Raw genomic sequence first — 72089 nt, 5'->3', positions numbered from 1 at the left:
CTGGCATTGAGTCAGTGTCAACAAACAGCATTTCCACCTACACAAGAACCTCTCCTATGCCCCTTTTATAGCCACACCCACTTCTTCCTGCCCCGGCCCCTTAACCTCTGGCAACCACTAATCTGTTGTCGATTTCTATAAGGTTCTCATTTCAAAAATATTATGTAAATAGAATTACACAGTATGTAACCTGGGATTGACTTTTTTCACATAGCATAATTCTCTGGAGATTTGTCCAGATTGTTGAGTATATCAATAGTTTGTTCCTTTTTATTGCTGAGTATTATTCCATGGTATGAATGTACCATAGTTTGTTTAACAATTTGTCTATTAAAGAATATCTGGGTTATTTCCAATTTTTGTCTCTTACAAAGAAAACTGCAAGAATACAAGTTTTTTTGTGTGGAAACATAAGTTTTTATTTTTCTGGGATAGATGCCCAGAAGGGCAATTTCTAGATGGTATGATAGTGCATGCTTATTTTTAAGAAAGTGTCAAAGTCTTTTCCAGAGTGACTGTGCCATTCTCCGTTCTCACCAGCAGTGTATATGGGAATCAATTGCAATCCATCCCTGCCAGCATTTAGTGTTGTCACTACTTTTTTATTGTAGCCATTCTGCTAAGTGTGTAGTAATATCTCATTCTTTTTCATTTAACTTTAAAACGTCTCTTTCATTTGGAGTTGACCTTTTATTGTCTCTCATGATACTGGCATTTTTAAATATCACAGGCCTGCTGTTTCCTAAAATGTCCCTTAATTTGGGTTTGTTAGCCTTTTCCTCATAATTTCCTTCAGGTTACACATGCTTGACAATAGTGCTATACAGGACATTGTGTCCTCTGAGCATCACATTAGGAACCACCTGACGTCAGTTTGTCCTATAATTAATGATGATAACTTTCATCACTTGGTTAAGGCTGTGCCTACCAGATTTCTCCACTATATATATAGGTACTTCCCCCTCCCTCCCTCCCGTTTAACTCATAAGTAATCTGAGGGGAGATACTTTGAGAATGTTAAATATTCTTTTAATCCATGAGAACTGCAGAAGCTTCTCGCATGAACACTCCATTCAGACCCCTGCACTTGACTTGAATATGGCTTCTAGTAGCCTAAAGCTACATGCTAGAACAACCCAGCTTCATTTTGAGCTCCTGTTCGGAAAAGCTTAGGCCTGTCCAGATAATTTCCTGTTTGTTCTAACCAACATCTGGCGTAGGCCCCCTGACCTACCTTTACAGCATTACTAAAAAGGGCTCACCATTATGACTCCTTCCTCTGTCCCTTCAAGCTGTAAATGTATCTCTGACAACTCCAGAGTGTCTTTCTCAAGGATGTGAGATTGAAACACAATTATCAGGAAGAATAGGGCCTCCTCTCCCAGTCTCTGTGGGATAGAATCCTAACTGATAATTGCCAGCAGCAGACACAGCTGGCCTAATCACATTTACACTAACCAGACTTTTGTAACTTTTCACTTGAGCTCCCCACTCGGTCCCGGACCTCCCTATACCCTCATTCTCCCTCTGAAATGCCATGTCACCTCAGTGCAAATCAGAATGGAACTCAGCTCTTTTTCCCACTGTCAGTAGTTACTGAATAAAATCTGTTTTCACAGCCTTAGCTAATATCTGGCTTTGTTTATCTTCATCACCAAGAAACTTTTACCTAATGATTTTAGCTTTTCCTAATGATTCGATTGTGATCCTTCTAGGTTTACTAGGTGACGTTCTACTAAAGGAAGCACTTTCCCTTATCCTTTCCTCTCTGCTTGTTTGTTTCTTCCTATCATTATGGACTCAAGAATTCTTTTGTGTTCAATATGTACTGACGTTACTAATTCTGATACTCACCTGGCCGATAAGAGCTCTATCTGACTGCCACCTGTGTACTTAAGACATGTCCCCCATCATTTTTTGAGCAATTCCTTACCGTCTTGCACAGAATGTTCCAGGTTCATCTTGTGTTTTTCCTGCTTCAGTCCTGAAATCCGACAGTTCTTCAATGACTCATGGTTCCTTTTAGAGGGGAATGGTATTTAGAAACCAAGATACAGGCTCTAGAGCAGGGGTGTCCAAACTGCGGCCTGTGGGCCAACTGCAGCCCGCGATCCATTTTTTATTGGCCTGCAGCAAATTCCAAAAATATATTTGGTTTACTTAAATAAACCAGGTGAGGCAATACGTACTTCACCTCGAGTGATTGGCCCGGCTGTTTGTGTATTTTACCGCATATGGCCCTTGGTGAAAAACGTTGGAAAAAGTTTGGACATCCCTGCTCTAGATGTTCTCGTTGCTACTGGGCTACTGGGGTGTCATTGCTTCTAGGTCCTTTCAATGGCAGAGCTAAGAAGACAGAGAAGGAGAGGAAGAATGAGAAAGAAAACGAGAGAAAGAGGGAGAAGCACAAGAATAAGAAGCAAATATACTGAAGCCTCCAATTTTACAATGTTATCCAACATTACAGGAGTCTTCCTTGCTCTATCCCATTCCTTAATTGTATATCCCTGCTTCCACAGTGAGGACCCTGGCTCCCATTAGTATCAATCTATTTCTTTGTTCAATCTGACAACATAAACACCCAGAATAGCTACACCCATACTCCTATCAACAGCAAAACTACTAAGTAAAGTTCAAGACTTCTTGAACACAATGCTGTGGATTAGGTTTTTTTTCTTTTATGTGGTTATATTATCCATTGGATATACAATTCGATGTATTTGTTTCATGGGATGTAGTTTTAAGATGCAAGTGGCGTCCTAGATGTCTCTGCTGTGGATAAGAGTACAGGAAAATAGAACAAGATTGCCATCAAAAATGACAAGGGTCATTTGAGCAAGGAAGACATTGAGCATATGGTCCAAGAAGTTGAGGAGTACAAAGCTGAATGTGAGAAGCAGAGGGAAAAGGTATGTCCTGGAACTTGCTTGAATTCTATGCATTAAACATGAAAGCAATGATTGGGATGAGAAACTTCAAGGCTAGATCAAAGATGAAGACAAACAGATGATTCTTGATAACTATAATGATATCATCAACTGGCTCCTAAGAATCAGATAACAGAGAAGGAAGAATTTCAACATCAGCGGAAAGAGCTGGAGAAAATTTGCAACCTTATCATTATTAAGTGGTACCAGAGTGCAAGAGACATGGCAGGCGGAATTCTTGGGGCTTCTCTGATGATGGAGCTCCTACATCTGGTGGTGCCTCTTCTGGACCTCCTTTAAAGAGGTAAATTAAGCCAACTTGACCATAGATACCTCAGCATTGTTTTACAATAAAAAGTTAAAGGAGCCAAATTTGTAGTAAATTCAGTGACTGTTTTAAAGTGGAGCTACCATACTAAAATACTGGCATTCTCATTTCTTGAACAGGGAATAGATACACAGGGAAAGGAAATAACATTGTATTTTATGAGCTTTGTGCTGTAATTGGAAAATGCAATGTACTAAATAAAAGCTGTATTTCAAATCAATATAAAAAAGCTGATTAAAACAGAAAAAAACGTTTGGTCAGGCCAAAGGTTCAAGAAGAAAGATATCACTGGGTGGTCTCAACAGGATGAGGATGACAGAAGGAAGAATCAGTGAACTTGAATATTGAGCAATATAAATCACCCAATATTAACAGCAGAGAGAAAAACAGACAAAACAATTAACAAAGCCAGTGATCTGAAGTACTATAATGAAAGCTCTAACACTCATGTCATCAAGTTTCAATAAAAAGAGAAGAAAGTGTGAGACTGAAAAGTATTTGAAGATATGATGGCTGAAGTTTTCTCCAATTTGGCAAAAGACATAAACATGCATATTCAAGAAACTGGGTGGACTCCCAAGAGAAGGCCACAGAAATCCATGTCAATATACATCATAATCAAACTTCTAAAAACTAAAAGCAAAGAAAAAATCTTGAAAGCAGCAAAACCGAAATGACACCTTATCTATAGGGGGAAAGCAATTTAAAAAAATGAAAGTAGATTTCTCCTCAGAGACCATAGAGGCCAAAAAGAAGTGGCACAACATATTCAAATGCTGAAGGAAAACAGGTCTCAACCCAGAATTCTATTATGCAGTGAAAATATCCGTCATGGTGAAAGGGATATCAAAACATTCTCAGATGAAGGCAAACTAAGAGAATTTTTTTCCAGCAGACTTGCTCCTGAAAGAATAGCTAAATTAAGGTTTTGAAATGGAAAGGAAATGATAAAAGAAAGAATTTTAGAACATCAGGGATGAATACAGAACAACAGATAGAGTAATAATATAGGTAAATACACTAGACTTTCCTTCTTGTTTTTTAGAATATCTTTGACAATTGAAGTTATAACATTGTCTAAGGTGGTTCTCTAAAGTATCTAGAAGAAATATTTAAGATAATTGTATTATAAATGAGGGAGGGTAAAAAAGATTTAAATGAGTGTAAGGTTTCTACACTTCACTTAAACTGATAAAATGTCAACACCAGTAGATTATAATACCAGTATAATATAACAACTAGAGCAGCTACTACAAAATGTACACAAAGAGATATACTCTAAGTTACTATAGAAAAATCAAAGTAGGATTCAAAAAAGTTACAAATAACCCATAGGAAGGCAGGAAAAAGAAAACAGAAGCAAAGAACAGAAGGGAAAAAAGAGATTAAAAAAATTAAATGGCAGCCCTAACATACCAATAATTATATTAAATGTACGAGATCTGACAATTAAGTTCGAGAACTCATCCTAGAAAAAGTGCTACATACCTCATTGCTGAATATCACTATGGTGACCTTTTGAAGTACTCCCCTTGGGAAGCTATGCACCGAAACCAGCACCTAGTCCACACTTCAAAGCAATTTTGGAACTCTTTTTCTGGCATGGCCATCAGAGCTGTTGTCATATTACCCTTGATGTCCTGAATGTCATCAAAATATCTTCCTTTCAATATTTCTTTTATGTTCAGGTAAATAAAAAAGTCATTGGGGGCCAGGTCAGGTGAGTAGGGAGGGTGTTCCAATACAGTTATTTGTTTACTGGCTAAAAACTCCCTCACAGACAGTGCCGTGTGAGCTGGTGCATTGTCGTGATGCAAGAGCCATGAATTGTTGGTGAAAAGTTCCAGTCATTTTTGTCTTAACTTTTTCATGCAGCCTTTTCAGCACTCCCAAATAGTCAACTTGGTTAACTGCTTGTCCAGTTGGTACAAATTCATAATAACTAATCCCTCGGATATCAAAAAATGTTAGCAACATCATTGCAACAAGTTCACGAACTTAATTGTCAGACCTCATATATCGTCTAAACACGCTAATTAAAAGACAGATTGGCAGAGTAGATTTAAAAAAAAATGAACCAACTATACACTGTCTACAAGGAACTCTCTTGAAATGTAATGATATAGGTAGGTTGATAGTAAAACTGGAAAAATGTATGCCACGCAAATAATAATAAAAAACAAGCAGCAGTGGCTACAGTAATGTCAGGTAAAGTAGATTTCAGAGTAAAGAAAATTATGAGGGACAGAAAGGCATATTACATAATGATAAAAAGATCAATCAACCAAAAAAGACATAGAAATCCTAAATGTATATACACCCAAAGCACAGATGCCAAATATGGGAAGCAAAAACTGATAGAACTAAAGGGAGAAATAGACAAATACACATTTGTAGTTGGGGACTTCAACAACTTTCTCTCAATAATTGATAGAACAACTAAACAGAAAATCGCAAGGATAACAGACACTCAACAATGTCATCAACCAATAAGATATGATCAATAATTGTAGAACACTTTACCCAACAACAGCAGACTACTCATATTGAATGGTAACTGTAATTGAAAAATTAAAAAGGCGGGGAGAAATGAAGGGAAATAAGAGGTTCAAATTTCTAGGTATAAAATAAATAAGTCATAGGGATGTAATGTACAGCATAGGGAATATAGTCAATAATGTGATAGCATAGTATGGTGTCAGATGGTTGCTGGACTTATGATCATCACTTCTTTAGGTACATAAATGTTGAACAACTATGGTGTACACCTGAAACTGATATAATGTTGTATGTTAGCTATATTTTTTTTAATAAAAACCTTTTTTAAAAAAATCAATGTAATCCCCCATATTAGCCGGCTAAAGAAGAAACTCACATGATCATATCAATTGATACAGAAGAAGTATTTAACAAAATTCAACTCTTGTTCATAATTTAAAACTCTTAGAAAACTAGAAATAGAGGGGAACTTGCATACTATATGATTCCATTTATATAACATTTTCAGAGTGACAAAATTATGGAGACAGAAAACAGATTAGTGGTTACCAGTGGTTAGGGTGGTTAGGAGGGGCATCAGTATGAATGTAAAGGGGTAGCAGAAGAGAGATCTTTATGATGCTGAAAGGGTGTCTTACCTTGATTGGCATGGTAGTTACACAAACCTAAAATGGCAATGAGATACACACACACATTGCGTTAATGTCACTTTCCTGATTTTAATATTATGTAAACTGTAATCATTGGAGGAAACTGGATTAAGAGTACACTCAACCTCTCTGTATTATTTTTACAACTTCTTAGAATGTATAATTATTTCACAATAAAGGGTGCTTTTTTGTGCATTTTTTTTTCAGTCATGGGCATTTTTATTGGGTAGCATTAAATTTATAAATTAACTTAGAATAATACATTTATTTTGTTGAGAGTTACTACCCAATAATAAAATATGTTTTTAATTGCTCAAGTCAGTCTCGGACATCATAGGAATGGCGGCAGCAAGGCAGCCTTCTTGAGTTCTCCTCCAGAATTTACCACAAATTGAACATCTATAACCCATCAAAGGACTCTCTGCTCATCACACAGAACAGCTAAGAGACTCTTACGAGGATAACTTGAAGATGGGCAAACTGGGAAAGCAGGGGAAGAGGGAAGGGAGCAGAGTGGAGACGTGGCCGGCATCCGCCTCTATGGAGATGTGGGGATCCCAGGACAAAACAGAGACCACAAGAGCCAGGAGGTGAGCTCTTTCCCTGCGTCCCACAGCTGATCTCTTGCTAAGAGAGCAGCATATCCAGCGTTTGAGGCAGTAACCTCAGCTGAGACCTCCAGCAAGGCCCTAGGTCAGAAAAGAATGTAAATACCTTCCCTGGGCCCCTCCCCCCACTCTCCCAATCATACCCCCATTATTTCAGAGACTTAAGTTGGGCCCTGAACTGAGGAGTAGTGTCAGATTACAGAAGAGCAACAGGGCTCAGGATCTGGGAAGACCCAGTTTGCTGCTGTGACCCAGGGAAAAGGCTGGGAAGAGTGTGATACTACTGGGCTAGGAGAGAGAAGACTCCTCCATCCCCAGCCCCCACCCTTTCTGGCCTGCCTAGGGCAGGGCAATTGTAATGGCTGAGACACTCTCAGGGGTCAGCAACAGGTGGCAGAGGCAACTTGGGGCTTTCAGCAGCTCAGAAATCTCGCCCTCCACACACACCCATGGAAGAAGCGCCCTAAGACTCAGGAGACGGCCGGCTGTGTTACTCTCAGTGTGCCTATGTGCAGGCAAGAGCAGAAACTGCTCTGACTTTGTAAAAACTGCCATCCAGACCCCATAACCCCACTCATCTAGAACTGTAGTCCCAGGGACACTCTGAGCACCAGGTGACTGGCTCTGCCTGCACAAGATGCAAAGAACTCTCTGTACAGCAGAGGACGGCCTGGAGATTACTTGGTGGGCTTAAGCCAAGACTGGCACTGCTTTTTTTGTTTTGCTTTGTTTTTGTATTTTTGATATTTTTGCCTGTGTTGAGTGTGGGTTATTTTTACATGTGAATGTATCTGGTTTTTTGTTGTTGTTGTTGTGCTTGGTGATTTGCTTTGTTCTGAAACTGCCAGGGTCCAGCTTAAGAGGCACAAGATTCAACACACTCAGAGGCCAACTCCAGACTAAACCAGAGTATTACCAGGTCTGACCTGCAAGTGACACACCCAGAGGGAATTCTCTACAGGCACAAGAGGGGCCAAGCCTCATTTGAGCGGTCAACCCTCATGCAGCAGATCATCGACTGTGGGCAGAGACAAGTCTCACAACTAGTCAACCAGAGAGTCACTCCCACCTACTGACAAGCCAAAAGCAATAAAAGTTCAACTTTAGCAGGACAATATACACAACACGAGGGTCACCTTTGGAGCACACACACAGGAGAATAGGGAAGTGGTACAAGTCAAATATAAAGGACACATACTGCATAAGGTCACCCAGCAAAAACCAAGAACCCTAGAGGATCTACCTAATACATCGAAGCAAACACAGAGAGTCAGCCAGAATGGGGAAACAAAGACACATGTCCCAAATAAAAGAACAGAAGAAACCTCCAGAAGTAGAACCAAATGAAATAGAGGTAACCAACCTATCAGAGACAGAGTTCAGAACACTGGTGATAAGAATGTTTAAGGAGCTTAGTGATGACATAAAGAAGGATAGAGAAATCATAATGAACAACCAGCTAGAACTAAAGAATACAATAACTGAAATAAAGAACACACTTGAAGGAATTACCAGCAGGTTAGATGAGGCAGAGGATCGAATCAGCGACTTAGAAGACAAGTTAGCAGAGATCACCCAAACAGAACAACAGAAAGAAGAAAAGAATAAAAGACAATGAAAATGGTTTAAGAGACCTCTGGGATAACATCAAGCACAACAACATGTGCATCATAGAAACACCAGAAGGTAAAGAGAGGGAGCAAGTGATCGAGAACATATTTGAAGTAATAATGACCGAAAACTTCCCTAACCTAGTGAAGGAAATTGACATACAAGCCCAGGAAGTGCAGAGAGTTCCAACCAGGATAAACCCAAACAGGTCCACACCAAGACACATTATAGTTAAAATGGCAAAGGTTAAAGACAAAGAGAGAATCCTAAAAGCAGCAAGAGAAAGACAGAGGGTTACATACAAGGGAATTCCCATAAGACTATCAAGTGACTTTTCTACAGAAACATTGAAGGCCAGGAGGGAGGGGCAGGAGATACTCAAAGTGATGGAAAACAAAGGCCTACAACCTAGATTGCTTTATCCAGCAAGGCTATCATTTAAAGTTGATGGAGAGATAAAGAGCTTCCCAGAAAAGAATAAGCTAAAGGAATTTATTACCACCAAGCCAGCATTGCAAGAAATACTAAAAGGACTTCTGTAAATAGAAGAAAGATAAAAACAATCTAACTACAAATTTAAAAATGGCAATAACTATGTACCTATCAATAATCACTTTAAATGTAAACGGATTAAATGCTCCAATCAAGAGACATAGGGTGGCTGAGTGGATAAGAAAGCAAGACCCTTCTATATGCTGTATACAAGAGACTCACCTCAGATCAAAAGACACACACAGGCTGAAAGTGACGGCTTGGAGTAAGATATTTCATGCAAACAGAAATGAGAAAAAAGCTGGAGTTGCAATACTTATATCTGACAAAATAGACTTTAAAATGAAGAACATATTAAAAGACAAAGATGGGCACTATATAATAATAAAGGGATCAATCCGACAAGAGGACATAACCCTAGTAAACATCTATGCACCCAACATAGGAGCACCTAAATATATAAAACAGATATTTACTGACATAATGACAGAACTCAACAGTCATATTATCATAGTAGGGGACTTCAACACACCTCTGACAAGGGACAGGTATTCCAGACAGAAAATCAACATGGAAACAACAGCCTTAAATGACACATTGAACCAGTTGGATTTAATCAATGTTTTCAGAGAATTTCACCCCAAAGCTGCAGAATACATGTTCTTCTCAAGCACAAATGGAACATTTTCCAAGACACACCACATGTTAGGCCAAAAAACAAGTCTTGATAAATTTAAGAAAATTGAAATCATGCCAATTGTCTTCTCTGAACACAGTGCTATGAAATTAGAAATCAAATACAGGAAAAAAACTGGAAGACACACAAATACACCAAGGCTGTATAACATGTTACTAAATAATGAATGGGTCAACAATGAGATCAAGGAAGAAATCAAAAGATATCTCGAGACAAACGAAAATGAAAATTTGACGACCCAAAATCTACAGGATGCCACGAAACCAGGCCTAAGAGGGAAATTCATAGCATTGCAGGCCTACCTAAAGAAACAAGAAACATCACTAATCAACAGTTTATCTTCACACTTAAGGGATCTGGAAAGAGAACAGCAAAATAAGCCCAAAGGGAGTACAAGGAAGGAGATAATAAAGATCAGAGTGGAAGTAAATGAAATAGAGACCAAAAAAAAAAAAAAATACAAAAGATCAATGAATCCAAGAGCTGGTTTTTAGAGAAAATAAACAAAATCGACAAACCTTTGGCCAGACTCATCAAAAAGAGAGAGAGAGAGAGAGAGAGAGAGAGAGGACCCAAATTAATAAAATCAGAAATGATAGAGGAGAAGTGACAGCAGATACCACAGAAATACAAAAAAATATTAAGAAATTACTATGAGCAACTATATGACAACAAATTAGACAATCTGGAAGAAATGGACAATTTTTTAGAAGCATACAACTTTCCAAGGTTAACTGAAGAAGAAACAGAAAACCGGAATAGACTGATTACCACCAGGGAAATTGTACCAGTAATCAACAATCTCCCAACAAACAAAAGCCCTGGACCAGATGGCTTTACAGCTGAATTTTATAAACCATTCAAAAAAGTATTATCACCTATCCTCCTCAAGGCATTTCAAAAAATCCAGAAGGAGGGAAGGCTCCCAGACACTTTTTATGAGGCTACTATCACCCTGATCCCAAAACCAGACAAAGACATTACAAAATAGAAAACTACAGGCCGATATCTCTAATGAACATAGATGCAAAAATCCTCAACAAAATATTAGCAAACAGAATTCAGCAATACATTAAAAAGATCATACACCATGATCAAGTGGGATTCATTCCTGATATGTGGTTCAACATCCACAAATCAATTAATGTGATACACCACATTAACAAAATGAAAAATAAAAATCATATGATCATATCAATAGATGCAGAAAAAGCATTTGACAAAATCCAGTAGCTATTTATGATAAAAACTCTTAAGAAAGTGGGAATAGAGGGACCATATCTCAACATAATAAAGGCCATATGTGATAAAACCACAGCTAACATCATACCAATGGGGAAAAGCTAAAACCATTCCCCTTAAGATCAGTAACAAGGCAAGGTTGCCCACTTTCTCCGCTTCTATTCAACATAGTGCTGGAAGTTCGAGCCACAGCAATCAGACAAGAAAAAGAAATAAAAGGCATCCAAATTGGTAAGGAGGAAGTAAAATTGTCATTATATGCAGATGACATGATACTATACAGAGAGAACCCTAAAGACTCCACCAAAAGACTATTAGAATTGAATTGAATTTTACTGAATTGGATGAATTCAGTAAAGTAGCAGGATACAAAATTCGTATTCAGAAATCAGTTGCATTTGCATATACCAATAATAAAATATCAGAAGGAGAAATTTAGAAAACAATCCCATTTACAATTGCTTCAAACACTATAAAATACCTAGGAATAAATTTAACCAAAGAAGTAAAGGATGTGTACTCATAAAATTATAAGGCACTGAAGAGAGAAATTAAAGAAGATACAAATAGATGGAAACATATACCATGCGCATGGATAGGAACAATTAATATCCTTAAAATGTCCATACTGCCTAAGGCAATATACATATTCAACGCAATTCCTATCAAACTACCAACAACGTTTTTCACAGAAATAGAACATATAATCCTAAAATTTATATGGAACCATAAAAGACCCCAGATAGCCTCGACAATCTTGAGAAATAAGAACAAAGTGGGAGGTATAATGATACCTGACATCAAATTATACTACAAGGCTACAGTAATCAAAACAGCATGGTACTGGCATAAAAATAGACACATAGATCAATGGAACAGAATAGAGAGTCCAGACGTAAATCCATGCCTATATGCCCATCTAATCTATGACAATGGAAGCAAGAATGTACGATGGGGTAAAGATAGTCTATTCAATAAATGGTGCTGGGAAACTTGGACAGACACATGCAAGAAAATGAAGCTGGACCACCTCCTTACACCATATACAAGGATAAATTCAAAGTGGATTAAATAAAGACTTAAATGTAAGATCTGAAACCATAAAACTCCTAGAAGAAAGTTTACAGACATTACCCGGAGCAAGATTTTTACTGATATATTCCTTCAAGCAAAGGAAGTAAGAGAAAAAATAAATATGTGGGATTACATCAAACTAAAAAGTTTTTTCACAGCAAAGGAAACCATCAATAAAACAAAAAGGGATCTTACTGAATGGGAAAAGATATTTGCCAATGATATATCCGATAAGAGGTTAATATCTCCAAATTATAAAAACTCACTCAACTCATCTCCAAAAAAACAACAACCCAATTAAAAAATGAGCAGGGGACATGAAGAGACATTTTTCTACAGAGGACGTACAGATGGCAAACAGACATGAAAAAATCCTCAACTTCACTAATCATTAGAGAAATGCAAATAAAAACCACAATGAGATACCACCTCACCCCAGTCAAAATGGCTATCATCAATAAATAAACAAACAACAAGTGCTGGCGAGGATGTGGAGAAAAGGAAACCCTTGTGCACTGTTGGTGGGGTTACAGATTGGGGCAGCCACTATGAAAAACAGTGTGGAGGTGTCTCAAAAATCTGAAAATGGAATTACCATATGACCCAGCAATTCCACTCCTAGGTATTTATCCAGAGAAATCCAAAACTATAATTCAAAAAAATTTATGCACCCTTATGTTTATAGCAGCACTATACACAATAGCGAAGACAGAGAAACAACCGAAATGCCCATCTGTAGATAACTGGATCAAGAAACTGTGGTACATTTATACAATGGAGTATTACGCAGCCATAAAGAAGAATGAAATCTTAACCATTTGCAACAATATGGATAGATCTAGAGATTATGTTAAGTTAAATAAGCCAGACAAAGACAAGTACCATATGATCTCATTTATATGTGGAATCTAAGAAAAGAATGAATGAACGAACTAATCAGAAACAGTCTCAGAGACATAGGGGAAAAACTGAGGGTTGCTAGATGGGAGGGAGGTAGGGATAAGGGGGAAGGTGTGGGGATTAGAAAGCACAATTGGTAACCACAAGATTGCCACGGGGATACGAAAGTCAATTTGGGGAATGTAATCAATAATGTAAAGATTTGTAGGGTATCCGATGGACACTTGTCCCCTTAGGGAGACCCTTCAGAGATGATGTAGATGCCTGATCATTGCACTGTACACCTAAAGCTGAAGCTGAGCAATAATGAATGTCAACTACTATATATATATATACATATATATACACAAGAAGTGGAGTGCAGCATTAGGAATAGAGACAGTGGAAATGTAATGGCTGTATGCAATGTCAGAGGAGTAGTAGATTGGGGGAGTGGGGTTATCACTTTGTGAGGGATGTAAATGATACATGTGTAACTAGTACATTGTTTTGTACACCTGAAACTAATAAAAAAAAATTGCTCAAGTCTACTTTTGTGTCTTGGATTTTAAAGTTTTTCTCATATATATTGTGTTGTTATTTCTAAGTATTTCTCTTTTTGTTGCTGTTGTAAATGCAGGCTTTATCTTCCACTGTATCCTACCTGGTTATTGTGTTTGTAAAATGAAAGCTGTTAATTTTTGGAAGTTAATTTAATGTCCTGCTACCTTACTGAAATTTTTAGTCTTCTTGCATAGGATTTCCCAAGTATACCATTATATCATCAATACATAGAAATAGTTTTACTTCTTCATTTCCAATTATTCTCTTCTAATTATTTTCTCTTATCTAATTCCACTAGATACAGTACAATTTAAATAGCTGTGGAGATACTAAGTCTTCTTCACCCTTGCTATGTTCTTGACCTTTGTAGAATGCCTCTTGTGTTTCCCCGTTAACGTGCTGGCTTTAACACTGATGAACATTAACACTGATTCAATATTTCATTAGAATGAAATTCCTAATACTGAACCATGGTTGAATTCCTGGAATAAATCCCTCTTGGAGATGAGGAAGAAAGTGAAGGGATTAGAAAGCACAATTGGTAACCACAAGATTGCCACGGGGATATGAAAGACAGTTTGGCAAATATAATCAATAATGTTGTAAAGATTTTGTAGGTTATCTGATGGGCACTTGTCTTATTAGGGAGACCACTTCATGGACGGTGTAGGTGCCTGACCACTGCAGTGTACACCTGAAGCTGACGCTGAATAATAATGAATGTCAACTATAATTTTGTAGATATAGATAGATAGATACAGTCACAGCATAAGGAATAGAGTCAGTGGAACTGTAACGGCTATATATGATGTCAGAGGGCTAGTAGATTCGGGGGAGGGGTTATCACTTTGTGAAGGATATAAATGTCTATTACATTGTTTTTACACCTGAAAATAATAATAATAATAATAATAACAAATTGGTAGTTACAAAATAGTCATGTAAAGTACAGCATAAGGAATATAGTCAATAATATTGTAATAACTATGTATGATCTCAGATGGGCACTAGATTTATTGGGGTGATCACTTCGTAAGTTATATAAATGCCTAATCACTATGTTGTACACCTGAAACTAATATAATATTGTATGTCAACTGTAATTAAAAAATAAAAAAATTATTTTAAAAGAATCCCTCTTGTGCTATATTTTTTAATGTGATATGGATTCTGTTTGCTGGTATTTTGCTATAGATTTTTGCACTGGCATTTATAAGGAAGATAATTTTCTGTATTTTTATTTCCCCCCAGTACAAGATTGTGGAATCTGCTTAGAGAGACCATGTTCTATCTCATTAACCATGAACCGAACAAACAGCCTTACATTTTAGACCTCAGTTTCTAAGCCCCAAATACAATATATGAAAGGTCACATAAGGAGTTCCATTCTGCATATTCATGAAAAAATATGGATCAGCGAGGACTCACCTTAACTCTTGGGTATTCTGTTGCATAAGAGAAGGAAGGATGCCCTTAAGCACTACAAAATGTAATCACTATCAGTATTGACTGCCTCCCTTTTTGCCCCACTCATTCTTTCACTTTCATCATCCCTAAAATGGTCAATGTTATAAATTTGTCACAAGATCTATAAAAAAAAAAAGTAATTATAGAACCAGGTTTTTCTTTTTTTAATATAGAAAGTTTAGACTCACAACACAAAAAGGGAAGTTTTCAATCCCTTTAGTAGATTTGCATTGCAATAGGAAAAGCAATTCCAGGGGGTTGACCCCATGATCCTTAAAAATTCAGAATAGTAGGGCTAGAGGCAACTTTGTATCAGAGGAAACTTAAATTCTGATCAAATTGCTAATAGAACCTGCAGTTTGAAGAAGATAAACATACCGTCTTCTTCCTTGGAACTTAAGCTGATTATGGTCAAAAGGCTGGAGATCTATCCCTTGTTGAGAATTCAGGACCCAGGACCGCCAACAATGGAGTGAGGGATACATATGAATATCCATGCAGATTTCTCTAGACAGTATGTTAACTATGAACTCTTCTAACTCCTGGGGTAAAATATTAAAAAGTAAAAATGACTTTGTTTTATAAGTAGAAATTACTTAGGAGCTGGCATTAGGAATTCAAGAAACTGAATAACCCAAGCAAAAAACCCAGTGAACTAAACAAGCAACCTACCAGAGGCTGTTGCGCAGTTGTCTTACCAAGCATCTGCCACACTTACCGTTTTATGAAGCTGCCTTGTCTCAGGGAGTGGTAGAGTATCACCCACTCCCTATTCACCCACTTTCTAGGGACACTTATCTCCAGTTCTAAAGTTCAATGCTCCAACTTCATGAAAAGAACCATACAAGCTGAGTGGGGCTAGAGGTACCCAACCCCTTGGCTGGACAGGGACGTAACCGAATGAGGAAAAATGGAAGGGAAGAAACGGGGGCAAAATGCATCCCAGGCTTATACATATACTGTTCTTCAAACTGTCCAGCAGCCCAGCCCTTAACTCATACTTCTCAGGCTTCACTTCTGTGACTTTGCTTTTCATGTTTATTTTAAACTAATTCACATAAATGTGGAGGAAAGGAACACTCCATAAGTGATTTACCCCAGCCCTAACCCCTCACCTCAGGGGTATGTTATTCTCTCCCTAATTATGTCATAGTTATACTCTCAGGAAGTCCGTTGAGGCTTATCTGAAATCCAAGAGCAGATCTCACTTCTTCAAGAGAGAATATGCCCCATCCTGATATGGGGCTGACAGCTCCTGACCCTAAATCTCTAACACAGCTCAGTTGGTCCATGTAGACACCTATGGAACGTGGCGCAGGAATGATCTCAGACAAGGGCGGTCACAATGGACAGCAGATTGGGGCTTCCCTGTTTTAGCACCATGACCTCCTTCACAGAAGAACAAGAAACAGTGGTCTCTGAAAATCCTCTAGAAGTGATTAGCATCACTTGTTGCCTTATCTTCCCTTTCTTAGAACATTTTATTCTATTTTTCTCCGGGTTTCCAAAGAATGTCGAATAGAAACATTTAGGAATAGTCAACAATTAATGAGGTGCACATTTACTGCATTGGGCCCAACCCTGGATATCTTACCAGTACTTTAATAAGAACAGTCTTGACCTCCTAAAATCCTACCAGAGCTGCCAACTTAAGTGATGCATTAACTTGTCATCTCCTTTGTAAATGACATAGACTTTTGTTTCTCCCCATCAGGCATTTTCTGAGGTAGCAGTTGGAACCTGGCCCCAATACCAAGGAATAGAAACAGTGGAGGGTAGACAAGAAAACAGAACTGGTTCCTGCTGTCTGAGCACCATCGCTTATTGTCTCTACACAAACTCTCTAACCCTCAGGTTCTTCATCTGTAAACTGAGAAAGTCCATTCTGAGATTGTTGGGAGGGTTAGAGATAAGGTATGCGTGTATATGAAGTATAGCTGATCCTGCCACTACCTCTGTGTTTCACTTCAGAAAACTCCAAGCTCCTTAGCATGCTATGTAAGACTCAGAATGCTCTTACCCTGCTTGGCTCTTGGGTCTCACGTCCATCTTTCACTGTCCTCTAGGCACACTGACCTCCTTTCTGTTCTTCAGAAACTCCAAGCCTGTTCCCACATCTGTGTTTTTGCCCTGTGTTCAGCATCCCAACTCTGGAATTCCCATGATGGCTCTTTTCTTCATTCAGCTTTGCATGAGTCCTTCTCTGATAACCCAACAGCAAGGAGCATTCCCCCGGAGCACTTTCCCTCACCACTGTTGGTTTATTTCGTCACTTAACACTATCTGAAACTATCTCATTCATTTCTTTGTGTGTTTCTATGGATAGGAAATGGGTCCATCTTATTTCTCACTAACTCTCCAGCTCTTACAACAGTACCACTCCCTTCCCAATACCCAGATCGTTCCTTTCCCTACTGTTTTACCATTCCCCAGCCAGCAGGCTGTGTTTTGGGGTGGACCTAATCTAGAATTTAAAATCCTGATTAGGCCTCCTCATACATGTAACTTGGCTTCACCCTAACCCAAAGACAGGGACTCCTATGTTCTTTAGTGACAAAAGCTGCTTTTACCCAAGGGAGGATCTGACAGAGCTCAGCACCCATTTTCAACCCAGTCACCACAGGTACTGGTGTCGGGAGTGTAGCTGTTACTCTTGGAAGAGTGTTTAGAGTGTGCTTGGGGTGGAGCAGCATAAATAAAAAGACACAGCCAAGAGGAACATGTATATTTAAAATTCCTCCCCTTCATTTTCTTCTTCAAACGAATCAGTCCCCACTTCTTCATAATCCTTCTCCAGGGCAGCCAGGTCCTCCCTGGCCTCAGAAAATTCTCCTTCTTCCATTCCCTCACCAACATACCAATGCACAAAGGCCCGCTTGGCATACATGAGGTCAAACTTGTGGTCCAGCCGCGCCCAGGCCTCTGCAATGGCCGTGGTGTTGCTCAGCATGCACACAGCCCGCTGGACTTTGGCCAGGTCCCCTCCTGGCACCACGGTCGGGGGCTGGTAGTTGATCCCCACCTGGGGAACAGAGAAAGAGGAGAAGCAACTCCAGATGGGTCATCTTTGTTACATGGTGTGGGAGCAAGACACAGCTGTAGGCTTGGGAGCAGGATGCAGGGCTGGAGGTGAAAAGAGGGAATCAGGAGGTTGGGAAGCTGGCAGGTAGAGAGAGGGAAGTGCTGAAGAGAAAATCAAAGTGAGTGGGATTGCGGTACAGGCAAATTCAAGGGCATCTAAAGACTGGAGAAGAAGAGAACAGGGCTAGTAATAGAAACATTAATGGGGAGATTCAAGCAGACAAATAAGGATAATGAGTGAGATTACTCAGGGGATGTGTACAATACATGTTTTTTTTCAAAAGGGAAATAGGTTAATTTCTAGACTTGAAGTTATTATAAAGTTTATTCTTTCCCAAATGGTCATCTGAAGTTCCTCTTAGCTGTGCTGTCAATAAATTTAGGGAAGTTTCTCTGCTAAGGCTGAAGAGCTATTTAAAAGGTCGTGGAGATATTCCAGAGCAATAAATTAAAAGAATCAAAGGGCCCTGGCTATGGTGTTAGTGTTAACCAGATCCTATGTCTCTGGTGAGGGACTTCTTGGAAAGAAAACTGAGAACTCCAATCAAAGAAACTCAGTTATAATTCTTGCCTGGACGAGCCGACTTCCCAGTTCTGGTAGCCCGGCAGGGTCCACCAAGCCAATACAGCCCAATCTGACTGTGAGGCTAGTTTACTAGGAATCTCCCTTTTCCCCACACACATTACCTAAACCAAAGCCAACCCCAGGAACTGTAAAAAACTGGAAGAAGTCTAAGATGACAAGTGTGATAATACTATTGGGACACTGAGACGCATGGTCCAAAAAATACCTTTCCTACCCAGGCAACCATGCCTTACTCGCCAACACCTTAAATTCATAGCTTTAGCTGCATGTCCTCTTAAGAGGTGGAGGTGGGCATGGCAACAGGCTGTACAGCGAGGAGGTCAACCCATTAAGTGTGTTCCCAAGGGCCCATCATTCCTTAGACAAAAGTGGCATCTTGGTGATAAAGGTGATGCCAAGATAGGGGAGAAGGACCAAAAGTAAGAAGGGGACAGGCGATGAAAATGAACTCTACCACATGACAGATTTGGCCAGATCTGGCTCTGACCAGTGAAAACTGCGTGCCTAGAGCCAACTCTCCTATTTTGGACAATAATATCCCCTGGCCTAAGTTAGGTGGAGACAAACACCTTTGGGGAGGATGAAACAGGAGGACGTTCAACAGTATGTGCTTTTCTGAAAAGCAGCTCACATCGCTGCTACCACCTTATCTTTCTGGACAATCCCAGAGCTTCAGCTTAAAATGAAGGAGAGAGAATGAGAGCACATCTCCTTTTTGCAAATTTCCCCCCACCCCACCCTCACATATTATTTTTTTCTTTTTTTTTTTTCCTATTCACTTTCTTATTAGCATGTTTTGTTGTTTGTTTCTCATTTGAAAGAAAAACAGAACTGCATTTTTTGGAAGATCTTGACTGTTTTTTGCAAGAATGGCCAGAACCACCACATAAAAATAGGCACAGTCTAGAAAAAAATATTCTATATGTAGCTAGGAGTGGAGCAGTGAGGAAGAACGCTACTCTCCTTTGCTCGGCAGATCAGCTAGGTCACAGCTTCAAGGGCAAATAGGTCAGCTGAAATGCTGGCATGCAGTGTCTTGTTTTTGTATAATTCCCACCAGGGAAAAGCTAAGATGTGCTCATCTATGTCTCCAGCAACTAATATAACCACATCTGGTGCTCAGTAACCTCTGAATTATTAAAAGCATGACTGGGGGTACTAATTAATGTAAATGGTAGTAGTTATTTTCATGGTGTAATCTAATTAAATAAAGACCATGGACCACAGGACAAAATGACCAAGCAGTTCACACGCACAGAGCCAGCCGTATGCCTTGCCAGTGCAACTCAGAGGCTCACTTCATTCATTCAGCATTCAGTCAGCCCTGAAACTCGGGGTCTTCCCTGGGTATTCTGTGTCTCCCCACAAACCCTTAGTCTGGCATTTTCCAGGCTGCAGACACCTGATCCACAACAGGCTGCCTCCGTTTCTGCTTACTCCTGGTTAATGGAAAATGTCAGGGCTTCACAATATAAGTGATTCACAATTACATATAACCATAAAATGTGTTAGCCTTACTGTAACTTGATTAAGACTCACAGGGTGAATATTTAATTTTTCACAATAAATTGGGAGAAGAACACATCTTTTGCTAAGAGGAGGGAATCACACCTCTCTGGCAACTTGAATAATTTGATGAACTTCATTCTCTCATCTATTGCCAAGTCACAGCCACCTCTACTCAGTCACCCTGTTCATCCCACCCACCACACAGGTTCCTTCTAGCATGCTCACTCCTCCTTATAAAACACATGACCTTTCCTGCCCGACTTTTGAGATGCTTGCGGATCTTATGGTGGAGCTGTAGGAGCCTTCTCCTATTGCAATAGTGACTGTCCCTTTCTGTCAATAATCTTTTAAAATGAAATCCCTCCTTACCCAAAATAAATGAATGAATGAATGAATGAATGAATGAATGAATGAATGAATGAATAAAATTAATGTGACACTAGGCTTAGGCCCCTCTTCCCCCGTCATCCCCAAAGCCTGAAGCGCCCATGTAACTGTATATCATAGCCTGAGAACCTGGCGTTGACACACCTTCCCCATCCTTGCAATCGGCCTCGCCTCTCTAGTGCTCTGCATCCTCCCTCAGTCCTCAGTCTCACCTTGAAGCCTGTGGGACACCAGTCCACAAACTGGATGGTCCGCTTGGTCTTGATGGCAGCGATGGCGACGTTCACGTCCTTGGGCACCACGTCCCCACGGTAGAGCATGCAGCAGGCCATGTACTTGCCATGCCTCGGGTCACACTTCACCATCTGGCTGTGGGGCTCAAAGCAGGAGCTGGTTATTTCAGCCACGGAGAGTTGTTCATGATAGGCTTTCTCAGCAGAAATGATGGGTGCATAGGTGACCAGCGGGAAGTGGATGCGGGGGTAGGGAACCAGGTTGGTCTGGAACTCGGTGAGGTCCACGTTGAGGGCCCCATCAAAGCGGAGAGAGGCAGTGATGGAGGAAACGATCTGGCTGATGAGGCGGTTGAGATTGGTGTAGGTGGGGCGCTCGATGTCTAGGTTCCTGCGGCAGATGTCATAGATGGCTTCATTATCCACCATAAAAGCACAGTCGGAATGTTCCAGCGTGGTGTGCGTCGTCAGGATGGAGTTGTAGGGCTCGACCACTGCAGTGGACACCTGGGGGGCTGGGTAGATGGCAAACTCCAGCTTGGACTTCTTGCCATAATCCAGGGAGAGGCGTTCCATCAGCAGAGACGTGAAGCCAGAGCCAGTGCCCCCACCGAAACTGTGGAAGATCAGAAAGCCCTGCAAGCCAGAGCAGGCATCTGTCTGGGGAGAGCAGGACATGAGAAGAAACCATGAAGACAGCTTTCCCAGAATACCCTCATGTGGACAAAAGCAGGCAACCTTTCTCTCAGGCCCCCACACATTCTCACATGGAGGAAATCACAAAGCCTTGAAGGAGAAAGGAAATACCAAAGGAGTTGTGTTGACCTTGGGAAGACTGGCTAAAATAGAGGTGGCAAACTGTACATGCACATGCCTCTAGGTACATGAAAGTGCCAGTCCAGTGCTTTGGCTGAACCCGAAACGAGAGTTTCAGAACCACAGTGGTGAATGACTATGCCTTTGAGAGCCCCAACTCCTCACCCACTTCCCCTGCCTTTCTCACTGGATTTTGTGGAAACTGCTGACCTACACATCTCATCTACACCTTGGAAGGTGGCTCAGAGTACCAATATCAGAAATATAAGTGGAGTCCCAGAATCTGAGTTTTAATATCAACTTTCCATTTCCCAGTCCTAAAAATTTGAGCAAGTTATTGAACCTCTCCAGACTTCCGTTGCTTCTTGGTTATAGTGGGACCATAAAAAATACTCATCTCTTAAGGTTATTGTGATAATTAAATGAGACGGCATAATATGCTGAACAAGGACTTGACATACAATGTGCACTCAATGTTAGCTTCTGTCAGAATGAAGAGAATTCATAGTCATAGAGCTTTCATATGGGTGTGATCCAGTAGTTCCAAACTTTTGGGGATCAGATGGCTTTGAGACTGATGACCCCTATGACCCCTCCTCTAAACAGATGAACATATGAAAAAATTTGGCATCCTTAGCTCCCAAGTAAAGAATCCCTGATCAAGTCCCACCTTTTCCATTGTGCAGATAAGGAAATGGGAGCTTGACTAGAGTGATCACTCCAGACTAGAGCTTTCTAGTCAAACCAACCTGGTTCAAATCCTAATTCTGCCACTTTCTAGCTGTGTGACCTAGGCTAAGCTGTTGAACCATCCTGGTCCTCAATTTCTTCATCTGTAAAGCACAGGGAAGTGACCTGTTTCATTCATATGATTATTAAGGAGATTAAATTAAGGAATGTATTTAACTGACATTTGTAATGGCATTTGTAAGTGCTGAAATGTATCAACAACCACTTTCTCTTCTCTTCCAAATTCAATGCTTTGTTAATCTATGCTTCCAACAAGCAAAGAGCTTAGCCTTCCTTATGTGTGGAATTTGCCCCAGACACTACCATGGAGTATCGGTAAGAATTAACAGGGCCGGCCCAGTTGCTCAGGCGGTTACAGCGCCGTGCTCCTAACTCCGAAGGCTGCCGGTTCGATTCCCACAGGGCCAGTGGGCTCTCAACCACAAGGTTGCCGTTTCAACTCCTCGAGTCCCCCAAGGGATGGTGGGCTTCACCCCTTGCAACTAAGTTTGAACACGGCACCTTGAGCTGAGCTGCCTCCGGATGGCTCAGTTGGTTGGAGCGCGTCCTCTCAACCACAAGGTTGCCGGGTTCAACTCCCGCAAGGGATGGTGGGCTGTGCTCCCTGCAACTGGCAATGGCAACTGGACCTGGAGCTGAGCTGCGCCCTCCACAACTAAGACTGAAAGGACAACAACTTGACTTGGAAAAAAAGTCCTAGAAGTACACACTGTTCCCCAATAAAGTCCTGTTCCCCTTCCCCAATGAAATCTTAAAAAAAAAAAAAAAATTAACAGGGCACCAGCCTATAAGGTAGTTCCTGATGTCCAAGTGGAGGGAAGGCCACCATCCCTGTGAATGCTTCTTACAGAACATAAGCAGAAATTCCCAAAGCTTAGAAGCTCTGTCCTGATCACATGCCTCTCTACCCATCCTGCTCAGAGAGGTCTGAGTCCAAGCCTGTCCACTTTAGCCTGACTCACGGATCTCCTGCCCTTGTTAACACTTACCAGTTTCCTTATGCGGTCCAGCACCAGGTCAATGCTCTCCTTGCCCACCGTGTAGTGGCCCCGGGCATAGTTATTAGCTGCATCCTCCTTTCCTGTAATCAGCTGCTCTGGATGGAAGAGCTGGCGGTAGGTTCCTGCCCGAACCTCATCTACCAAAAGAGGGGGACCATTGCGTCTTACTGCCTTCTTTTCTATTAAAATACTATATAACACCCTTCTGGGTCTCCATTTCTCCTACCTGTAAAACTCCACCGAGGTGAAGCCAGACAACCTTGTAACAAATCTGCAAAAGGCTGAGAGAATTCCAAGGAAACATAGGCACTAAAAGAACCAGAAGCCTATGACTCAAGTAGGCAACGAGAAGCCAGCTGCTCTCCTAGCTGGAACTTTAAAAAGCTCAACCAAGTTCACCAAACACTCCTTCTTTCCCCTGGATCCCGCAAGGCTTCCCTTTTATTGTTTCTTTCATGCTGCAAAGTTACCCCAAAATTTAACCTGATTTCATCTGCATTAAAATGTTCTGGGGACACAGGGAAAGATTCAGGGTGACCTACCTAGTTCCTGAGCTCTCCTTGGAATTGTCATTCTCCTAATGTCCACCTCAAGGTGGTAATAATACATGTCAGGCATTAGAGATATTTCAGAATTACTTTGAACCAAAGCTATGCTCCAGGTTCTAGAAGAGCAGGAGCCCTAGAGAGGCTGTCAAGGGGGCTCTGCTCACCTCCCAGGGTCCACACAAGGAAGACACATGGCAGACCAGACGCAACAGGCCCCAACTACACCCCTCTCCCCTTCAGGGGTCTCCTGCTCCCCCAGGGAAAGCACCCATTTGCACGGTGGCCTCGGAGCAGAATCTGCACTTTTGTAAATACAGGCTGAGTACTTAGAGTCTACTGCACCTAGGAATTAGTGTTCGGGCTTACAGACATTTGCCCAGACGTCTCTGTGACACATATCCATCCCTTGCTTGTTGAACCAGCCTTGAAGCCGAGGACATCCTGATGGAGCTGAGGAATGACCCGAGGGTCAGACACAGGGACCTGGAGGGGGAGTGCTCGGGCAGAGGTGGAGCAGAGAGAATTCTGTCCTGACACGAGTCAGAATTCCTGTTTTCTAAGATCCAAATGAGGTTCATTCTAGGACTACAGCAACCTCTGTCTGTGAGAGAATATGCCTGCTATTACTCCATTTTATGTGCCAGACCTGTGAGAACAGACTGCAATTACTATAGAATCAGAAACATATGCTTTTTGAGAAATTGACTATTTGGGGGCATCTTATCATTTTTAAAATTATTTGTATTTTTTTATCCTTAGTATTTACTAAACAACCTTGACAATTTTGGTCTGTAGGTTTGAGGGGTTTAAGTAGAGAGCATTTTGTTTTGCAGTTTAGTGCTATGATGGGAGAGCAGAGATCCCAGGTTCCCACTGTGAGGCTCCTCAAGACTGGAGAATTCAAGGAGCTGACAGAGTCATGGGGGGTGGAAGGGCTCTAGCTGAGCCACCGCACCTTCCAGTTAGAGACTCTGCTTCCTTAGAATCACAGACAGAGCCTCTCAGTCTCAGGTTGTTTTCTGTGGGGATGGCCTAGCCCATACTCACCTACTACAGTAGGCTCCAAGTCCACCATGACAGCCCTGGGCACGTGCTTCCCATTGCCAGTCTCACTGAAAAAGGTGGTAAATGAGTCGTCGTCATTGGTCTTGCTGGCCTGGGCACCAAAGGTGCCATCCGCCTGGATGCCGTGCTCCAGGCAAAAGAGCTCCCAGCAGGCATTACCAATCTGAACGCCCGCTTGACCCACGTGGACTGATATACATTCCCTCTGTGGGGAGAGAGCAGAATCACAGTCAGAGAGTTCTGGCACACAGCCATGTCTTTTGCCTGTATCTCCCACATGAGAAAACTTGTCTCTCCTGACATTCAACTCACAAGATGTCCATCCCTTTAGCCATGCCATCCCAGAACCAGGGTGTGAGGTTTCAGGCATCTGAGCACCGCTCCATCTGGACCAAGACTTAGCTCTGAAGAAGACCCACGGTTTTGTGGTTTGCTCTAAAGTTTGCTTTCCAGGGTTAATCCTTCATACCAAGGAAAGGAAAAAGGGGGGAGCTGCACAAATGAAACAAGGGACTAATTCTAGACCATGAGAATCCTGTACTGATGAAGGTGGTCAAAGGAAATACCAGTGATAACAGCAGAATCACACACACACACACACACACACACACACACACACACACACACACGCCAAGGTTTGACAATTAAGTTCATGAACTTGTTGCAACAATGTTGCTAACTTTTCTGATATCAGAGGGATTATTCATTATGAATTTTTACCAACTGGACAAACAGTTAACCAAGTTGACTATTTGGAAGTGCTGAAAAGGCTGCGTGAAAAAGTTAGACGACCTGAACTTTCACCAACAATTCATGGCTCTTGCATCACGACAATGCACCAGCTCACACGGCACTGTCTGTGAGGGAGTTTTTAGGCGGTAAACAAATAACTGTACTGGAATACACTCCCTACTCATCTGATCTGGCCCCCAATGACTCTTTCTTTACCCAAAGATAAAGGAAATATTGAAAGGAAAACATTTTGATGACATTCAGGACATCAGGGATAATATGATGACAGCTCTGATGGCCATTCCAGAAAAAGAGTTCCAAAATTGCTTTGAAGGGTGAACTAGGTGCTAGCATCAGTACATAGCTTCCCAGGGGGTGAAGGTGACCGTTGGGATATTCAGCAATGAGGTGTGTAGCACTTTTTCTAGGATGAGTTCGCAAACTTAATTGTCAGACCTCGTAAAGATGACCTTTAGTGTCCTTTTCTTTGTGTTACTCTGGTATGAAGCCACAGTTACCTGACTGGCCCTAGTACTAACAGATTAGGATGGGAAGTAGGGTTTGCATGTGTGATTGAGAGTATGAGCATATCTGTGTGTGTGTGTGTGTTTGTGTGTCTGTGTGCGTGTGAATAAAAACCAACCATGGGGTTTTGCTGGGAGGAGGGCCTCATCCCCCTACCACACCACACCTGTGGGGAAGCAGTGGCTGGTACAAGGTGGTTCTGTGCCTGGGACATACTCCAGAGCCCAATAGGGAAGCATGTGCCTGGTCTGTGGGTTTCCATTCTTTATCCATGACCTGACCTGGCATTTTCCAGCTTCGGATAACTCCAGCAGGTGCAGAGCCTCCAGAGCATGTGGCTGGGCATGGAAATACACTGAGTACATGTCAAAATATGGGGCTTCTAGGAGCTTGGAAGTTCTTCGGGCATGGGAGCAGGGCAACTGCCTGAGTGACATCTCAAAGGGTCAGAGGTGTCATGACCCCTTGCTCCCCTACTTGGTTTTACAACTGAGCACCAACTCTACATCTGTCTCTACGCTCTTGTCTTTGGGGAGGATAGAGAGCACAGGTGTTCACAACAGCCAGTAGATAACACATCCAAGCTGGGAATATAATCCAGCTATATCTCCATGACCCTGGTGGCCAGGGAAAGGCTTCTCTCACAAAGTTGCCCACACCCCCGGGTTTGGACCTTGACTTCTCAACTGATTTACTGTGCTGTGTGATGTTGGCTGAGTTACTTAACCTCCCCTTGTCTTAAAAGAAAGAGTTAGCCATAATTATTGTTGTTGTCTTTACCATTATCAATTTCATTATGCTACCTTGTAACTTCATTCTCCACCTGGAAGAGGCACACATAGAAAGTTAGAGACCTCAGGTTTATTTTACTTAGGACTCAATTCAGGCCTAAGAACAGCGGTGTTCCACACCCAGGAACCACCCAGACTGCAAATTCACATCCAGCACACAGCTGTGGCTTCTAAGGAAGGCACTAAATTTGAGGGGACATAGGAAAGGCCTAAAAGAAGGCTCACCCTACGTCTCATCCTTCTGGGTGATCACATCCTCTGTGGCCCTGACCGTCCACCTTCTGAGGCTGGCCACCGTCACCACCACCTGCACCTCAGCCAGCCTCCAGGCCTATCTGAGCAGCTGCTTAGTCTCCAGTCAGCCCTGACTTATGAAACACTCTGGGACTTTTTGGCAAGGGTGCAGCGGTGTTTCACAAAGATCAAAGGTCACAGAAGGAAGAATAAAGGATCATGGAGACCTGAAAACCACCAACATATTAATATCAATGTTTTTAGCCTCTTTTAATTGGCCCCTTAATCTCACACTAATAAAAGTGCCAGTCACTGACAAAATTTCTCAATCTCTCTCTCTCTCTTTCTCTCTTTCTCTCTCTCTCTCACTCTCTCTCTCTCTCTCACACACACACACCTTAGGAAGAGCTATTTTTCCTGTAGAACTAATTCACAAGAGTAATTGGAGGGATAAGATAGACTTGGAAATAATTGATAGGTTCATAGGGGCTTCCAAAAGCCAAAAGTGGCCACACCAATCAAGAGAAAGTGAAGGTTTCTCAACACCATCCAACTAACTGGACCCAGGGCTGGGGCAACAGACACTGTGAGCCCTGAGAGCACAGACGGTAACACAAATGGGGTGATGTCAGAATATCTCAGAAACCAACTTGAAGAGGCTCCCGCTGTCAAAGATGAGACACACTGAGCATCAGAAGATTAAAGGCACTTGATTGAAACAGGATGTATATATAAAAATCCACACATTCTTAGTGTTGTGAAAAAAAGGAAACTCTCCCCAGAAGTAAAACTTATTTGTTCCCATCCAAATAGCCCTGTTGATGAGGAAAAGCTTTTTTTTTAACAGAAGAGTATTAGCGAATCAATGTAGAAGGAATGAGATACCATGTTTCCCAAAAAATAAGACCTAGTCAGACAATCAGCTCTAATGCATCTTTTGGAGCAAAAATTAATATAAGACCAGTATATATTATATTATATTATATTATATTTATTATATTATATTATATTATATTATATTATATTATATTATATTATATTATGCCCGGTCTTATATTATAGTAAAATAAGACCGGGTTCTATATTAATTTTTGCTCCAAAAGACACATTAGAGCTAATTGTCTGGCTAGGTCTTATTTTCAGGGGAAAACGGTATTAAGAAATATTGCCATATTACAGTTTCTAATTACTTAATTGATTTCAACAAGGATGCCAACACCATTAAGTGAAAGGGTGATGGGGAACTGGATATTCCTATAGCACCAAAGAATCACTGTTACTTGCAGGATATGAGAAAGAAAAGTAATTACAATGGTCACCAGCCCAACACTGGGATCAATCTTAATACTACTGATAGTGAGAAAAGTAGGCATTAAAGAACTCCTGATGTAATACAATACGACACACACAACACCATCCACGAGCAGAGCTTGTCAAAAACACTCGGCCCTTAATCTATTAAATTCTTAAGATTTAGCTTCCACCTTAAAGAAAACACAAGGACCAATGTTAAGTGACATCATGAGGAAACAATAAAATAAATCCAGTAGGTGGAACATTCTACAGGGCAAGTGATAGAATCTTTTCAATTTATGAAAAATAAAGGTGATATCAAAAGAAACTTATGAAGCATAACATTCACATGTAGTATGTGAACTTTGACTGAATTCTGGTATGAACAAATCAAAATATTTGTGACACAAAGAGAGAGAGAAATTGGTTAATTTTGTTAAGCATGATAATGAAAGTGTGGTTAAGTATGAAAATGTCTGTGGGGACAGAGCCAGGACTGCAGTTTCCAGGCTCTCGGACTCACATAGAAAGGTGCTGGCTCAGGTAGTAAATGGCCATCAACTGTGATTGGATGGCCATCAGCTGTGACTAGTTGGCCATCAGCTGTAACCAGTGAGCCATTGGCCACTAATATAACTGCCGTGGCTACGCTAGCAGAAAATGGGCGGGGGGGGGGGTTTGGAGGGGCAAGGCCTAGCAAGAAGATGGTGGCGGAGCTAGCAAGCGGTGGAGTGCAGATTGCGGACTGCAGAAAAACAGATGGCAGGTTGCGGATAGTGTGGCTCCTGCTTCCTGTGTCTCCAACCCAGCAGCCAGTGAGACTATAGTGGTGTGACTCTCCTATCTATGGCTCCGTGGGTGTTCCTTTTTGGCCTCACCATGTCCTGTGTTCTTATGTGGGGAGCGGGAGCTCAGACCCTGCATGCCACCCCGCATGACAATGTCCTTATTTTTTAGAGTCATTTTTGAAGTGTTTGGGGTAAAATGTCATGATGTCTGTATTTTACTTTAAACTACTTCAATAAACACAGCAGGTAAAGTAAATATGGCAGAAAAGTTATTATTATTAAATTAGATGCTAGATATATGAGCGATATTATACTACTATATTTTTTCCAGGTTTTGAAATTTTTCATACTAAAAAGAAAAAAATTCAAGAGAGGAAATAGAGGAAGAGCAGGAATCAGCACTCTACTCATCATAATTACCTTATCCTGAAGGGCCCAGTCTCTTCCTGTCCCATTTCACTTAGTCATTTATTCAACTCATACTTACTAAGAGCCTAATTTGTCAGGGCAAACAAGAATTTTAAAGTTACACAACAAAATCTCAAGTGACGTGCAAAGTTACATGAGCCCGCACCTGCTCCGCATTCCAACACTTCCTGTTGCACCTGCTCCCAGCAGGGAACAAGGAGCAGCCCAGCTCCTCAGACACTGGGCTTGCACTCTCTAGTCACTCTGCCTCATCAACATCCCCATTCTGCTGCCTGGAAGTGCTACAGAGATGAGCACAGAGCACACCCAGTGCTGGTGGCCTTGGGAGACCAGCCTGCATGCCCAAGGGAGGTTGTCCATCTGCCATAACGAGGGATGTGTTAGTTCAGAATGGCCAGGATACCTGAGCTGGACTGGCTTCCAGGTCACCGAGTATGACTCCCTCCACATCATTTTACACATGAAGAAGCTGAGGCAAAGAAAGGTAAAGGAACAGAGTTAAAATTTCACAGCCTAGACTGGCATTTCAAAGAGTCTAGACTGGAATCCAGGTGTTCTGCCCTTGGCCCAAGTTCTTCCCTTTGTACCACACAACATCCTGCCTCACGCACACTGTGAACTTCCAGGGTCCTGGGCTGTGCCCACAGCCACATCAGTGCAAGCCTCATAGTGTGTAGGAAGGCTGAGCTTGCATGGCAGAACCTCAAACAGGAAAATGCTCCAGGACAGAGAGAGACTGAGAATGGCCGGTAGTCACAGCCTCTCTGAAATGCATCTTCCTTCCCTGACAGAACCGGGATTCTGTTTCTCTGGGGTGGGTGAGGGTGCAGAGAGCAAGCTGACCCATTAAGCCATACATTTGTCACAGTGCAGATTCCCCTCTCCGGCCAATCAGAGCTCATGCTTCTCTTCCACACCATTTCTCTCTCTCTCAGTTCTATTTTGAATCCTGGCTTGTAGAGCTCAGACCAGTTCTGTGCTGCTGAGACCCTGGAGGTGAAGGTCCCCTGTGCCTCTGGAGCATCTCTTCCCAGCAATCAAGGGCTGAAGACGAGGGAGGTGGAAGGACCGAATAGAGAAGGAATTTCTTTCCTCCGGAAAACCATGACACCCCTCCCACAGGCCCAGTGCTGGGATAACCACGGAAGTTACCTCCTCTGTCATTCCTACAACAGATATCTATTGTGCTATTATGTGCAAGAAGGCATGGAAAGGAGCTGGGCTAATTCTTTCTCATCCTTCAGGTCTCTCATTCAAAGTCATTTCCTACAAGAAGTCTGGAAAACCACATGCGTCTCCTACTAGGTGTTCCCACAAGCCATCACTGCATTTGTCACACCATTTTACACCTGCTTGTTCAATTTTCTGACTTCCCTAGTAGAAGGAGTACGTTCTGTGAGATCAAGGAACCCTTATTTACTCCCTGAATCCCCAGCATCGAGAACAGTGCTTGAATGTAGCAGGTGCTCAATAAATGTACAGGTGATTAGAATGAAAACCCTGCCCTAAGGAGGCTTTCAGTCAATTTAGCGAGGACAGTGGCCAGTGCCTAAGAGGTAATAAGAATTCAAAGAGGTAATAAGAATTCAATGTCAGGTTGGGATAATAAATCACCCATGTTTCAGTCAATTTAGCGACTTGGCCAGTGCCTAAGAGGTAATAAGAATTCAAAGGAGGAAAAACAACTTCTGGATCAGTTTCTTAGAGGAAGAATATATGCAGAGATTTGAGGAATTTAGACATGCCAACGTGACCATTTTAGTTGGATTTAGGAGCAGTGTGAACAAAAGACAGGAAAGTTTACGGCAAGTCCCACAAAGTGTTCAGTTTCTCTGAGGCATAGGCTCATGAGGGCAGAGCACATGAGGCATCTGTGCCACCTACGGCCGTCTGCCATGGGCAGAGGAGCCCATGTTTTGTAGAACATCAAGAAAAACAATTTTACAACTTTACAGCCCTTTTATTATTCTGACATAAGAAAGCTTTCCTTATATCAATCTTATATTATTTCTATTTAAATATTAGTCATTTCCTTTTGCTTTCTCCTCAGAGGAATAAAATCAGCTAATCAAAGTTCTGTAGAAGGAGGCTTTGTACCTTTAATAATCATTTAAAAGTATTCAAAAACAGTAAAACCGATATATTGCTTAGGAAAGAAACTGACATAGCCCAGCAGTGTATGCCATGTGAAAACCTGAGACCAGTCCTTATATCCCCAACCACCTGCACAGTCAAATGCCACACACTGGCTTTCAGGAAGCATATTATTACACCGAATTGTTTCTAGTTGTCAGGTTGGGATAATAAATCACCCATGTTTTAGGATCTAAGTCAGACATGGCAAGTAAAACGTAGATCCAACAGGGTTACAGAGGGATAATTAAAAGAAGAACCAATGTGACTCATGAAAGATTGAATTATCTCTGCTCAAAATCCTGCCATCAGAGCATATTTGGAACTACTCAAAACAAAGAAGAGACGACAAAGTAAAAACAACAAGAACAGAGGGTCCACCAGAGTCCACAGTGGTAAGAAAGCATCTCAGGGGAGCGGCGGGGTCCCAGGGGCTGCGCACGGCAGAAGACCCGCCTTAGGGACGGCAGGGGTGCTGGGGACGTGGACTGCCGGCAGAGGACCCTGTGGTGTCAAAGGGCCCTTGAGCCTTAGCCGACAGGGAGCGCCAGTGAGGAGACGACGCTGAAGGACTTTCAGACCTGCGCGCACAGCGCCCACGTGTTCTCTCTCCTCTCCACAGCTCACTATCTGGGAGAAACCCTCACAGGAAGACTCTGACAGGGGCAATGTCACAGCTACTCACAGCTCCATCAGAGCCCTGATGGCCAAAGGGAAAAGGAGCAGTTGGTCCACTTCCTCCCCCCAGGAGTGCCACATCCATCTGCTCACCCCTATCATTGGCCCATATTCACCAGCTATTTCCTCCTCGAAAACTATTTTTAACTTTTCATCTTCCTTTCAAGGCCCTCAGGAGCCCTCTCAGAAAGAACTCTCACCAACAGCATGAACCCTTTAGCTCTGCATGGGCCTGACTTGGGCCTGGGAGCTTCCTACGAAAACTCACTAGTCCCTCCTCGTTCACCCAGCGCCTTTGCCCCAGCCATGGCCTGCGGGAGCTCTGCTCCTCAGGGCCTCTGTGCTGCCCAGAGGCGCGGACCCAGTGGCCTCTGTGGGAATCTGCGCGGAATAAAGACGAAGGTGCAACAGTGACATGCAGCCCCCTCGGGGCCCCGAGCAATGCTCTGAGGCCAGAATACAAATCCAGACCCTGAAGAGCTCAGCTGTGCCTGCCCACACAGGGGCACTTTGGAGCACCACAGACATAGGAGCAGTGTCCATTTTGCCCCCAGAACACTCTGCCCTCTAACTGCCCAGTTTTTCATGAGACAGGCTCTTTGTTGCCCTTTGATGCCCATCTCCACTCCCACGCAGCAAGTGCTTCTCACTCACACACAGCCGGTGCTCCTCACTCCCAGGCAGCCGGTGCTCCCCAATCCAGAGGGAATGCACTTAAGGAGGCTGTAAACCCTCACCTGCCCTTACCCACAGACACTTTCTCTAAACCCTGGAATTATAGACACAGGCTTGGCTTGGATCCCCGGCCAGGATTCTCCATACCATCTCCCAAAAAAGATGTCAGATTCATCGTTCCCAGAACAACTGCTTCTAGAGGGACACTGGGGACAGATGGGAATGCTCAGTGATAGGGTTAGTTATAAATTTCTTACCCAGAACCTATAAAAATGCTGGCTCTAACGCTCCTTAATACAGAGGCAGCCTCCGCACCCCAACCTCCACTAGGGAAGGGGAGCATGGGGGATGGCTGCCCAAAACTTAACCTGTTACAGGAAGTAAAGTTCTTTCTGTAACGGTGGGATTCTTTTGGTCTAGGTTTATAGATGTGCCATTCCAGCCTTTTAGGAATGAGTCAGGGACTTTTAAAAAGAGGTTCTATGAATGGGAAGTGGTCAATAAAAAATGTTATCCTATGGTGGAGTAATACTCCATTGTATAAATGAACCACAGTTTCTTAATCCAGTCATTTACCGATGGGCATTTCGATTGTTTCCATGTCTTGGCTATTGTGAATAGCGCTGCAATAAAGATAGGGGTGCATATATTTTTTCAAATTAGCATTTTGGATTTCTCTGGATAGATACCTAAGAGTGGAGTTGCTGAGTCATAGGTAGTTCCATTTCCAGTTTTTTGAGATACCTCCATACTGATTTCCATAGTGGCTGCACCAATCTGCAATCCCACCAACAGTGAACAAGGAATCCCTTTTCTCCATATCCTCGATAGCACTTGTTGTTTGTTAATTTATTGATGATAGCCATTCTGACTGGGGTGAGGTGGTATCTCATTGTGGTTTTTATTTGCATTTCTCTGATGGTTAGTGAGGTTGAGCATCTTTTCATATGTCTGTGGGCCATCTGTACGTCCTCTTGGGAAAAATGTCTATTTAGGCCCTCTGCCCATTTTTCAATTGGGTTGTTTGGTTTTTTTTGGTGTTGAGTTGAATGAGTTTTTTTATAAATTTTCTATATTGAAATCTTACCATTTGCCATGATATGGATGGACCTAGAGAACATTATGCTAACTGAAATAAGCCAGAGAGAGAAAGACAAATACCATATGATCTCACTTATATGTGAAATCTAAAAAACAGAATAAATGAGCAAACAAAACAGAAATAATCTCAGAAATATAGAGAAAAAACTGATGACTGCTAGATGGGAGGGGGTTAGGGGTGAGGGAGAAGGTAAGGGAATTAGAAAGCACAAAGTGGTAGCCACAATATTGCCATGGGGATACGAGAGACAGTTTGGGGGATATAATCAATAATGCTGTAAAGATTTTGTAGGGTGTCAGATGGGCACTTGTCTTATTAGGGAGACCACTTCATGGATGGTGTAGATGCTTGACCACTGCACTGTACACCTGAAGCTGAAGCTGAATAATATTGAATGTCAACTATAATTTAATATATCCATAGTCATGGGATGTGGGAATAGAATCCCATAGCATGGGGAATAGAATCAATGGAATTGTAACAGCTATATACAATGTCAGAGGGGTGGTAGATTGGGGGGGGGTATCACTTTGTGAGGGGTATAAATGCCTAACTATTACATTGTTTTGTACAACTGAAACTAATAAAAAAATGTTATCCTATTAAGACAATGTTGCCCATGCAATTAAGTTTTCTAAATAGAACCTGTTATAAAAAATTCCATGTTTCATGATAAATAAAAGATATTCTCTTTTCAAAATAATCAGCCATAGATTTTCAGTTAAACATCTAAATTCTTTTTAAAATAAGGTTTTACTGTTTAAATTTTTGATTGACCAGGTATTTTCAGGAACTTGCCTACTGAATGCACACCAACGTTTGCTCAGAGGGCTAAATTATGATCCTTGGCTCTTAGTAAGCCTCCTTGAGGGTTCACTCTGAGATTCACTACAACATTCAGGTAAAAATTATTAGGTTGGTGCAAACGTAATTGTGTTTTAAAAGGTGAAAAATAATTGCAAAACCGCAATTACTTTTGCACCAACCTAATAAAATATGTTAGAGAAAGAAAGCACTTTGAAAATTATAAAGCACTAGTTAATGCTAGATATTATAAATATTAAATATACAATCTTGAGTATGCTGCCTAGGATTTGCTTCAAAATAATGGGAGAGAGGAAAGGAAAATAAACAAAGCAAGACTCATCCTAAGTAGATTACTTGTTGAAACTGAATGAGGCATATACAGGGTCATTATACCATTCTCTGTCCTTCTGTATATGTTTGAAATTCTCTATAATAAAAAGTTTAAAAGTAATGGAGTAGATGGAGTTTGAACCATAAACTACATGCAAGTTTGAACCATAACCCCTCTTCATTTTGTAGGTGAGAAAAAACAGTACAGAGAAGTTAGGTGACCTTCTTGAAGTCACACAGCTAGCTACAAAGCCAGGAGCCAAAATCCTGAACTCCTGGCTCTGGGCTCCTTGTATGGTCCCACCCAAGGCACTCAGATAGAAGTGGATTCCTCTGGCCACTCTTCCGAATAGCCTCCGAGTTTTTAAAGCTCCCAGGTGTGTCTGGGAACAAGCTCAGGAAGAGGGACTTTGCTGGACAGACCTGGAGTTAGAAACAGCAGAGCTGGGGCCAGAGACAGAGGCCCTGGGCACTTTCCACAATGAGCAGGGGCTAGGGGAGGAGGGGAGGTTCTCCCCTGACCTGTGTGGTCACTGACACCCAGAGAACCTGACCTTGGCCTGTGACACATACTTAGTCTGTCCCCTTCCCCCACCCAACCTTTCCAGCCCACCTCCCTACTGCCGAAATACCAGGGCTCTGGATCAGGAGACCCTGGGTTCCCAGGTGGTCACAGAAGTGGATTGGAGGCGGCTGTTACCCACCCCTGGGTGCAGGGGATGAAGGGAGAGATTTTAGGGGGTGGAACTCGTGTGGAGAAGCCTCCTCCCCAGCAATTAAGATCCATGTCTGCAAAAGGAGACAGATGGGGGGGGGGGCAAAGGGGCCATCGCCTGGCCCCCTAAGTCGGGGTAGGAAACGAAACAAACGAGAAGTCCGAGGTCCCCCGGCTGCCGCAGGGAGACTTCTGTGTGCCAAAGTCCTGACTTTGACCGCTGGAAAAACTGGGACTTGGCGCGGGTGCCAGGTGTCTGGGAAGCTGAGTGCTCAAGTTGTAAGGGCCCCAAACCCAAGCCAGTGACCGGGGACGGAGAAAAAGAACTACTACCTCCAGTCTGGGGCACTGTGACTCCCTAAGTCCCCTGTCACATTCGGGGACACCGACGCGTCGTTGGGGTTAGGGACCTGACTGAGCCCACTCTCCCAGCCGCAGGCCAGGCCCACCGTCTGGAATCGCTGGACTGTCCCCTCCCCCGCATTCTGGTCCCTGAGCTGTCCGTCCGGGGATCCCTCAGAATTTCCCCTCTCCTGCACTGGGCTCCCCATGTCCTTCGTCCCCTTACTCGCGCGCCCAGATCTCCATTAGGTACCTTTGGAGGGCAACCTGCCCCGGCTCTGCACTTTCCCTCTATGACAAAATGCACTGGCACCAGGTGTCCTCCGCCCGAGGGTGCCGACCCCCCACACACACACCCCGACCCTGAACTGACACCCCCAAGAGACTTCCAGCTCTGGAGATGTAAAGCGATGGATCCGTCACCCCCACGTCGACGCGGCTCCGCAAGGCGCCCGCCCCCTCCCCGACCCCTGCCGGGGCCCGGCCCCAAGGCCCGGGCAGGCTCACCATCGCGGCTGCTCTCTTCGCCCGCTCGCCTCGGAGCTGGGCCTGCCCACCCCAACTGCTCCAGATACAGCCGCCTCCGCTGTTGTGACACACTGGGCGGGAGGGGCCCGGGGACAGACATGCTGGGCCAGCAGCTGCCCGGCCGCATCACAGTGCCCGGGGAGGGGAGGGACCCGGCATGTCACAATTGCTCCCCCCACCCCCCGCCCCGCCCAGCGGCTCAGCTCTCTCGGCCTGGGCACCCCGGTTGCAGGAGCGTGGGAACTGCGCAGTCGGGTTCCCGGGCTGGGTGGGGTAGCCTTCCTACTACCAACACGCACTCCTCCACTCTGGAAGATAGGCCATTATTATGCCAGCTCCTTGGGAAAGAAATGTGAAGATGCTGTTAGACAACATGGCCATCGCTTCCCAGACAGGAAACGCACCTGGCTGGGGTGAGTTCACTGCGGCTGCTCCCTCTCCACCCAGGCGAGCGCACGAGTGCTCAGGTGGTGCGGCGCTGGCTCCCTGGAGAGGCGCAGGCTCCGCGCTGCTGCTGCTGCTGCTGCTGCTGCTGCTGCTGCTGCTGCTCAGCCGGCACTTGAGCAAGTTGATGGCCTCTGCTCTGGAAACCTGTTTCTACCCGCATCAAGCCCTACCTGATCGCTGGACAGTTAAATGCGATAATATACATAAAGCTCCCAGTACACAGCAGGTGCTCAATACTTTAGCTGTTCCGGTTTCTGCGGCGCTATCGGTGCACATCATCCCTCCAGCATTGTTTTCAAGTATCTTTCTTGATCCATTTATCATCACTCCGTCTTCCTGCTGTTACACTCAGAGAGTACAGAATGATATCAGGGTTCCAGCAGCCTCTTTGCCCAGTAATAGGACCTCCTCCGATGGCCACAAATGACGCTGAAGGGCAAGGGATTTCCCCTACTCTCCCTCTAGTTTGAGAGAGGTGGGTGGGACTGGGTCCAGCCTGGTTAAAAGCCCCTCTCTTCACACTTGAGATTCTGCCCACTGTATTAAACCTACTCCCCTTTCCCTCTCCTCCCCCCAGTTTGGTGGTGGGCTGGTGATTATCAGTCCTTGGCCTCACTGCAAAATTCCCCACCAGAGGCCAACGGGGGCTGAAACTGGTGACTCAGCTTCTGTCTTCTCTCCCACTTTCCTCAGGCACCTGACCGCCACCCACCAAGTCACTCCAGGCAAATTCATGGCTTTTCTGCAAAATACTGCCACACAGAGCTGCTCTGACCAAACATGGGGACTCTCCAAGTCCCCAAGCACAGGTACAGGCTTACCCTCCCTGCCATTCGGGAGAGGTGCTTATCTCTGGCCAGTAGAGAATGAGAAAAAACATTTTCAATTTATTTTTGTAGCAATTTGTCCTGCTGACCACCCACTTGTATATTTTTCTATTTATATTATGAGCTTCTAGAAGAAGAGACAACACATCTTAATCATCTTTGTATCTGAGAGAGTACCAAACACAATGCTTTACCCATTGATATGTACCATGTTCCCCCCAAAATAAGATCTATCCAGACAATCAGCTCTAATGCATCTTTTGGAGCAAGAGTTAACATAAGACCCGGTATTACATTAATTTTTGCTCCAAAAGACGCATTAGAGCTGATTGTCCCAGCTGGTTTTATTTTCCGGGAAACAGGGTATAATACTTAGTAAATCATGAGTTGCATATCTGTCTTATAATGTTAAGACCCTGAAAATTGAGAACCTTGATTAACTCGACATGATAAATGATCCATAAAGTATACTATTATTAATTGTATATTTATCATTCTTCCAAACTCCTGTAGCATATTTAATTACTTCTTCCATCACATTTATCACTTTCTGCGTTGGATTCTAGAGATGTGTGAGTGTGTGCGTTTGAACATCCCTACAAAAGAAGACATACTTTTTTAGTCCCTCTAATGGTTAATTTTATGTGTCAACTTTACTGGGTGATGGGGTGCCCAGGCATTTGGTCAAACATTATTCTGGGTGTGTCTTGTGATGGAGTTTCTGGATGATTTTAAAATTTGAATCAATAGACTAGGTAAAGCAGATTACCCTCCCCAATGTGAGCGGGCTTCATCCAATCAATTTAAGACTTAAATAGAACAGAAAAGGTTGAGTGAGAGAGAAGGGCCACCTGACTGTTGATCTGGAATAGGTCTTCTCCTGACCGTGGACTGGAACTTAACACCATCAGCTCTCCTGGATCTCCAGCTTGCTGAGTCCAGATCTCAGGACTCCTCAGCCTCCAAAATCATGAGTCAATTCCTTCTGATAAATAATTACTTATTATATTTACGTTAAATATATATTAAATATATATCACCAAAAGGTCTGTGTGGGATAAAGTGGCGCCACAGGAAAGATAAGGCAGTCTGGTCGTTATTCTCTCTCTCTGACCTTGGTATTCTATATATAGTTACTTCTTCACTTGTATATTTCCCTCCGGTCAGACACTGAAACGATATATATAAATATATATCATATTTCTCTGGAGAACGCTAATACAGTCCCATTTTTGCAGGTGGAGAAACTGAAGTCAAACTCAGGGTCTTCATGAGAAAGCAACCTCCCATGGAGTATGATTTAGGTATTGTAAAGAAATGACTTCACCTCGACCACATTCCACTTGCTAAGTGTAAGTGTATTTCTTCTTGCATGGATTTTTGGGCTGTGGGTTCACATGCTCAAATATAACAATCACAGTGGCAGCCTAAAAAGTTGAGCCATTTGAGTAGGACGTAAAATAATTTCTATCAATTGCCCAGGAGAAGAGTTGTCTTCATGATATTTACACACTTATTATTTATACACTATTTCCTGAACACTGAGCACTTTCTATGTGCCAAACACTGATACTGTCTTATCTCTTTTACTCCTCATAACAAACCTCTGAAATTAAAATGTTTATTATCCCTATTTTACAGATGAAGAATCTGAGTAGAAACATTAGCTTACTCTTGATCACATGACTGGTAAGAGATAAAGCCGAGGTTGGCAGTCAAGGACTCTGACACAGAGGCTGAGCTCCAAGGTTTATTCATTACCTGTGAACTGGAACTGAAAGGGCAAGTCTTCTCATTCCCTTAGCTTGGACTATGAGGGTCCAAATATCTAGGTTGGTGCTCCAGGGTGTGATGTTAAAGATGGAGTTTGCCATGTGGAGGGCGATGGGGGGCCCAGAGGAAGAGATACAGAATGACCTGTTAAATTCCAGGCACCCATACCACTGGGTGAGCTTGTGAATGGCAGAGGGCAAACTCTGTTTTATAGTCCAGTTATCTCAGTGTAGGTACGCGCCATGTTCATTGAACTTTGGTTACTACCCAGGCTTGAGGACACTGGCGTTTAAATATTCCTATTCCAGCCTGTTACTCATATGCTGCAGGGCACTAAGAGAAGAGAAGGGTGGGCATGTTTGGCCACAGTAATCACAGATGAAGTGAATCCCTTTGGAGGTCTGCATGCTTGTGGCAATTGTTATCATCAAGAAGCCACCACAGGAAAGGTGAATCTCAGGACAAAGCTGGAGCCACAAAATGCATCTGGCCCTTCTCCCAGGCAAGTCTGCTTCCAAAACCAACATGGAGGGTCTGGGTTGTTCTGTTGTACATTGGAGGAGGCAGAATTCTCCCACTGGCCCTGATCCTTCACCTGCTCCCACTCCTCCCAACTGGTTGATGTCAGAAGTGGCACCTTTCAGAGCATTGTCTGCATAGCTTCGGCTTCTGATGTCTGTGAAACTCACCTCCCTTGGGAGGGGACAGCCCTAGGCTAACATCAGTCACACAGAACTCAGAAGGATGACGCACTGAGAATGTGAAGCAGTGGGCACTTACAGCTGGGAGGCAAAGACAGATTAGCAAAGTGCAAAGAGCACTGAGGTTGGGAACAAAGAAAAAACACATCTCCTTCACAGATTGGCTCAAGCAGATCAGAAGCCAGCACTGAAGCCCCCACCCTCACTGCCTCTAAGGCTCCGTTACAGATCAGGTAACCGCCTTCTTCAGCTGCCAGGCCCTAAAAATTCACCAAAAGATCTGAGTGGGATAAAGTGGCACCACAGGAAAGATAAGGCAGTCGGGTCTCTATCTTCTCTCTCTGATGCCTTGGTATTCGGCAGGTAATTAATTCTTCACTTGTATATTTCCCTCCCATCAGACACTGAAACAACTGGCTGAATTCATTCATATTCTCTCCCTCCCCCACTCTTTCAGTTATTTCACATATTGCTATGGGTATAGCAAAGTGATCCAGTCTTTCTGGACCACACCATGGCAGGACGTTCAAAGAGCTAGAAAACTATTGATGCTGTAAATCCACTTCGGAAAACTATCCGAAGAAAATAACCCACAAGGAAAATAATAGTACACTTTCACAGAATTTTCACGTGATCTGTTTAGAGCTGTTATTAATATTAGCAAAAAGTTGGAAGAGTGAATCGAATAACGTACTGAGAGGAAGGAATATTGCATAGATATTAATAAATGGGCTGAATTGTGGCCCCCCAAAAATATGTCCTTTCAGAACCTAACCCTGTCACCTTATTTGGAATAAGAGTCTTTGCAGATATATTTAAGAGTCTCAAGATGAGATCATCCTGGATTAGGGTGGGTCCTAAAACAAAGACCTTAATAAGAGACAAAAAAAGAAGACACAGAAAAGGCCAAGTAAAGGTGGAGGCAGAGATTGGAATTATGCTGCTGCAAGCCAAGGACCACCTAGAGCCACCAGAAGCTGGAGCATGCAAGGAAGGATTCTCCCCCAGAGCTTTCAGAGAGAGACGCCTTGATCTTGGACTTCTGGCTTCCAGAGCTGTGAGAGAATAAATTTCTGTTGTTTAAGCCACGCAGTTTGTGGTCATTCGTTACAGCAGTCCTAGAAAACAAATACATAATGTAAGGAAATAGACAATGTTGGAAACAGAATGGATGATAATATTAAATGAAAAAAATAAACTACAGAACTCAATGTAGAAGGCATGTGCTTATAATAAACAAATATGAATGTATATCGAAGAGAAGATGTAGGTGATCTTATTTTCATGGGGTATTTTTTTAGTAAGGTTGACTGAAAGCATTTCCTGTTTTACAAATACCAAGAGTACCAAAAAAATGTATACACACTTTAAGAGATGTTATATATGTATTACTTTTCGAAGTTGAATTACGGTAGCAATGTGTATAACATTTGCTCAAAAGATGGCGTTAATCAAATGAATGCTAGCGTCACCATGTGACAGGCAGTACAAAGAAAATGGCAGAAGCATGGTTATCGCTCAAAGAGCGTAAGACCAGTTTGAGGTGGTATTTGAAATTCGATGAACATTGTGGAAGTACGACAATGGAGGCGTGAGTATACAACAGAACCTCCAACACACCCAACAACTGCACACATTTGTGATAAGTCTGAGACGCATAGCACTGTGTGTGACGTGTACAAGGGAAGATCCCAGAGGCCTCGCACAGCAACAAGTCCTGCTGCTTCTGCTGTGGGGTGGGAACAGTTTACACGCTCGCCACAGAAGTCTACCGAACAGGGTTCACCGCAATCAGACATGTCTGGACGCTGATGGGAACCACTTTGAACACCTCTTGTAACTGCAGTAGTTAGACATGACTTGTATTCGGTATATATTGAGCATTACAATATTCATAGTTTTTATCCTTTCTTAAATTGTATATACAATTTTAGGGCACCCTCTGTATAATAAGTAACGTGGACTGTTAAATGAACCTGAAAATAAAATCCAGCTATCCATGTGGCAGCAGAGCTGGCTAGGATCCCAGCTACTTCTTACCCTGGTCAGTTTGATATTTTGGCTTTTGACCCCAGCAATATTGTCTCACGAATTCATTTTTAAAATTTGAGTACCCACCAAAAACTTACCCTCCTGTCCTTGTGTCCCTCGTCATGGACGCCTGCCTGTCTTTCAGAGCAGTCAGCCCTCTTGGTCCATGTATCCCCAGCCTCTGTCTCTAGCCAAACAAAACTCTCTCTAACAAATGCTATTACCTCCCCACTTACCAGCCCCCCACCCTGCTCTTCCCACAAGCCCTAAGTAAAGGTAAGGCAGACAGCATGTTATTTTTTAGCCTAGTCCCTTATTATTTTAAACAGCCCAGAGAAAGTGTTAATTTGAAGTTGCCTATATGGAAATCCAATATCTATTTAACCTTTCTACTTCATGCATCTATTTCAAACCAATTTTAATAAAAAGACTTAATCATCCTATTTTATAATAGTAATTATTATGTAGTTGTTTTCAATATCCCATTCCATGAGTGATTTTCACAAAGTTATAGAGCAATTTAGTAATAGAGCTAGAACCCAAGCCAACCCAGTCCTATTTCTGAAAGTCCACATTATAGTAACATGTTTTCCTTTATCTTCCTCAAAATTATGCTTCTTTTAAAAATAAAAAAGCAAGGAATAAAACAGGGTGTTTGATATATTACAACTGTGTAAAAAAAAGAATAAGACCTCTATTTGTAGATCTAGAAGAAGAAATAAGAAATGAACAACAGTGACTCTCTCTGGGGGAAGGGAGGACAGTAATGAGAGGCTCTTTTTACACTAGGACTATTCATGCTTTTTTAAAAACTATGAGTGTACTGCATACTCAGAAAATTAAACGTGCTCTTAAATAAACATAAGAAAGGTGTAATGCTTAGTAATTGAAGTTGTCTGCAAGGCCTAGTTCCTGTGCTGAGAACCAGGAATCAAGAAGACTCCCTTCTCTGCAGGAATATGTGACACTCCTGACTCTTCCTTCCCACAGCTCACACTTAAGCAACAGCAACAAAAAATGCTAACTGACCTGCTCACTGCCAGGCACTCGTTAAGTGTGTGCACATGTTTGCACCATTTGAGCCTGACAACAAACCTATGAAGTAAGACAATCATTATCCTCATATTACAGATAAAGAAACTAAGGTATAGGAAAGATAATTTGCCCAAGGTCAAAGCTGGGAGCCAAGATATAAAGTCAGGCATTATGGTCCCAGGGTCTACACTCTCACATACACTGTAAAATTACTCCATTGGGTTTAGACCTTGTTTCTCAAACAAAGCCTTATAAAGCTTCATGTTTCCTGGGAGGATTAACAGGGTATGTCCTTTAGCTATTGTCTTTAACTCCTCTGAAACAGCTAATTGTCACCTAGGAGACCATGAAATCCACGAACAGCACAGAACAGTAATTAGTACTAAGATGCTCAGAATGTTCCAGAGCAATGGGCATCAGCTGGGAGGGGGCTGCCATCCACTGTCAGAGCCCAAATGCTCAGGGAGACTTGGACTAGCTAGGCTGACTCTTGTAGGATAACAGGCAAATTTTACCAGCTCTCCAGCTTGGTAACAGAAAGGGTGAGAAAAGCTCGGAGACAACCCTTTGGAGGGGATCACAAACACAGAGGCTTCCTTTTACAGAAAGCAGCCCTTCCTTGGGATCTGGCCGAGGGGGCGGGTAGCCAGGAGACTGGCTGTTCCGTGGGAGTCATCTGATGGAGCAGCCAGCTTGTATTTATATCTACACGTAGGACGCCAGCCTGGCTGTGTTTGTCACCGCAGTGCATTTGAGAAGCGCACCCCCTGCTCTTCCCCTTGGCAGCGAGCTGAGCAATGACACTGCTGAAAAGGGCCCAGCACTGCACCCCACCTCCTGCTCACCTTGATGCTCACTGACTTTTGCGGCTTCTATTTCTTCCTTCTTCTAATTCCCAAGGACAAATTCAAGTGCGCACAACAAACCTTCATTACATGGCCTCTTACGTGCTTGGCCTCATTCTAGGTATTGTAGGGGATGGAAGAACATGGTCACTGATCATCTGCCTGGGTTTAGACCCCAGCTCTGCCACATAATAGCTGGGGGACGACTGGGAAAGTCACCTACCCCTGTGTCTATTCTGTCTTCTCTAAAATAGACATAATAACACCTACCTTGCTGGCTTGCTATAAGAGTCTATTATGAATACATGGAAAGTGCTTAGAATGGTACCTGACACACAGTAAGTACCTTACAAATGTTAGTTATTATTACTAGTATTAGAAGACGTGGCCCCTGCCCCACACAAAAGGCTTTCATCCAGTTGGAGAAAGAACGAGATAGGACTCCTTAAAACAGTTAAAGAACAAACAAGTATCTATGGACAAAGTGAAGTGAATGGTTTGGCTATTAAGTGCAAGAAGCTGGCTGAAAACAGAAACATCATTATGACAGTAAGAGTGGCAACAAAGACTTCATAGGACACATTGGCTGAGTAGTGAGTTGCAATCTGAGGATAAGCAAGCCGTGGACAGAAGACGTCCAGGAGAACGCAGAGCCTGAGTGTGTGTGGGGTGAAGCTATCAGCAACAGGAACAAGGCCAGGAGTCTAGATGCGGGACGTGAGGAAGAGCAGGGAGGAACGTGTAGCCAGGTTTTCTCCGCAGCTGGAGATACAATTAGACAAACGCTGAGAGGCTGGAGATGGAGTTGTAAACTGGGGGTCATTCAGTTAAAGGTGACAGTTGAATCCACACGAGGAGAAAAACTCACCGAGTGAGTGCGCAGAAAGAGAAGAGCTGTGTGTAGATCCTTGAAAGTACACTCACTCCCACTGAGAGAGAGAGAGAGAGAGAGAGAGAGAGAGAGAGAGAGAGAGAGAGAGAGAGAGAGAGAGAGAGAGAGAACCCGCACAAGAGACAGAGGAGTCAGAGAGGTTAGAGACAGCAGAGCCGAAACTCTACTACACTTGGAAAACAAGCCTTTTACCCAAAAGAATGAACACTTTTTTCTAGAACTTAATAATATCTCTGAGGGTGAGAACCCATTGGTTACCTTCTAAGGACCATATAATTTGGTTTTCTGCCTAAGGAACTTCTCCATATAAATAATGTTGATATTATTGTGGTGGGTTTTTTTTCCTTAGGTAGTGTCCTAAACAAGATTACAGGGAAGAAAGTAATCATTCTTAGACCTTATTAGTAATAAAATTGTTCATAGTGTTCTTATGTTGTCCTTTTAACTTTGTTTTTTATTAAGTGTGTTTTTCCAGGACCATCAGCTCCAAATCAAGTAGTTGTTTATATTGTCTTTGTTATCTAGGCTATTATCTGTCTACACATGTTCCCATTTTCAGTCATATTTTTTTCATTTTCATGATTAATGGCACCAAAGCTTTATCTAATTTGATTGCATTTTAATGGCTTTATATAATAAATTATATATAGGAAAGTACATACTTGAAATAGTGGTTTTTTTAATTCCTGTCACCCACTCCCCTTCCCTTTGGTAACTGTCAGCTTGTTTTCTATATCTATGAGTCTGTTTCTGTTTTGTTAATTTATTCATTTCTTTTGTTTTCTGTAGATTCCACATATAAGTGAAATCATATGGTATTTGTCTTTCTAAGTCTGACTTATTTCACTTAGCATAATACCCTCTAGGTCCATCCATGTTGTCGCAAATAGCAAGCTTTCTTTTTCTTTTTTTTTATGGCTGAAAATATTCCACTATATACCACATGTTCTTTATCTATTGATGGACATCTAGGTGGCTTCCATATCTTCACTATTGCTAATGCTGCACTGACCATAGGGGTACATATCTCTTTCCGAATTAGTGTTTTTGTTTTCTTTGGAAGTGGGATTGCTGGATTGTAGGACAGTTCTATTTACTGTTTGGGGGAACCTCCCCACTATTTCCCGTAGCAGCAGTACCAGTGTAGAATCCCACCAACAGTGTACAAGCATTCCCTTTTCTCCACAGCCTCACCAGACATTACTGTTAAAAGTGCCTTTCTATACTGACATACTTCTGCAAAAATCCTTTTGTTTTTCAACCAGGTCTCCAAATATTATCTTAGGCTTGTCAGTCCCCACCTCAGATGGTACAGAAAGTGACAAGGGTATGTTAAAAGTTTCACAGAGGCTCTTGAAAACTAGGAGCTGGGAAAGAGTGTGAAATATGAGCTTGGATCAGTGCTAAAATTAGAAGTGGGGCATAAAGCTCCCCCATTCGGGTCTGGCCTGATGGTAAAAGTGGGCACTGGTGGGCACTCCAGTGTCACTTACACCTCAAGCTCTTCAGCCAGCAGAGAAAGAACAGCTCGCTGCACTATCCCCTCCCCCACTGGCCTTTCCTGGGTCGTTCCCACTCTCTCAATAGAGGACTTCTAGTGGAGCCGTTTAGTTCCTCTCACATACAAACCTGTCTGCCTGCAAACTACTATTTCTTCACAGGTTCTCAAGCACCTGGGCTACCAAGTGGGTTGGATGTTTAATAACAACAACAAAAAAAACCTGAAAAAAAATCAACCAATATTAACAGTGGTTATCTCTGAGTGGTGGGATCACAAGTCTCCTATTTGCTTTTATGCAACTTTTAATATTTTTAAAAATATATATGCATTGCTTTAAGCCAAGAAAAATAACTGTCGTTTTATCAGAGGCCTAGAGGTTGCCCAACAAAGTGTGGCCCTTCCCCACCGCTGGAGGAGTGGAACACACAGGGACCCGCCAGGCTGCCAGGGCGCTGCGCCCGTCACCTTCACTTTAACTTCTTCCAAGCCCAAGTCATTAAGGTCTCCAGAAGACGAGAAGCAAAAGGGCCCTACCTTTTCCTCACAAACACAGAGGTGCTTTGGCAGGGAGGTGAGGGCGGCCTTGGCCAGCCTGCAGGGCGCAGACTTAAGGAAGCCAGTCACATCAGCAGAATCACAACAGGCCCCACCTGGGGGTGCAGGGATAGACGCCCATTGGCCTGGAGGCTCTTCTACTGGAAAGGGGGAAAGAGGGTGAAGTAGTGGATAGGGGGCCTGTTTGCAGTTCACATCAGGCCTTTCTCTCTACCATCTCCTCTGGCTGACTCCACCGGCTGGCAGAGGCTGCCTGAGTGCCATTCCAGATTTAGAAAAAACTGGATGTACAGAGTGCAAAAGGCTTGCTCTTATCTTCCCATGGCGGCTGTGCTAGTTAAGAGGCAGGCTGAACAGACTGTTCTGTTCGCTAGGAAGTACCAGGAGAGAGGCATGACCATTACCTGTTATCTTAAACTAGGGGTTGCTGTGCTTCTAAGCTTTGAAGATAGTGGAGAAGTTTCAGTGTGTGAAAAAGGAAAGGTTCTGGCTCATACACAGACCTAATCACACAGTGGGGCACCACCATGAGCTGAACAAACACCCAGGATTCATTCTTTAGCAAGTGAGACAGAGTGTGCATAACGTGTACAATATCTGATCATTTGTTAAGAGAAATGATCGTTAATCATGTCAGATTAGCTCCAGAGGAGTAAACACACTAACAACAGTGCTGCCCTCAGAGTAGGAGACTGGCTGACGTGGAATGGGAGAAAAAAACTCTTTCCCATGAATACCCTTTTATAACTTTTTAATTATGTACCATGTAAATAAAACTTGAATGTTTTTTAAACAGTCTACAGACACACATGGGAAAACATATACATGCCAAAGAATGGGCATCCCCTGCACAAAGCTATGAAATACTCCCAGGCTCTTCTAAGGCCTTTCTAGAAGCAGAACCGTACGAGCTCCTCCAGCACTGTCTGCTCTGCTGCCCACTCACCTCCAGCCATGATGGCCTGCAGTGGACCAAGTTCTCTTCCCCCCCTCGCCAGCCTCCCAGCCTCCCATGTGACCAAGGACGGAGGAGTATTACCCACTCCCAGCTCATCAGCATTTGCAACCCCTGTGTGCCGTGTTCTCAGAGCCCCGACAATAACCACCCAGCCCCAGCTGGCTACTTGTCCTAGCTGCATCTGCGTATTAACAAAGCGCCTCAGCGGTCTGTTGGGATAAGTGAGGCAGAATCCTGGGGCCTGAAAGGAGCACAAGGCTCGTGGCTAAGCAGTCCTTGCTTTTCCTCAGGCTGCGTGACTTGGGGCAAACCACGTCACCTCTCCGGATCTTGACTCATAAAGAAAGGGGCTATAACCGACACTCTTTCCAGATCTGACATCCTACAAAACCCCAGCACACTACATCTCTGATTTCCACTCCCTCGGAACTTGAGGTGTCTAGGGGTGCTGAACAGTGTCGTCCCACACAAGTACAATGCTACTGTCTGCGTGACGCTGAACATTTTAGTAGCCCCACAGAAAAGTAAAAAGAAACGGGAAATTAATTTTAATAAATTTTATTTAACCCAATATGTCCAAATCATTATCATTTCAACATACAATCAATATAAAAATCGCGTTTCCATCTTTTTTTAGCACTCAGTTTCCAAAACTCAGTGTGTATTGTACATATATACAGAGCATCTCAATCTGGACTGGCCACATTTCAAGTGCTCAACAGTCCCATGCGCCTAATGGCTACCGGACTGGACAGCACGGGTGTAAGTCTGAGAAGGAAGTCCTGCCTTCACCTCTGATCTCGTTGAGCCCAGAACTGAAGACTGAAATGAGTGCCAGCCTGTATCCTGAGAAAAGGTCAAAGTCATCGGAGCAGTTTTGGTCTAAGCTCCTTGTCTGACTAGGGAGGTAGCCGGGCTGGTCACGAGACCACTGCAGAGTTCAGGACAAACGTAAACCAAGAACCTAGAGGCCTGCAAGCATAATAGTACGAGGGAACCTCAGGGGAGGCCGAGAACTGCGTTTGGCACGGCCAGGGCCTCTTTATTCTCCCGGTTTTCACAACACAAACCCCACACACTCACCAAAAGCACACAGTCCTCTTGTCACGTCAGTTATGTGAATTTGTTCCTTTAAACACCTCTGAACACCTAACTCCCTGGCACTGGGCTGGGCCCTCACGAGAGCTCTCACTTGGGACAGGAGAACATACCAACGCTTCCTAAGTAGGATCTCATTTACCCTCCAAAGTGAAAAGAACTCACAGATGAGAACACTAAGGCTGAGAGGTTCAATCACTTCCCAACAGTCACACAATCAACAAGCGCTCGAGCAAGGATCCAAGCCTGAGTCCTAACACGGCCACAAGCCTCACGCCCCGGCTTCAAAAAGCTCACCGTTCCTGAGGCAACGGACATTGTCACACCGTTATGGCCACGGGGTCACTACCACAGAAAGGATATCAAATCGGGGCTGGAAGCAGGGAACCCCGGGGAAGGACTCCCAGAGGTAACCCTTGTGTAAGTCTGGAAGGTTGAGGAGCTCACCAGGAAAAATGGGAGTGGACCTTCGCAAGGGAACAGCAGGAGAGGGAGTGCAGTGTTCAGAGAGCTGACTAAAGGGGCAACCGGAGGGCAGCGGGCACAGGGAAAGAGACCCCATGTGAAGTGGGGGTGTTCCGAGACCAGTGCCCGAGAGTCCTTCAATCCATGAGGGAGAACGTGGGTCTCACCCGCGGTCCATGGGAAGCCTCACAGAGTTCTATCTAGGGAAGTGAACAGGACCAGCTTTTCACATTAAGAAATCATTCTAAAGGAGACATCTCAGAGCTTAGCTCCCTTCCCTTCCTCTCCCCAGAGTTTTTAACTCTATTAAAAGCCCATATGTAAAAGCATAGATTTGTTTCCTACAGAGCTGGACCACACCCTAGGACCTTAACCCCTCCACAAGCAGATAAAGTTTACTTACTCTACCCATTTTACTAAAAAAACGCCGTTGACTCGCAACTCCAGAAAATCAACCTCGGAAAGCTAAAGGTACCGCCCATATTCCTGGGGTAAGCACTGACCCAGGTCCCAGCAGGGGTGGTGTGCTTGGCCTTCAGTGCAGAAAGACTGGCCCTGCTGGAAGCCTTTTGCAATCCTGACCACACAGTATTTCACACTTACTTGCATGGAAACTGTGAGATTCTTGTGGCCAGTGACAGAAAACACTGAAACATTCAGGTGTTCAATCGCTAGGCCCATGCCTCCTCCTAACAATGGATAAGACTGCTGCCTTCAAAACCCATGTCTCCCCTCTGCCCAGCCCCTTCCACACATGCCTTACAGCTCCCAATGACCCAGTTCCATTTTCAGCTCATCAGCCTCTGCAGCTGGCCTACTTTTCAAGGCCACACAAACAGAAAAACTTGTGCCTTATACAAACAACAGACTAGAATTAGAACAGGACATAGAAAGGGGGAACCAACAATGGTGTGTACCAAGGAGGCAAGAATACTGGCAGAACCTGGTGAAACAGCCATCACACATGGTACAAAACTTCTACTGCATGCAGGGCAGGGGAGGAGCAGGCAGGAGGAGCGAGGGCAACGATACTGAGCGTAACAGCAGCCTGGCCACCGACAACCTGGAAAATTGAACTGATGCCCAACAAGCACCAAGCAAGATCACTTTACCCAGTGAGAAGAGCAGAGCGGCCTCAGTTTTCAGGAATCACCTGGGTGGTTCTGAAAGCCATGCCCTGGTGTAAACAGCTTCAAGTCCAACTGCAAAACCATGGGAATGGTGTACCAGTGAACAACTAGACCAGATCTGTAGGGAAAAGCAGAAGAGAGAGGAGAGGCCCTCTCAGACTGCACTCTGCCGAATTAAAGGCCGGTCCTAGAGGCAATCCTCACAGGTAAGGTTTTCAAGGCAGTCCAAGGCGAAAGGTCACTTCATCAAGGTCACTTCATCGGGGGTTTCTGAACTTTCAGCTTCATTCACATCCTGACCTGAAAAAGTAACCCTTACTTTGCCAAGAAGATGGAATGTTTCATGGATGCACTCTCCATCCCCAAACCCCTCTGGGTGTGAGGAGGGAATGTTCTGGAGGACTTATTCCCTCTGGCCTGGCTTTGTTCCCACATGATCTACCAACACCAGCCAAAGTGGGGTGCAAAGGGGAGAGCATTCAGGCAGCAAGACACAGTTCACGTGATATGATCAGCTCTTCCAGGAATTAGGCTGTCGCCACTCCTGCAGGGGCCCAGCCAGCAGCAGGAAATTGGCTGCCATGGACGAGTTACTCTGCCGGGAAGTAGAGGCTGAGATGAATGGTGCAGACCACTTAGTCATGGGCGCGGAGCGGGTGGAGGGGAGGAAACATGGCCTCCCGGATCCAGTGGAAGACCTGAGCCAGCTTGCAGATGAAGGGCAGGGAGGAAGGAGAAGCTGCCGGGAACAGAGGAGACCAACGTCACTGTACCTTCCCTCACCAGCGCCATCTCCCGTCTGAGTGTGCAGGATTTTCTGAAGCATATTTTGATGTTTAATGTTATTTGCTCCTTCTCCCCATCTCAGTAATAAGCAATTTCACTTTTTCTAGGACATACTCTGGAATACACATATTTCACTTGGATTACAATGATCTTAAATTTGCTGAGAAAAAGACCCAAATTTATTATGTTTTAATCTTTTGGATACACAAAAACCTGCTAGCAGGGGCTGCCTCTGGGAAGATGAATTTGGGAAGAGACTCTTCACTACACTCATTTTTGTACCTTTTAAATTTGGAGCCATGTGACAGTATTCCCTATTTTTACCCTAAGTTGATTATACTGAAATAACAGAGAGCAAAATTTACCTCCTTGAAGTTAAAGCTGAGCTGGTTTGTTTTTCATTATTTGAATTCCTTTATATTTTTTCAATTTTTATGAGTTTGTTTAAGCCAAATGATGACATATGTCAGGGAACAAGATCTCAAATGCTCCCTGAAGTACTGATTTTTTTAACTGAATCTTTCTTTCTCTTTCTTAAGGAAAATGTTATGTTTTAAAGAAAGCTACTGACAGACTACTCTCTGTATATCCTTTGTACTGAGTTCTAATTGAGGCCCATTCCCGGGCTCATCTTTGCCATGACCGCCAAGGAAGTTCAGGACCACCTGTCAGGGCACTTGTGAAGGTCTGCAGAGCCTTGCCGATAGCTCACGTGACCCCATTCACCTCCCCCTCCCCCTCCCCCTCCCCCTCCCCCTCCCTCTCTCTGGAAACCAGGGCTTATGAGACTAAAGGGCTTATAAGAACCATAAAAAATTTTCTAAATTTTTATCAAGTCTCCGGAACAAAGTAGAAAGTCAGAGGGTACAAACTGAAAGAATACAAACTACCCTTAGCTTCCCTGAGAGCTAACTAGTAACTCTTTCCTAAAGCAACAGAGCTATTCAGAGGGAATTCCTGCTCAGCACTCAGCAAACAGGTTAAAAGGATAACTGTACGCTATATAAAAAAGCTCACTGAATTAAGAGAAGGAAATGGGAAAATGGAGATCTACATATTAAATCTAGAACTGGCAGTTTTAAAAACAAATTGTTTGTGTGATCCAGGGCTAGTCATTTTTCTCAGAGGTCCTCAGGCTTCTCAACCAGAAAAGAAAGAAAAAGAAAATAAAGGGACTGGAATAAGGGTTTCCAGTTTTCCCCTCTGTTTTGAAAGTTATATAATTCTATTCTAAGTCTAACTTCATGTAAAGAATAGAGATTAGATCATAAGTCACACAGAGTAGCACAAAAAAATCTAGTGAGCTCCAATCCTCTGGCCCAGTGCTAACATGTCTGAGGAATTAATTCTCAGGAAAAACCAGGGCTGTGCCCAAATAGCATTTAGGGAGCTCAGGTCTGTTTCACAGCGCTGCAGAAAACAGAGGAAGAGATAGTCAAAATGTTCAGCAATGGTGGGTTTGTTGAAATCAGTTATGGAAGTTTCTGTCAATAGGCGTATTATTTAGCCCTTAAAAGCTGTGTTTCAAAGAATATCTATGACATGCAAAATTCACCTGTGTCCATACATCTCTATAAACAGAAAAAAGGCTGAAAATGTAACTATTATAATGGCAGACTTACAAGTGATTTCTGTTTAATTCTTCATACTTTTCCCTATTTCTCACATTTTCTAAAAAGTATATATATTTCATTTACAATTTAATGTTTAAAATTAACAATTTCTTTAGAGATGACGAGGATTTTTTTAAACTCTGAGTTCTCTTCAGAGTCCGCCACCCCCCCACCCTGGCTAAAGCAGATGACAAGGACGCAAGGTCAGCAGGAAGACCTCCCCTAGACCTCCCTCATGGGCCCCAGGACTAGCCTCCCCGAGGTGGGCTGGGGACGGCTATTGCTCAGGTCCAGCAATTCCTCCTTGTACAACACACTCGGGGAGAAATGGAATAGAAGGTACCGCCATCCCCAGGAGGGCTCCCCCAGCCCAGCCCTGTCAACTGCGCTCCCCCAGGAAGAGTAGGAGGGAGGCAGGCTTCATCACTCACCTGGATCAAACTTCACCACCAAGAGGCAGAGGATCAAAGCGGCCAGGAGGCTCTTTTTGAAGGGCAGGGAAAGGAAGTGGCTCACAGCAGAGTCGCAAAGTCGGCGAAGCAACATCAGTAGCGACAGAAGCTTGTGGGAGAAGGAGCCTGCTCAGGGAGACAGAGCATAACTGCAGGGTAAGTCATGAGAGCCAGTTTCCCCGACCTCTGAGTTTCATTATAAGAGTTGAGCCAAAGGTAACAAGACTGGTTTACTCATGTAATTCATAAAGCAGTTCTAAAGGAAATACCAAAGGGTACTTAAGAGTGAAGAGTTCAAAAGTCTTGGACTGTGAATACAAATATGAAGACTACCAACCCAAGGACAGAGGTGCCCAGTCCTGATAGGATACCCTGAACCTGCCATCAAACCCCTTCCACCCAGTCCCCAGGGGGGGAGGGGCAGAGGGCGTGGCTAGTCACAGGTAATCCCTAAAGCCAACAAGCCCTGTTTGCAAAGAAGATCCTATCTCAGCAGGTTCATGCTCTTCAGCACACAAAGAAAACCAAAGGAAAACGGGGTTACAGTCTCCTAGCAGCTAAAGAGCTTTCCTGGGAAGAAGGAAAAAAAAGAATTAGGTCTATTCTGTCACCAACAGACAAAACAAGGATCAGTAGGTTTAAAACTACCAGGAGAAAAACTTAAATTCAACATAAAGAACAACTTTCTTATAGAACTGCCCACTGATGGAATGAGCTGGTTTAGGAGAGAACTGATTTTCTGCCCTTGGATGTACATATTCGTGTATAGTCTAGAAGATCACTCGAGGAAAAGGAGATGAAAAGGATTCAAGGACAAGGGGAAGGGTCCAGAGTAGAGGAACCTTTAAAGCCCCTTTGTAACAAATCAACACCCACCCCTACAGGTGGTGTATGATGCCAGCCAGGTGCATGGTGTTGGCTCTTCAAGTGGTATCCCTACAAAAGCCAGTTTGTAAAACTGCACTCCAATGGGCAGAGGTGGGCTGCCCTTGAAGAGGGAAGGGGTCAACCACTGAGGTCGGGTGTGTGAAGGCAGACTGGAGACTGGGTGGGGGCTCCCAAACTGAAGATAAGTCATTTTTATCTCATTAAGTCAGGTTACCAAGGTATCATGTTAGTTTCTTACTATCCTTTGGCTATCCCCAAGCATACCTCAGCTGTGTCTACATTTGGGCCAGTATTTAAAGGAGGAATCACATCCCACCCAGGTAAGCATCGTAGAGGCAAGAGATCTAAAGAGAGGGCCCCAAGGAGAAGGCGACTTTCAGGAGACAAGAGTTAAGGTTCTGAGATCCAGCAACACCTCCCCATATGAAGATTCTCCTTCCATTGCCAACTTGAGAGTGCCTGGGCTTTTTAAGCAACTCAACAGGTTTCCTGTTCTGTGATTTAGGAGTTACTCATACAAAGAATTACTCTGAAGCTCCCAGGAACGTCATGATGGACCCCACGGTCCAGAGGACAGCCGACAGCTACTTTAGATAGGCCACAGAAGGATAACGTCCTACCTTCCTGGTTCAGCTTCTGGTCCTCAGGGCCAAGTTGCTCGTGTTTCTGCTGCTGCCTTGCTGTGCTGATGGCCTGGAGTGCGTCCAGCCGCTGCTCCTCGCTAAAGGCTGCAGAGCCCACCACCAGCTCCTCAGCCTCTGACAAGCAGCCCAGAGGCAGCAGCACCCGCTGCAGGTGAAGTGCAGCCAAGGCTCTGTATTCTGGAAGGCCCTGATTGTCCGCGTCTTGGAGCCAGGCACTGGCCACTTCCAGCACGGCTCCAGGCTCTTGCATTTTGCTGTATAAAAGAACACTGCAGCCCCATATCCAATCCCAAAAGGAACAGTCAGTGCCCCACACGATTCATCTCTCAAAACCACTATACCCTCCCATCTAACTCCTCCCCTGTGTCCTCCGGCCCTTCCCTATGGGATGCAGGCATTGAGTAGGAATTCCTCTCTCTCAGCTCTGACACACTCAGCTCTGTCATCCCACTTCATATCTCCTATTCCCAGTGTCCTGTCTCTTCCTCTTTTCTTCTAACCCACTCCCAAATTCCTCCTTCCTTACTCTTTAGTACTGGTTTGAGGCCTGGGGGATAAAAGGAACAGGGAATGAATTGGAGGGACATAATAAAAAAAAGGAAAAGGAAAAAGGAGGCATCAGGCACTGATTCATGAGAGGACACGAAAATCCCCATTTTGGGAGTGATCCAATGAGTCGGAAACAAGGACCTACCACAGCTCCAGGACTTTGGGGGGTAGCTTTTCAGGGACCTGGTAGTACTGAAGAACCCAGGACAGGACTTGCTGCCACCGATCCATTTCTGCCAGGGCCTGGACGCCCACAACACACAGGGAGCATTTCACCTCCAAGGAGCTGCCAGCAGAAAAACCAGTTCTGCTTTAGAAGTGGTCCCGCTCCGGCCCATTCACACTGTCCTCTGGGACTGTGCTGCCCCAGCTCATGGCGCAGCAGCCAGCATTTCCATCCTCCCCGTTAGTGTCCAAGTGGGCCTCACAATTACAACTGGTCTCATGAGCCCCAACACAGAGAAAACTTCCCACTGGCCTAGAAATTAAGCTCCAAGAGACAATTCAACTGTTGCCCAGTGTCTTTGTATCCATGCGGAATCGGGTTTCAAAGAACAAGGAGGGGACAAGTACAACGTGCAGCACAGGTGTGCAATGCACGGAGCGCTGCACTTGAGAGCTCGCTCAGGGAAGGAGTGGGCATGGAGCCCAGCACTGGCCTTTCAGCACCACGCGGTGAGGTGCCTCCAGACACCCAGAAGCGCAGCCGTCAGTGCTTACTGCGACAAGCTCCCGTGCCAACCCCTAACAACACCGGCAGGGCTCCCCGGTGCGTGCTTCTCTGGGGTCAGCTTTCACTATTCCACCCACCACCCCCCAAGTCTGACCTAATGCAACTTCACAACCCACAGAGCCGTGGCGCCCTCGATTTCCAGAAGTTAGCAGCACTGGAAACGGCAATGCAGGACCAAGGTTTTCTCCAGATGAATTCTTCAATCCAATCCTTCAACAGGACCAGAACCCCATTCCCATGCATCAGCCACAATCAGACGCGAACGACTTGGGGGAGCGGAGCGTACCTAGGAAAAGACTCCCCTCACCTGCTTCCTAAGCCTGCGTAACTGATGGGCATTTACCACTTAATGCACGCTCTACCTCCCCATCATGCCATTCCACACGGGAACAGGGAGCAGAGGACTGGCTGTGGCTTCCCACCAAGCTGTCACCCGACTTGACCACTTGTTGCTCGCTGTTCACCGCCTCACCTTTGTCCTCCGCAGAATGGGCCCGCTGGCCTCTCAGAGGCGAAGCACAAGGAAAGCAGGCGGTAAGGCCCGTGAGCGACCGGGACCGGCAGCACGCCTGCGACCCGGGGGCCCTGCCCAGACGCCCCGGGACGAAGCCCGCGAGGCCCGCGCGTACCTGCCCGCAGCGCCGTCCAGCGGCGCACCCCGGTCGGCCAGGCTCCGCCAGGCTCGCTCGCACGTCTGCAGCGCCGCCCGGAAGTCCCGCCGCACCACCAGGAGGTCGGCCGCCTCCTCCAGCAGAAGCACGGCCGCCGCCCCGCTGCTCTGCGCGGGCCCCCCGGCCGCCCCGGGGGCGGCAGACGCCGAGGGCTCGGTCTTCATGGCCGGCCTGGGCTCACGGCCTGTCCGGGCGGCCGCCTCTCCGGGGCCACAGGATATCCCGACGCGGCCGGGAGAAGGGGGAGTTCGCACGCACAGCCCCGTCCACAACGCGTCCCGAGGCGGGTCCGGGAGGAAGCAAAGGAGGGCGCCACGTGTCTAAGGCCAACGCCGGGTTCCGAGGGCACCTGCGGCACCGGTGTGCACCGCGGATGTGCACAACGGCCGCGTCCCTGAAGTGTCTAGCCTGCTTTCTCTGGCCCACCACGTGGGTGCTGATGCTACCTTAGCCCGGGGAGTGTCCTTCCAGGTTCCTTTCCGAGAACCGAAGGGCTCACAGCAGGCGCGGAACGGCGGACGCGGACATCTGTCCTGCTCTCGCGGCCGTGCGGACCTCGGCTCCCGGCGCCGCGCAGCACTCTGGGCGTTGTAGTTCTCTGCTTCTCGGCTCAGTGGGCCTCTTGGTGCAGGTGAGTGGGTCCGGACTACAACCCCCAGCATGCCGCGCCGCAGAAACGTCCTGTCCGGGAGAAAACAAACAGGCACGGCTGCTGCGGGTCGGAGGGCGCCACAGCGGAGGCTGTGTGGTGTGATAAACGGCGCCCTCACTAACCAGTTCTGGCCAAGGCCAGTTTGAAGAAATACGAGTAGGGAGGTGGAGCTACACGCGTCGGTCGGATTCTGCAGGGATGGCAATCAGGAGCGCGGACCAGGGAAGGCCCCGAAAGCCAGCAGGACACCTAGTCACTTTTCCTCAGTACGTTCCGCCTTCCTTCGTGCAGCTCACACTTCTCCAGGACTTCACAGCCCGGCACTGTGCTAAGTGCTTAGCTTTTCGTGCCATCTCATGTAGCTCTTCTCTCAACAGCTGTAATTCCATTTTAAAGGAGATGAAATACGAGCTTATTTAACTACTTTGCTCAAGTCACACAATTGCTAGGTGACAAAGACAAAGTCAATCCAAGGCTCTTTTGGCTCAAAGGCACATACATTTAAGCAGTGTTCTGTTCTGCAGGCCACGATTAAATCTATGCTTTCTATTCAGGGGCTTCACAATCATCACACAAGTAAGTTCCCTAAGCTTATGGAGTCTTTATTGCATCACGTTAAATACAGATACAGTGTAATGCAATTGATAATGAAGTTCCAGAACAGAGAGTGTATTCAATAAATTGTAAAAATAGTTATTAAATAAGTTTACACTGATACATAAATTACATTTAGTATTATAGTCAGATGTCCTGCGCCTCCCAACCTTATAATTAGTTCTCTCGGCATTAATTGCTCCCCAATTCCCTCCTCCAAAGCTTCTCCAGGATTGTTGACCCCTAGTAATTAGGCCGGCCGGCAGGGTAGATGCCTGCTGACGTCCCCTTACCCTGTCAGCAGGTCGAGGCCCGCCTGGCTGCTGGGCTCTCAGCTCCGTACAAAGTCTCCGTGGAAAGCTGAGACAGAATCCATCAGGCTCGGAGGAAGAGAAGTATGTGCCCTATAACCACCTAAGGTGACGAAGTTAGAACCTCTCTTACTCCACACATACTTTCTGAACACCTGCCAGGTGCCGGGCCCTGTAGTAAGCACTGAGGATTTCCCAGTGAACAAAGGAGACAAAAATGTCTGCCTTTGTGGAGCTTACATCATAGTAAAAGGAAACAGAAAATAAAAAACAAGCAAGTAAAATATATATAGTATGTCAGATGGTAATAAATGCTAAGGATAAAGAAAACAGAAGAGAGATTGTGGGTGACAACAGTGGGGGTGTAGGGTTGATAGCTACATTTAACTTCGTGTTTTAACAATAAATCCAGGGTTGGAGGCAGAACAAAGAGCCAACGTGGCCGTCACGCTCAGGACTAGCCCCTGTCTGAGGGAATCACTATTCAGTCTGGAATGCTGCCCTTGCGGCCAACATATTGTCAGTATCACTCGTGAGAAACTTCACCCCAAGGCCCCCTTCCTCACCAGGCAATATTCATTCTCACACAGCAAACTCAAGAGGCAAGCAGAGAGCCTGGAAAGTGGGGATCAGTCTAAGACTGCAGTCACCAAAGCATTTTATCAGCTCTGCCTCCGATTTGCCATCAGGTGATGAAGATCATTAGTAATCACATAATTACTGGATTGGAAAAAAAAGAAAAAAACATTTTTCAGAACTTGGTTTAGAAGTATTCCCTGAAAAATCAGGAAAGAAGTAGGAGCCTCAGAAAACAGACCTGAACGGGCCCTGGAGCGCTGAGACTGGCACAACCACACCCAGGAGCTGCTGCCCGAACAGGCCCCCTCTTTAACCCCCAACAAGTTTCTTGCTATTCCCACGTTTTCCAGGAGATGGCAGCACAGCCTTAAAAGAAGCAGATCTGCCAGGAACAAAGTGACCTGTTCAGTGGCTGCTACAGCAGCCAGAACGAAGTGAAGATATTTTTTGTGGGGGGAGGACTAAAAATCATATAAAAATATGATTGTGTTCTATTTCTGTGTTTCACCCAACTTTTGACGATGCAGAGGTCTGTATGTCACCACTTAACCTTTAGCACTGTTATGCCTACAAATTGATTCTTCAACACACTCCCGCTGGGAACTGCACCGTCTCACCTGTGTGAATGTACCCCGAATTTCTCAAGCTAAGACACAGAAATCCTAAACATAAGCAAATTCACGCCACCTGATGGAGAGTGAACAGGTATAGAAACCTAACCGGTCTCTGCGACTCAGGGCTCATGAGATTAGCTTTGGAACCACCTATCCTCCCCTTGGGATAAAACAAGAAGTGGAAATAAGGCCAGATCCATAAGGCCTGACCCGTGTTAATATTCATACTGTTGAAATCTTTTCATTTGGGGAAAACTAGGAGATTGAGTGAGGCACAAAATTCACACGCTGAACCCTTCCCTACCTCTACTAAGCTCTGGGACTCGGGGTTCTTCCTTCCATTTGGCAAGGTGCTCAGTGTGTCAGTGTTTTGCCTGCACTGGAGGACAGGAACTTGCTCAGACTGCTTTGAGCAGGCTATGTACTGGTGTCTTGTAGCAGAAAGAGCTCTGGACTGGAAGATGAGCTACGCAAGTTAGAATCCTGGTTCCTTTGGTGGCTAAGCCAGATGACCTCAGACTGTTACCAAACTCCTCTGAGCCTCAGTTTTCTTCTCTGAGGACACTAATACCAACACCTGCTATATAGAGTGTTTGTGAGGATCAAAACAGACTGTCTAAGAACCCACTGAACCCTTTAAATCATGGACTATTTCAGGGTGATATAGCTGAGATGATAGCTAGAGAAATGAGTACGGAGAAGAAAGAATGTCACTCTCCCTCAAAGTTCTATAATTTTCCTTTCTAGCCTGGAATCTGACTCTTGACGCTTCCTTGTAAAGATCGGAAGTGCCCACACCTGTAGTCATCCCAGCCTGTCCTGACGTCTCCAAACTGGTTCTACATTTCATGACTATAGATAACATCCATAACTTCCCCCTTCAAACATATCTCGGCAAGTTGGAGCCCCTCAGTACAGGGACATTGGCAGCAAAGATCTGGCTGTAGCAGGATCAGGTCTGGGGTGGACCTTTGGTCAGAAGGAAGCCAAAGAGATAAGGATTGGCAGGGTGGTGACAGTGTTTTTCCTAGATGGTCAAGGTGTGTGCCTCCTCTACTTCAGACTTTCGCCAGTTTGATGGCATTTTTATGGCTGTTTTTAAAAGCCTGGACTTGGAGTTCAGGGCAGAACTCAATGCTTTCTGTTTGCTCCTCTCCTTATAGACACAACAGAACTCTCACTTTGTATCTGTGTGTAGGAAGTAATCGTCACAGTCATAATTATCCTGTGTAGCACTTTACAACCATAATAATGACAGCTTACATATGTACTACTGTATTAACTACATACCGAGTGCTGTTCTGAGGGCTTACATTTAACTCATTTTAATCATCAACAATTGTGTGACAAAAGTCCAAGTGTCATTCCTATTTTGCAAATGAAGAAACCAAGGCACAGAAAGACTAAGTGACTTTACCAAGGTCACATATGAAGTGCATAACAGGGCTGGGACTGACAGCCAGCCAATTTGGCCCAGGAGTCTTTCTTCTTAACTAATACGTAACACTGGCTCTCCAAGATGCTTCACTTATCTTATTTGAGTTTGATTGCAAACCTGTGAGCAACGTAACACAGGTATAGTCTTATTATCCCTATTTATAGATGAGGAACCAAAACTCAAAATGTGGTTTCAATGGCAAAGCTGGAACAATTACTGGAAATTTCTAACTAGATCCTGTGCTCAAGGGCATTCTCAAAGGACCATCAATAGCTCCTCTGTCCACCTTGAAGGTGATTGGGGTGCCTTCTGTAGAGACCTGCTGTCCAATTCCACCTTTTCTCACTCACCTCAGGAGTGAGGATTTGCTCAGAAAAGGCTGCGCAGATAGATATTCCCAGTGCCAGATCAAGCCTGAAAAATGAAAAAGTAACGGATGATGAGCAGGGACAAGTCAGCGCTGGCTATGTCATGGAAGGGTGGAAAGATGCTCTCTCCTCCCAGTCTTCCATCGTCCCACCTAATTCAAGCCAATCACGCCTTCCTTCAAACTCCCAACTGTGCTTTGCTTTTTAATGCCTCTCTTATGGGTGTCAATTTTCACATTTTCTTAGTTATTCGTGTCATTCCTTATTCAACTGTGTCCTTCCTGAGGATGGGGACAGGCACTCACTCACCTCAGGCCCCCTCTGCCAGCTAGCATGGTGTAAGGCATAGGCATGCAATGCTGTGGAGGAGCCCACCACTTCAGAGCAGTTCATTTGGTTTTGACATTCAGGCACCCTTGCTGGTGAGCACTATGTACAAAGATTGGAAGCTGAGGACATACATGCCCTAACCCAGCCCCTCATCCTCAAAAAAGAGAGATTCTTAAAGGTGTTTCCAAATACTGATACCCACAGCCTGCCTTCTTGCCTGTGGGCAACTTGCAATTTTCCTTCGAGTATGCTCTTCTTTATTTCCTAGAAAATAATCGAATAAACTCAGTCACCTCTAGTGTTAGAATTTTAGAGTTGGAAGGAGCCTTATCATACTACGGTCAAGGTAACTGGGCCAGGGGAAGCTTACATGGTAGCCCGATATCACACAGCTGAACAACCCAGCATTCCTGTCCTATTCCATGCTGCCCCACAGAGGACCTTACCTTTGCTGGAAAATGTTTTCCAGATTAGCCCAGAAATTCCCACCATTAATCAAATGTACTTTGGGGTAATTTACAGCATCAAAGGTCACCATTAGTGCCCAGATCCAGGCTGGGAAGAGTAGACATGAGGGGAAGTACCTATGGTTATTAACACCTTCCACCTGGCTCTCCGCTCCCTGAGCAGAGAGCAGCCCTGGTTCTCAAACTCTGTAGGCTCTCAGGGGCAAAGGGGGAGAGGATTCTCAACACAGCTTTAATATTCCAAGAAGGAATTGTATATTTACCTGAGATAGTATTACAAATGGCATTGATTAAGTAGATTTGTGAACAAAAATGGGCTACCTTGGCAAGTTTGAAAGGCTCAACAACTGAAAGTAACCACACGGGATGTTTTGATCATTAAAAAAAAAAAAAAAAAATCCTAACTGAGCAAGTTATGGTGGGAAGTTTCCCTCTAAAGAAGGGGTGTCCAAACTTTTTCAAACAGTTTTCACCAAGGGCCATATGCGGTAAAATACACAAACAGCCATGCCACTCACTTGAGGTGAAGTTCGTATTGCCTCACCTGGTTTATTTAAGTAAACTAAATATATTTTTGGAATTTGCTGTGGGCCAATTAAAAATGGATCATGGGCCACAGTTGGTCCACGGGCCGCAGTTTGGACACCCCTGCTCTAAGGCCTATGTGATAGATTAATCTTTACCTAGAGCGAGTCTTGTTCATTATTTTTGTGCATCTAGAATAACATACTTAAAATGTCAAAATGATCTCTTCTCCAAACCTCCCAAGATGAACACCCAGGCCAAGATGATCCAACAGACCTCATTGTTATCTTTTATCCGCATACCTCTATAAACTACGTATGTTAAATGTTAAATGTTAACTGTCTCGCACCCAACAACGTAAAAGAAACATGAATCTCTCCATTTCATTTTTTTCCAATTTTAGAGATGTCCCCGGTTATGTAGGGTGTCATGCGGGTCTCTGGTCCCGCTCCCCATATATGAATGCAGGATATGGCAAGGCCAAAAAGGAACACCCAGAGAGCCATAGATCGGGGAGTCATACCACTATATTCTCGGTGGCGGCTGGGTTGGAGACACAGGAAGCAGGAGCCACACAACCTGCAACCTGCCGTCCACTTCTCTGCCAACCAACCTCACTTGCTAGCTGCAATCCGCTGTGCTAACTACAATCCTCTCTTGCTAGCTCAGCCACCATCTTCTTGCTAGCCCCCATTTTTCTGCTAGCGTAGCCACGGCAGTTATGTCAGTGGCCAATGGCTCACTGGTTACAGCTGACGGCCAACTAGCCACAGCTGATGGCCATCCAATCACAGTTTACTACCTGATGGCCATTTACTACCTGAGCCAGCACCTTTCCACGTGAGGCCGAGAGCCTGGAAACTGCACTCTGGGGCTCTGTCCCCAAATCCCCGCTTTAACATCTCCTGCCTTCTTAATCTGCCACCAATGGATTTCATGTAAACTTCCTTATGTCTTCTCCTTTGATTCTAATGTATGAAGTAAACTACAAAACTGCTACTCTTCAGAGTATTTTCTCAATCCTTTGAGACTTTGCTTCCGGCACTAGCTCCAAAACCTTGGCTTAAAAAAACTCTTTAAACCTTTCTTTAGGTTTGGAATTTCTTTTGTCGACAGGTTTTATTTAGTAGACAAAACATTCCAAAACATAAAGTTGATGGAAGGACAATTAAAAGTGGTCATTTTTATTTAAAAGGCTGGGAACAACTGACAGAATATTTATGTCCAAGTTATTTCCTGAAGTTATTTTCTGAAAGTAGAATTTTGGGTCAGCAATTGGGTGGTGGGAGAGGAGGGAGAAGTGTTAGGAGAATTTCCAGAAATCTAAATTTTCCCCCTTATCCAGGTGGGGGCAGTAAGAAAGGAAAGGTATGGTAAGAACCTCAGATAATCCAAAGGGCAGGCTTGCAGTCCTACCAATCCTGGTAGCTTTAGTCAACCCTAAAATTGGATTTCTTACTCAGCTGACTACAGTAAGTAAAATAAACATTTGCTCAACACGGTCCCATGTGTCCAGGGTCTAAAAGAAATAAAGTAATAAGTATAAAATAAATCAAAGGAACTGCCTCATTATTATTTTCGGACTGTAGCCTCAAGGGCATCGTGGTGTTCACACCCCCAGCCTAGTGCCATACTCCAGACATAGCTCTGACCCCAGTCAGCATCTGTTTAGGAGCAGATGGAACACTAAAAAGTTAGTAAAGTTAGTACAGGGACCTGAGCAAATATTTTTAACCCATGATAATTCAATTAATTTAAACAATTGTTAAGGTCTATTTGGCCAAGCTTTGTAAAGGCCTCTTTCTCTGCAAATCTGTATGTTCAGGAAAATGGCCTTCCTGAGGTTCACACAGGCATGACTCTAGGAGGTGGCCTTCCCATTGACTCTGTGTGAACGGCACCCCTGGAGTGGTGTGGGGGTTTACGGCCTTCAAGGCCCCATGTGGCAGCCCTCCTTGTTCCTGGTCCCACATTAAGCAAGGCTTTGATGCTAAAGTCCAAAGACATCCAATTCTTTCTGGAGACAGTCTCAGTTGTTTGTGGCAGCAGGAAAAAACCTGCCCTCCCCTAGCCCCAGTCTCTGATCCTCATTAGGGATAGGTGGCCCAACAGGTGAGCTGCCTCCCAGCTTGGGAGGACTTGCCTGTGGGCAGTTCTCTGGGGAGATTATCATGAATGGTAAGGCATGCTGTCAACCATTCATTCTATTTTGTGTCCCGCTGGTAAGCGTCCTTGTTTTTTGTGCATCTGGTTCTGAAATATGGTGGTTCTGAAACAGTGGAAGTGGACTGCAGGTAGCTCGTCACACCCTTCCCTTAATCCCTCATGACACGGTGATTATCTGGGCAAGTGACTGAGTGGGTGAGTGCACAGTTCTCTCTGATGGCCAGAGTCTAAGGGACCAGAAAGAATGGAGGTGGAAAAACAGGAATCACATGTTACCATAGCAAACAAGGAAATTCACGTGTAAACAGGCTGTGATTGAAAGCACTGTATTATTACAGCCTGTGAAATAAACAGAGATGAAAAGTTGTCTCTAAGTCTCTTTCCAACGCCATCGTGGAGGGACTCCACTCCTTTCTGATTGCTCTTCATAGGCACCTGTCATTATGATTCTCATAAACTACTCCTTGTTGCCAGAAGCTCAACTTCCCCTACCTAGAAGACATTCTCTGGGGTTCGGGGGCCATCATATGCACCCTCCCAGTGTTTCACAACCTGAGGTCTGCTTGTTCAGTATCTGCTCTTTTGTTGTCTTTTAACTGTTTTTGTTAAATTGATATGTTCCCAAGGAATAATCCAAACAAGACAGAAAAGTACAAGAGAATAAGAATCATTTGAAGTCCCAGCATCTGTATAAGACAAGTTTTAACATTTTGATGAACATCGTTCCATAAACATACATAGTGTATATGTATAATTATACATAATTATGCTGCCCTGTAGCCTGACTTACTCACAGTCTGTCATGCGGAATCCTTTTGGTTCTTCAGTTGGATATTGGTATTACCCACTACCTAAAACAAGAAACAAACAATCCTCCCATTACTAGTGACACTTTACATATTTATAGTCTTTGTATCTAAAAAGCAATTATACATCGTTGATTCCATATAAACCTGATGCTGGAAGAAGAACCCTGGTGGGTCCCTCTCCCTTCTTGGTATGTTTAATTCTAAGCATTCTCACACTGGTGTAGCACTTTACAACTTAAAAATCACCTTTACATTATTTTATTTGGTTATCTCAAAGTGAGATGGTAACCATAATGTAATGATAACGCAGTGATGGTCATAACTACGCACATTTACGAACATGTTAATAACAGTCAGAGCTACGTTTATCGAGGATCAGTGCGCACCAGGCTGTGTGCCAGGTCCACCATGGGCATTGTCTTGTGCCATCCTCACTATCCTGCGTAGAGATAACGTAGCTAAGGATTAGAGAGGTCAAGTCATTTCATCATATTCCCACAGCAAATCCAGGTGGAACCCTAACCCGTGTGGGTCTGACTTCAGAGTCCCCTGTTGCAAGCCACTGCATCCGGCTGCCTCTGCAACAACCAACCTTTGCAGAGCATTCTAACATGAAGTGTTAGCTCCATTTCATAGGAAAGAAACCAAGGTCATAGGGATGGGTGATTTGCCTAAGTCGCTGCACCAGGGCTCCAACCGTTTTGATTCTGAGTCTGCTGCTGATTCCACCAAACTATATCAATCCCTTTCCTGGAACTAAAGGTGCTGGATCTCAAAACTCTTCTTTCCAATCTCCAGAGAGGGGGGTTCTTATTAAAATCTTTCAAATATCCTTCCTGCTGCAATGAAATATCTCTTTCTTCTTCAGAAGGAACAAAGGTCAGCGTTGTCTACACAGACTGAGCTCTTGGTCGCATTCACTCACGAGCTGGTGGGAGGTAAGTTTGTGGAGTTCAGATCAGGTCCAAATCGGCTTATCTTCATAACTTTCTTGTGCTTTTGACATAGGGCAGAGTTGGTCTGTGTCATCCTTTCCTTTCTGAGCGGAGGGAGAGAGAATGTTTATTCTTGAGGGTCTGAAACTATGATGGAACAAACTATGATGGAAAAATGATGGAACAAAATGGAATAATGTGCAGAGGATCTTTTAAATTCAGGGTGGGCGGAAAGCACGTATAAGGAATTAAACAGCACAGTATTGACATATAGGCAAAGAGTTGGTTTGTAGAGGCAATTAGGCAATCAAAATTAATATTTTCCTTTTTAAAGATAACAATTTTTATTTGTAAAGCGTTCCTTGCTGGAATGCACTCAAAGCATTTAATGGGTGCTGGCTAATTACTCCACCCAACAAACAATCTGGCAGCTAGAAAAAGAGAGATAATTGTCCCCACTTTACAGGCAGGGAGACTGAGTTACAGAAGAGTGGTGCCTTGCCCAAAACCAGCTCGCAGAGAGCTGAAAATAGAAGGCAGACCTCTAAAGGTGCTCTATTAAGAGCACCTTTCCATCCCACCATGTACCAGGCTCTTGTTTCCAGACGTTCTCCTAAGGACAGCCCTCTTGCTGGCCAGAGAAAAGCAGTCGTCACTCATTGGAAACTACAGCTCCCAGCAGACACTGAGAGGAGAAAAGTCTGTGCCCCAGTGCCGATTCCAGATTCCCAAATATGGAGAAGGACTGGGCTTTGGAAGAGGAATAGAATGCTCACCCTTGAGAGAGAGGGAGAGACAGAGGGAGGAGGAGGTAAGTTTGGAATATTTAACTCTGTCATCTAAATGTCTGCCCAGTCTTTGAAATACAGCAGCCAAAGTCATGATCTTTTAATAAATCTTTCTCGAAGATCTCACTTTGTAAATCAAGCAATTCATTCTCCTAATGGTGGTGTGTGCCCACAGGGACAGGTGCAGTTCTAGGAGGTCAGATGCCCTTTCTCTGAGTCCAGCAAGCTCAGAAAGTGATGGTGGTGGTGGTGGTGAGAAAGGAAGTCCGTGTGAAGAACAGCTCTGCTGGGATAGGAGCGGACACCCAGAGGCTGGGACCTGCGGTGGCTGGGCTGGGCGTACTCCCTGGAGCCGAGGATGAGGCTCTGGGAGGACAAGGGTTACTCTCTCTCTGCCCTGGAGGCTCGTGAGCCTGCCTGGTGGGAAAGGCCTGAAAGAACTCTTTCTCCCATTCCATCTTCATTCTGTCAACAAACATTATTAAATTAAATTATTAAAGCACCTATGCTATGGCCTGGGCTAGATGCTGAGGGGACACAGATCCTAAGACCAGATTTCTGTCCTCAGCATACTTCCAATTGGGTGTGGGAAGAGGTAGGTACAAAAGGAAATGGAGCAAAGGGAAGAAGAGACAAACAATGCAAGGCTGTGTATTATTTACGCTTTTCCCCCAACACTTACGTACCTATCACCCACCAGATACGTGCCAGGCACTGTTCAAACCACTTGGAATACAATGGTGAATACACCAAAAGCAAAAGCTTCAGGTGTTGTAGATTTTACATTCTGCTAGCCCCTGAGTGTCTAGAAGAGTCTTCTAAGCAGAGAGCAGAGAAGGTGCAGGGCCTTGAGATGGATATGCATTTGGTGAGTCTGAGAGCAGCCAATGTGTCCGCAGGGGAATGGATGAGGACAAGCGCAGGAAGAAACGAGGTCAGAACCAGGCTGGGGTTGAGCCACACAGGGCCTTAGAAGGAAGAGAAGTGTGAGAGGCTCTTCTAACTGTAATGGGAAGCCATTGCTTTGAAGCAGTGGTTTGCTGTGATCTGATGGGAAGTGCCAGAGAAGGGGACAGACTTCCAGTGGAGTTTGGAGAATAGAGAAGAGGTGTCACCGAGCTGGGATGGACAGGGAAGGATACTGTTAGAACGGGAAGCTGAGCATCAGTGATCACATCGGATTCTGCTCCAGAGAAAAGGCTGTTGGGAGGAACTCCAAGAGCAAGGTGTAGTCAGGATGGCACGTGACATGTTCCATGCCACAGATGTGGTTATGTGGGGGAGTAGTGGATGGCGAGGGGGCCTGTGCAACAGCAGAGAGACTGATCAACATTTTGGAGGCTAAAGTACCAACCTGCCAGCAGGTGGCACATAGTGCTTTAGTGGCTTTCTTCAGCTCTAAGATCAAAGCCCAGCAGAAGGAGCTGGCTCCAGTAAAGGAAGAGGAGTGGTGATGCAGACTAATGGGAGGGGGAATGAAAAAGAGAGGGATTGAAAGAGGAGGCAAGGGAAGAAGTACTTAACTCAGGTCATCGTTTTGCCTGCTGAAACAAGAGAGGGAAGTAAAGGATCAGGGGAAGAAGGCTGGCAAGAGGGGAGAAAAGGATTGCGGGGCCCGCTGAGCTGGAAGTGGTTTCAGAGGAATCGTGCTATGGCTGTGATCACCTCCTACAGGACGGTGTATGTCACAGGACTGCCAGGGCCTCTGGAGGGTGGCAAAAGACCAGCCAAGCTCCAGTTGGGGTGGGGGTGTCTACTGAAGACCCTGACCCTGAGACAGACTCTTAGCTTGACCAGCCAGTTACTGGGCATGCAGAGTAAGCGTAGCCTACATTAAGCAGCTCACTGAGGGGTCTCATCCTAACTGCTACCTTTTTACCTGAACTTGGGGGAACCTTGGTGCTGTCCCAATAGGTCAAAGCAGAGTAGACTCAAAGCAGCCAAACAGAAAAGGGAACCTGCCAGAACAGAGAGCTGCAGAATGTTGCACGTGTGAAATGCTTCCCTGGGAAAGGGTAAGGGGTGGTATGTTTGGGATTGGCATGTTCTCTGCATATTGGCATATCCAGTTGGATATGTTTCAAATTCTCAATGATAAGAAGTAACAACAAAACATTCCCTTGGGCTGTCACACTGAGGTTCCATGCACCCTCCGATATGGTAGACCCAGCAGATTCCAAAGGGAGCCATGTACCCAAATTCCAACAGGGTTACCTCTCCAGCCTTCCCTCCCTTCCCACATAGTCACTACATTTGGAATAGAACTGCCCTTTACTTTCTGCACTAAACACAACTGGCATAGAGCTGCAAAGACAGCTGCCATGCCCTGCACCATCCTGCAGACACTCATTTTAAGAACCAATGAAGATATTTCTGACTTCAGCATGGTAGTCTCAAAGAATGGGAAAGAATCCTTGATCCTCTAAACTCTCCCAGTGTGCCATAGCTATGCCCCCTTGTGAGGGTTAAGGAGCTCTGCCCCTCTGCCTTCTTCTCGCCTTCTCCTCCATTGGGGGGCGGGCATCACAACTTACCCCTGGGCTCTGAGAGACAGTGCAGCTTGCCTGAGGGCTGCTGCTATGGACTGCATTGGTGGGCACAGCCAGCAAGTTTCCTTCAAGAAGCGTGGGCTCACCCCCTCTACTGGACATGGCTTGTCCATCTCCTTCAGGGGCCAGCCCCTGCCTGCCTACCCAGCCTTACTTCTCACACCCAGAGTTCCAGTCATAAAGCCCTCTGTCATTTTCCCAACCCACCCTCCTCTCTCCAAACCTGGGACTTGGAGCAAATTTGTGCCTCTTCTTGGGAGCCCTCTCCCACTTCATGAACTGGCTAATTCCTTTTAACCCTCCAGAGTTCAGTTCCATTATCTCCTCTAGGAAGATTTTCCTGAATTCCTCGTCACCTCTCTCAGGCAGAGTGTCTCCCTGTCTGTATTCTTGTAGCAGCCAGTACTTACCTATATTGTAGCCCACTAACTGGTTACTTGAGTCCCCCCACTCAACTATTTATTTCTTCAAGGCAGAAAACTGTGTGTTTTATTTCTGTCTTTCCAACTCGTACCCAGTGAAGTGGTCATGAACATGTGTTGAATGAATGAATAGCTAAGATCCCTTGAGCCAGTGAGTAAGCAGATGTCTAGCAGTGAGGTAAAACAGAGAAGTGAGGCCACAATCTCAATCTCCCAGAACTACCTGTCTTACTAACACATCCGCTTCCTGGAAAATTGACTTGTCCACCCACACTTTCCAGTGCTCCCTCTGCCTTCCCACACCCCTACCCAGTTGTCACCCCCACATCTTCCCACCCTCCGTCCTGAGGCTGCTGAAGGGGACCAAAGTTTTGCGACTCCAAAATATGCCTTTTGGGATATTGATTTTAATCTAGTTGTTGAGAAACAAAACACTCAGAAAGAACCTTTGACCCTCCTCCTTTCCTACCTAAAGGGATTCCAGAAAAGAACCCGATTCAGGAAGGGAATCAAGGCATACTCATCCTAACCTATTTGAGTTAAGTGTTGTAGACAGGGGAGATTCAAGCAAAACTCTTTTTGCTCAATTCCCCTCTGTCGCATTGTTTCTGGGCGGCCCAGCAAGAACTTCTTTACCCACGTTTGCTCTTTCTCACCTATCTCTAAATTGCCTACGTTCCCTTTGAAATCCCAGACCCCCACATCCCTTATCTTTTGTTTAGAATGGCATAAAAGCCTCAAGTACCCAATGCATCTTCGGGTCTTATATCTTATGGCATCCCTGCAGGTTCATCTTTAATAAATTTGGACATTCTTTTCTGTTAATCTGTAT

The 72089-nt window shown here is 44.3% G+C and overlaps 2 protein-coding genes across 4 annotated transcripts; both read right to left on the bottom strand.

The window, feature by feature from the left end:
- Positions 1-17748: 17748 nt before the first annotated feature.
- Positions 17749-37243, bottom strand: LOC308502367 (tubulin alpha-8 chain-like; the record flags this gene model as incomplete). Its single annotated transcript, XM_081060113.1, is given in 6 exon segments — positions 17749-18060; positions 20814-21494; positions 23390-23538; positions 24997-25219; positions 37096-37206; positions 37208-37243. Coding segments are annotated over 6 exon segments (1494 nt in total). The 3' UTR covers positions 17749-17766.
- Positions 37244-49223: 11980 nt separating this feature from the next.
- PEX26 (peroxisomal biogenesis factor 26) lies at positions 49224-58485 on the bottom strand. 3 transcript variants are annotated; one of them, XM_081060115.1, is made up of 5 exons: positions 57669-58485; positions 56452-56592; positions 55734-56026; positions 54205-54351; positions 49224-52113 (listed from the first exon to the last, which is right to left on the bottom strand). In XM_081060115.1, the coding sequence occupies exons 1-5, from the start codon at positions 57872-57874 to the stop codon at positions 52010-52012; spliced, it is 891 nt and encodes a 296-aa protein (XP_080916241.1). In that variant the 5' UTR covers positions 57875-58485; the 3' UTR covers positions 49224-52009. The 3 variants fall into 3 exon arrangements, with proteins under 3 accessions (XP_080916241.1, XP_080916242.1, XP_080916243.1); XM_081060116.1 differs by having other exon boundaries at positions 55734-56011; positions 57669-58275; XM_081060117.1 differs by having other exon boundaries at positions 49224-51492; positions 57669-58129.
- Between the last annotated feature and the right edge of the window lie 13604 nt (positions 58486-72089).

This window comes from Rhinolophus hipposideros, assembly GCF_964194185.1.
Source record: "Rhinolophus hipposideros genome assembly, chromosome: 9".
Classification (NCBI taxonomy): Eukaryota; Metazoa; Chordata; class Mammalia; order Chiroptera; family Rhinolophidae; genus Rhinolophus; species Rhinolophus hipposideros.
This window is presented reverse-complemented; position numbering and strand designations above follow the sequence as displayed.

Coding starts and splice junctions, on each gene's coding strand:
- PEX26 (XM_081060115.1), bottom strand. CDS start 57,874: ATGAAGACCGAGCCCTCGGCGTCTGCCGCCCCCGGGGCGGCCGGGGGG. Junction 56,027..56,451: donor CCCAAAGTCCTGGAGCTGTG/GTAGGTCCTTGT, acceptor ATGGGGCTGCAG/TGTTCTTTTATACAGCAAAA. Junction 52,114..54,204: donor GGTGGTGAAGTTTGATCCAG/GTGAGTGATGAA, acceptor TGTTCCCGGCAG/CTTCTCCTTCCTCCCTGCCC.